Source organism: Paramormyrops kingsleyae, chromosome 13 (assembly GCF_048594095.1).
Source record: "Paramormyrops kingsleyae isolate MSU_618 chromosome 13, PKINGS_0.4, whole genome shotgun sequence".
NCBI lineage: Eukaryota > Metazoa > Chordata > Actinopteri > Osteoglossiformes > Mormyridae > Paramormyrops > Paramormyrops kingsleyae.
Genome location: NC_132809.1, coordinates 1,859,885 through 1,931,973, shown reverse-complemented (window position 1 = coordinate 1,931,973; position 72,089 = coordinate 1,859,885). Strand labels below are relative to the sequence as shown.

Genomic DNA, 72,089 nt, shown 5'->3' with positions numbered 1-72,089 from the left:
GGTTTCATGAAATGAACTCAGAATGTCAAGTTATAATGAAATCTTCATTTTGTGTTAGTTTGTCATGATTTCTTCACGAAAACACGTTTTCCTATAATGTTACGTCGAACTCTTATAGGGGAAGCGCAGGTTTCATGAAATGAACTCAGAATGTCAAGTTATAATGAAATCTTCAATTTGTGTTAGTTTGTCATGATTTCTTCACGAAAACACGTTTTCCTATAATGTTACGTTGAACTCTTATAGGGGAAGCGCAGGTTTCATGAAATGAACTCAGAATGTCAAGTTATAATGAAATCTTCATTTTGTGTTAGTTTGTCATGATTTCTTCACGAAAACACGTTTTCCTATAATGGTAGGTCGAACTCTTATAGGGGAAGCGCAGGTTTCATGAAATGAACTCAGAGTGTCAAGTTATAATGAAATCTTCATTTTGTGTTAGTTTGTCATGATTTCTTCACGAAAACACGTTTTCCTATAATGTTACGTCGAACTCATATAGGGGAAGCGCAGGTTTCATGAAATGAACTCAGAATGTCAAGTTATAATGAAATCATCATTTTGTGTTTGTTTGTCATGATTTCTTCACGAAAACACGTTTTCCTATAATGGTAGGTCGAACTCTTATAGGGGAAGCGCAGGTTTCATGAAATGAACTCAGAATGTCAAGTTATAATGAAATCTTCATTTTGTGTTAGTTTGTCATGATTTCTTCACGAAAACACGTTTTCCTATAATGGTAGGTCGAACTCTTATAGGGGAAGCGCAGGTTTCATGAAATGAACTCAGAATGTCAAGTTATAATGAAATCTTCATTTTGTGTTAGTTTGTCATGATTTCTTCACGAAAACACGTTTTCCTATAATGGTAGGTCGAACTCTTATAGGGGAAGCGCAGGTTTCATGAAATGAACTCAGAATGTCAAGTTATAATGAAATCTGCATTTTGTGTTAGTTTGTCATGATTTCTTCACGAAAACACGTTTTTCTATAATGTTACGTCAAACTCTTATAGGGGAAGCGCAGGTTTCATGAAATGAACTCAGAATGTCAAGTTATAATGAAATCTTCATTTTGTGTTTGTTTGTCATGATTTCTTCACGAAAACACGTTTTCCTATAATGTTACGTCGAACTCTTATAGGGGAAGCGCAGGTTTCATGAAATGAACTCAGAATGTCAAGTTATAATGAAATCTTCATTTTGTGTTAGTTTGTCATGATTTCTTCACGAAAACACGTCTTTCTATAATGTTTCGTCAAACTCTTATAGGGGAAGCGCAGGTTTCATGAAATGAACTCAGAGTGTCAAGTTATAATGAAATCTTCATTTTGTGTTAGTTTGTCATGATTTCTTCACGAAAACACGTTTTCCTATAATGGTAGGTCGAACTCTTATAGGGGAAGCGCAGGTTTCATGAAATGAACTCAGAATGTCAAGTTATAATGAAATCTGCATTTTGTGTTAGTTTGTCATGATTTCTTCACGAAAACACGTTTTTCTATAATGTTACGGCAAACTCTTATAGGGGAAGCGCAGGTTTCATGAAATGAACTCAGAATGTCAAGTTATAATGAAATCTTCATTTTGTGTTAGTTTGTCATGATTTCTTCACGAAAACACGTTTTCCTATAATGGTAGGTCGAACTCTTATAGGGGAAGCGCAGGTTTCATGAAATGAACTCAGAATGTCAAGTTATAATGAAATCTTCATTTTGTGTTAGTTTGTCATGATTTCTTCACGAAAACACGTTTTCCTATAATGTTACGTCGAACTCTTATAGGGGAAGCGCAGGTTTCATGAAATGAACTCAGAATGTCAAGTTATAATGAAATCTGCATTTTGTGTTAGTTTGTCATGATTTCTTCACGAAAACACGTTTTTCTATAATGTTACGTCGAACTCTTATAGGGGAAGCGCAGGTTTCATGAAATGAACTCAGAATGTCAAGTTATAATGAAATCTTCATTTTGTGTTAGTTTGTCATGATTTCTTCACGAAAACACGTTTTCCTATAATGTTACGTCGAACTCTTATAGGGGAAGCGCAGGTTTCATGAAATGAACTCAGAATGTCAAGTTATAATGAAATCTTCAATTTGTGTTAGTTTGTCATGATTTCTTCACGAAAACACGTTTTCCTATAATGTTACGTTGAACTCTTATAGGGGAAGCGCAGGTTTCATGAAATGAACTCAGAATGTCAAGTTATAATGAAATCTTCATTTTGTGTTAGTTTGTCATGATTTCTTCACGAAAACACGTTTTCCTATAATGGTAGGTCGAACTCTTATAGGGGAAGCGCAGGTTTCATGAAATGAACTCAGAGTGTCAAGTTATAATGAAATCTTCATTTTGTGTTAGTTTGTCATGATTTCTTCACGAAAACACGTTTTCCTATAATGTTACGTCGAACTCATATAGGGGAAGCGCAGGTTTCATGAAATGAACTCAGAATGTCAAGTTATAATGAAATCATCATTTTGTGTTTGTTTGTCATGATTTCTTCACGAAAACACGTTTTCCTATAATGGTAGGTCGAACTCTTATAGGGGAAGCGCAGGTTTCATGAAATGAACTCAGAATGTCAAGTTATAATGAAATCTTCATTTTGTGTTAGTTTGTCATGATTTCTTCACGAAAACACGTTTTCCTATAATGGTAGGTCGAACTCTTATAGGGGAAGCGCAGGTTTCATGAAATGAACTCAGAATGTCAAGTTATAATGAAATCTTCATTTTGTGTTAGTTTGTCATGATTTCTTCACGAAAACACGTTTTCCTATAATGGTAGGTCGAACTCTTATAGGGGAAGCGCAGGTTTCATGAAATGAACTCAGAATGTCAAGTTATAATGAAATCTGCATTTTGTGTTAGTTTGTCATGATTTCTTCACGAAAACACGTTTTTCTATAATGTTACGTCAAACTCTTATAGGGGAAGCGCAGGTTTCATGAAATGAACTCAGAATGTCAAGTTATAATGAAATCTTCATTTTGTGTTTGTTTGTCATGATTTCTTCACGAAAACACGTTTTCCTATAATGTTACGTCGAACTCTTATAGGGGAAGCGCAGGTTTCATGAAATGAACTCAGAATGTCAAGTTATAATGAAATCTTCATTTTGTGTTAGTTTGTCATGATTTCTTCACGAAAACACGTCTTTCTATAATGTTTCGTCAAACTCTTATAGGGGAAGCGCAGGTTTCATGAAATGAACTCAGAGTGTCAAGTTATAATGAAATCTTCATTTTGTGTTAGTTTGTCATGATTTCTTCACGAAAACACGTTTTCCTATAATGGTAGGTCGAACTCTTATAGGGGAAGCGCAGGTTTCATGAAATGAACTCAGAATGTCAAGTTATAATGAAATCTGCATTTTGTGTTAGTTTGTCATGATTTCTTCACGAAAACACGTTTTTCTATAATGTTACGGCAAACTCTTATAGGGGAAGCGCAGGTTTCATGAAATGAACTCAGAATGTCAAGTTATAATGAAATCTTCATTTTGTGTTAGTTTGTCATGATTTCTTCACGAAAACACGTTTTCCTATAATGGTAGGTCGAACTCTTATAGGGGAAGCGCAGGTTTCATGAAATGAACTCAGAATGTCAAGTTATAATGAAATCTTCATTTTGTGTTAGTTTGTCATGATTTCTTCACGAAAACACGTTTTCCTATAATGTTACGTCGAACTCTTATAGGGGAAGCGCAGGTTTCATGAAATGAACTCAGAATGTCAAGTTATAATGAAATCTGCATTTTGTGTTAGTTTGTCATGATTTCTTCACGAAAACACGTTTTTCTATAATGTTACGTCAAACTCTTATAGGGGAAGCGCAGGTTTCATGAAATGAACTCAGAGTGTCAAGTTATAATGAAATCTTCATTTTGTGTTTGTTTGTCATGATTTCTTCACGAAAACACGTTTTCCTATAATGGTAGGTCGAACTCTTATAGGGGAAGCGCAGGTTTCATGAAATGAACTCAGAATGTCAAGTTATAATGAAATCTTCATTTTGTGTTAGTTTGTCATGATTTCTTCACGAAAACACGTTTTCCTATAATGTTACGTCGAACTCTTATAGGGGAAGCGCAGGTTTCATGAAATGAACTCAGAATGTCAAGTTATAATGAAATCTTCATTTTGTGTTAGTTTGTCATGATTTCTTCACGAAAACACGTTTTCCTATAATGTTACGTCGAACTCTTATAGGGGAAGCGCAGGTTTCATGAAATGAACTCAGAATGTCAAGTTATAATGAAATCTTCAATTTGTGTTAGTTTGTCATGATTTCTTCACGAAAACACGTTTTCCTATAATGTTACGTTGAACTCTTATAGGGGAAGCGCAGGTTTCATGAAATGAACTCAGAATGTCAAGTTATAATGAAATCTTCATTTTGTGTTAGTTTGTCATGATTTCTTCACGAAAACACGTTTTCCTATAATGGTAGGTCGAACTCTTATAGGGGAAGCGCAGGTTTCATGAAATGAACTCAGAGTGTCAAGTTATAATGAAATCTTCATTTTGTGTTAGTTTGTCATGATTTCTTCACGAAAACACGTTTTCCTATAATGTTACGTCGAACTCATATAGGGGAAGCGCAGGTTTCATGAAATGAACTCAGAATGTCAAGTTATAATGAAATCATCATTTTGTGTTTGTTTGTCATGATTTCTTCACGAAAACACGTTTTCCTATAATGGTAGGTCGAACTCTTATAGGGGAAGCGCAGGTTTCATGAAATGAACTCAGAATGTCAAGTTATAATGAAATCTTCATTTTGTGTTAGTTTGTCATGATTTCTTCACGAAAACACGTTTTCCTATAATGGTAGGTCGAACTCTTATAGGGGAAGCGCAGGTTTCATGAAATGAACTCAGAATGTCAAGTTATAATGAAATCTTCATTTTGTGTTAGTTTGTCATGATTTCTTCACGAAAACACGTTTTCCTATAATGGTAGGTCGAACTCTTATAGGGGAAGCGCAGGTTTCATGAAATGAACTCAGAATGTCAAGTTATAATGAAATCTGCATTTTGTGTTAGTTTGTCATGATTTCTTCACGAAAACACGTTTTTCTATAATGTTACGTCAAACTCTTATAGGGGAAGCGCAGGTTTCATGAAATGAACTCAGAATGTCAAGTTATAATGAAATCTTCATTTTGTGTTTGTTTGTCATGATTTCTTCACGAAAACACGTTTTCCTATAATGTTACGTCGAACTCTTATAGGGGAAGCGCAGGTTTCATGAAATGAACTCAGAATGTCAAGTTATAATGAAATCTTCATTTTGTGTTAGTTTGTCATGATTTCTTCACGAAAACACGTTTTCCTATAATGTTACGTCGAACTCTTATAGGGGAAGCGCAGGTTTCATGAAATGAACTCAGAATGTCAAGTTATAATGAAATCTTCAATTTGTGTTAGTTTGTCATGATTTCTTCACGAAAACACGTTTTCCTATAATGTTACGTTGAACTCTTATAGGGGAAGCGCAGGTTTCATGAAATGAACTCAGAATGTCAAGTTATAATGAAATCTTCATTTTGTGTTAGTTTGTCATGATTTCTTCACGAAAACACGTTTTCCTATAATGGTAGGTCGAACTCTTATAGGGGAAGCGCAGGTTTCATGAAATGAACTCAGAGTGTCAAGTTATAATGAAATCTTCATTTTGTGTTAGTTTGTCATGATTTCTTCACGAAAACACGTTTTCCTATAATGTTACGTCGAACTCATATAGGGGAAGCGCAGGTTTCATGAAATGAACTCAGAATGTCAAGTTATAATGAAATCATCATTTTGTGTTTGTTTGTCATGATTTCTTCACGAAAACACGTTTTCCTATAATGGTAGGTCGAACTCTTATAGGGGAAGCGCAGGTTTCATGAAATGAACTCAGAATGTCAAGTTATAATGAAATCTTCATTTTGTGTTAGTTTGTCATGATTTCTTCACGAAAACACGTTTTCCTATAATGGTAGGTCGAACTCTTATAGGGGAAGCGCAGGTTTCATGAAATGAACTCAGAATGTCAAGTTATAATGAAATCTTCATTTTGTGTTAGTTTGTCATGATTTCTTCACGAAAACACGTCTTTCTATAATGTTACGTCAAACTCTTATAGGGGAAGCGCAGGTTTCATGAAATGAACTCAGAGTGTCAAGTTATAATGAAATCTTCATTTTGTGTTAGTTTGTCATGATTTCTTCACGAAAACACGTTTTCCTATAATGGTAGGTCGAACTCTTATAGGGGAAGCGCAGGTTTCATGAAAACAACTCAGAATGTCAAGTTATAATGAAATCTTCATTTTGTGCTAGTTTGTCATGATTTCTTCACGAAAACACGTTTTCCTATAATGGTAGGTTGAACTCTTATAGGGGAAGCGCAGGTTTCATGAAAACAACTCAGAATGTCAAGTTATAATGAAATCTTCATTTTGTGTTTGTTTGTCATGATTTCTTCACGAAAACACGTTTTCCTATAATGGTAGGTCGAACTCTTATAGGGGAAGCGCAGGTTTCATGAAATGAACTCAGAATGTCAAGTTATAATGAAATCTTCATTTTGTGTTAGTTTGTCATGATTTCTTCACGAAAACACGTTTTCCTATAATGGTAGGTCGAACTCTTATAGGGGAAGCGCAGGTTTCATGAAATGAACTCAGAATGTCAAGTTATAATGAAATCTTCATTTTGTGTTAGTTTGTCATGATTTCTTCACGAAAACACGTTTTCCTATAATGTTACGTTGAACTCTTATAGGGGAAGCGCAGGTTTCATGAAATGAACTCAGAATGTCAAGTTATAATGAAATCTTCATTTTGTGTTAGTTTGTCATGATTTCTTCACGAAAACACGTTTTCCTATAATGTTACGTTGAACTCTTATAGGGGAAGCGCAGGTTTCATGAAATGAACTCAGAATGTCAAGTTATAATGAAATCTTCATTTTGTGTTAGTTTGTCATGATTTCTTCACGAAAACACGTTTTCCTATAATGGTAGGTCGAACTCTTATAGGGGAAGCGCAGGTTTCATGAAATGAACTCAGAATGTCAAGTTATAATGAAATCTTCATTTTGTGTTAGTTTGTCATGATTTCTTCACGAAAACACATTTTCCTATAATGGTAGGTCGAACTCTTATAGGGGAAGCGCAGGTTTCATGAAATGAACTCAGAATGTCAAGTTATAATGAAATCTTCATTTTGTGTTAGTTTGTCATGATTTCTTCACGAAAACACGTTTTCCTATAATGGTAGGTCGAACTCTTATAGGGGAAGCGCAGGTTTCATGAAATGAACTCAGAATGTCAAGTTATAATGAAATCTTCATTTTGTGTTAGTTTGTCATGATTTCTTCACGAAAACACGTCTTTCTATAATGTTACGTCAAACTCTTATAGGGGAAGCGCAGGTTTCATGAAATGAACTCAGAGTGTCAAGTTATAATGAAATCTTCATTTTGTGTTAGTTTGTCATGATTTCTTCACGAAAACACGTTTTCCTATAATGGTAGGTCGAACTCTTATAGGGGAAGCGCAGGTTTCATGAAAACAACTCAGAATGTCAAGTTATAATGAAATCTTCATTTTGTGTTAGTTTGTCATGATTTCTTCACGAAAACACGTTTTCCTATAATGGTAGGTCGAACTCTTATAGGGGAAGCGCAGGTTTCATGAAATGAACTCAGAGTGTCAAGTTATAATGAAATCTTCATTTTGTGTTAGTTTGTCATGATTTCTTCACGAAAACACGTTTTCCTATAATGTTACGTCGAACTCATATAGGGGAAGCGCAGGTTTCATGAAATGAACTCAGAATGTCAAGTTATAATGAAATCATCATTTTGTGTTTGTTTGTCATGATTTCTTCACGAAAACACGTTTTCCTATAATGGTAGGTCGAACTCTTATAGGGGAAGCGCAGGTTTCATGAAATGAACTCAGAATGTCAAGTTATAATGAAATCTTCATTTTGTGTTAGTTTGTCATGATTTCTTCACGAAAACACGTTTTCCTATAATGGTAGGTCGAACTCTTATAGGGGAAGCGCAGGTTTCATGATAACAACTCAGAATGTCAAGTTATAATGAAATCTTCATTTTGTGTTAGTTTGTCATGATTTCTTCACGAAAACACGTTTTCCTATAATGGTAGGTTGAACTCTTATAGGGGAAGCGCAGGTTTCATGAAAACAACTCAGAATGTCAAGTTATAATGAAATCTTCATTTTGTGTTTGTTTGTCATGATTTCTTCACGAAAACACGTTTTCCTATAATGGTAGGTCGAACTCTTATAGGGGAAGCGCAGGTTTCATGAAATGAACTCAGAATGTCAAGTTATAATGAAATCTTCATTTTGTGTTAGTTTGTCATGATTTCTTCACGAAAACACGTTTTCCTATAATGGTAGGTCGAACTCTTATAGGGGAAGCGCAGGTTTCATGAAATGAACTCAGAATGTCAAGTTATAATGAAATCTTCATTTTGTGTTAGTTTGTCATGATTTCTTCACGAAAACACGTTTTCCTATAATGTTACGTCGAACTCTTATAGGGGAAGCGCAGGTTTCATGAAATGAACTCAGAATGTCAAGTTATAATGAAATCTTCATTTTGTGTTAGTTTGTCATGATTTCTTCACGAAAACACGTTTTCCTATAATGGTAGGTCGAACTCTTATAGGGGAAGCGCAGGTTTCATGAAATGAACTCAGAATGTCAAGTTATAATGAAATCTTCATTTTGTGTTAGTTTGTCATGATTTCTTCACGAAAACACGTTTTCCTATAATGGTAGGTCGAACTCTTACAGGGGAAGCGCAGGTTTCATGAAATGAACTCAGAATGTCAAGTTATAATGAAATCTTCATTTTGTGTTAGTTTGTCATGATTTCTTCACGAAAACACGTCTTTCTATAATGTTACGTCAAACTCTTATAGGGGAAGCGCAGGTTTCATGAAATGAACTCAGAGTGTCAAGTTATAATGAAATCTTCATTTTGTGTTAGTTTGTCATGATTTCTTCACGAAAACACGTTTTCCTATAATGGTAGGTCGAACTCTTATAGGGGAAGAGCAGGTTTCATGAAATGAACTCAGAATGTCAAGTTATAATGAAATCATCATTTTGTGTTTGTTTGTCATGATTTCTTCACGAAAACACGTTTTCCTATAATGGTAGGTCGAACTCTTATAGGGGAAGCGCAGGTTTCATGAAATGAACTCAGAATGTCAAGTTATAATGAAATCTTCATTTTGTGTTAGTTTGTCATGATTTCTTCACGAAAACACGTTTTCCTATAATGGTAGGTCGAACTCTTATAGGGGAAGCGCAGGTTTCATGAAATGAACTCAGAATGTCAAGTTATAATGAAATCTTCATTTTGTGTTAGTTTGTCATGATTTCTTCACGAAAACACGTTTTCCTATAATGGTAGGTCGAACTCTTATAGGGGAAGCGCAGGTTTCATGAAATGAACTCAGAATGTCAAGTTATAATGAAATCTGCATTTTGTGTTAGTTTGTCATGATTTCTTCACGAAAACACGTTTTTCTATAATGTTACGTCAAACTCTTATAGGGGAAGCGCAGGTTTCATGAAATGAACTCAGAATGTCAAGTTATAATGAAATCTTCATTTTGTGTTTGTTTGTCATGATTTCTTCACGAAAACACGTTTTCCTATAATGTTACGTCGAACTCTTATAGGGGAAGCGCAGGTTTCATGAAATGAACTCAGAATGTCAAGTTATAATGAAATCTTCATTTTGTGTTAGTTTGTCATGATTTCTTCACGAAAACACGTTTTCCTATAATGTTACGTCGAACTCTTATAGGGGAAGCGCAGGTTTCATGAAATGAACTCAGAATGTCAAGTTATAATGAAATCTTCAATTTGTGTTAGTTTGTCATGATTTCTTCACGAAAACACGTTTTCCTATAATGTTACGTTGAACTCTTATAGGGGAAGCGCAGGTTTCATGAAATGAACTCAGAATGTCAAGTTATAATGAAATCTTCATTTTGTGTTAGTTTGTCATGATTTCTTCACGAAAACACGTTTTCCTATAATGGTAGGTCGAACTCTTATAGGGGAAGCGCAGGTTTCATGAAATGAACTCAGAGTGTCAAGTTATAATGAAATCTTCATTTTGTGTTAGTTTGTCATGATTTCTTCACGAAAACACGTTTTCCTATAATGTTACGTCGAACTCATATAGGGGAAGCGCAGGTTTCATGAAATGAACTCAGAATGTCAAGTTATAATGAAATCATCATTTTGTGTTTGTTTGTCATGATTTCTTCACGAAAACACGTTTTCCTATAATGGTAGGTCGAACTCTTATAGGGGAAGCGCAGGTTTCATGAAATGAACTCAGAATGTCAAGTTATAATGAAATCTTCATTTTGTGTTAGTTTGTCATGATTTCTTCACGAAAACACGTTTTCCTATAATGGTAGGTCGAACTCTTATAGGGGAAGCGCAGGTTTCATGAAATGAACTCAGAATGTCAAGTTATAATGAAATCTTCATTTTGTGTTAGTTTGTCATGATTTCTTCACGAAAACACGTCTTTCTATAATGTTACGTCAAACTCTTATAGGGGAAGCGCAGGTTTCATGAAATGAACTCAGAGTGTCAAGTTATAATGAAATCTTCATTTTGTGTTAGTTTGTCATGATTTCTTCACGAAAACACGTTTTCCTATAATGGTAGGTCGAACTCTTATAGGGGAAGCGCAGGTTTCATGAAAACAACTCAGAATGTCAAGTTATAATGAAATCTTCATTTTGTGCTAGTTTGTCATGATTTCTTCACGAAAACACGTTTTCCTATAATGGTAGGTTGAACTCTTATAGGGGAAGCGCAGGTTTCATGAAAACAACTCAGAATGTCAAGTTATAATGAAATCTTCATTTTGTGTTTGTTTGTCATGATTTCTTCACGAAAACACGTTTTCCTATAATGGTAGGTCGAACTCTTATAGGGGAAGCGCAGGTTTCATGAAATGAACTCAGAATGTCAAGTTATAATGAAATCTTCATTTTGTGTTAGTTTGTCATGATTTCTTCACGAAAACACGTTTTCCTATAATGGTAGGTCGAACTCTTATAGGGGAAGCGCAGGTTTCATGAAATGAACTCAGAATGTCAAGTTATAATGAAATCTTCATTTTGTGTTAGTTTGTCATGATTTCTTCACGAAAACACGTTTTCCTATAATGTTACGTCGAACTCATATAGGGGAAGCGCAGGTTTCATGAAATGAACTCAGAATGTCAAGTTATAATGAAATCATCATTTTGTGTTTGTTTGTCATGATTTCTTCACGAAAACACGTTTTCCTATAATGGTAGGTCGAACTCTTATAGGGGAAGCGCAGGTTTCATGAAATGAACTCAGAATGTCAAGTTATAATGAAATCTTCATTTTGTGTTAGTTTGTCATGATTTCTTCACGAAAACACGTTTTCCTATAATGGTAGGTCGAACTCTTATAGGGGAAGCGCAGGTTTCATGAAATGAACTCAGAATGTCAAGTTATAATGAAATCTTCATTTTGTGTTAGTTTGTCATGATTTCTTCACGAAAACACGTCTTTCTATAATGTTACGTCAAACTCTTATAGGGGAAGCGCAGGTTTCATGAAATGAACTCAGAGTGTCAAGTTATAATGAAATCTTCATTTTGTGTTAGTTTGTCATGATTTCTTCACGAAAACACGTTTTCCTATAATGGTAGGTCGAACTCTTATAGGGGAAGCGCAGGTTTCATGAAAACAACTCAGAATGTCAAGTTATAATGAAATCTTCATTTTGTGCTAGTTTGTCATGATTTCTTCACGAAAACACGTTTTCCTATAATGGTAGGTTGAACTCTTATAGGGGAAGCGCAGGTTTCATGAAAACAACTCAGAATGTCAAGTTATAATGAAATCTTCATTTTGTGTTTGTTTGTCATGATATCTTCACGAAAACACGTTTTCCTATAATGGTAGGTCGAACTCTTATAGGGGAAGCGCAGGTTTCATGAAATGAACTCAGAATGTCAAGTTATAATGAAATCTTCATTTTGTGTTAGTTTGTCATGATTTCTTCACGAAAACACGTTTTCCTATAATGGTAGGTCGAACTCTTATAGGGGAAGCGCAGGTTTCATGAAATGAACTCAGAATGTCAAGTTATAATGAAATCTTCATTTTGTGTTAGTTTGTCATGATTTCTTCACGAAAACACGTTTTCCTATAATGTTACGTTGAACTCTTATAGGGGAAGCGCAGGTTTCATGAAATGAACTCAGAATGTCAAGTTATAATGAAATCTTCATTTTGTGTTAGTTTGTCATGATTTCTTCACGAAAACACGTTTTCCTATAATGGTAGGTCGAACTCTTATAGGGGAAGCGCAGGTTTCATGAAATGAACTCAGAATGTCAAGTTATAATGAAATCTTCATTTTGTGTTAGTTTGTCATGATTTCTTCACGAAAACACATTTTCCTATAATGGTAGGTCGAACTCTTATAGGGGAAGCGCAGGTTTCATGAAATGAACTCAGAATGTCAAGTTATAATGAAATCTTCATTTTGTGTTAGTTTGTCATGATTTCTTCACGAAAACACGTTTTCCTATAATGGTAGGTCGAACTCTTATAGGGGAAGCGCAGGTTTCATGAAATGAACTCAGAATGTCAAGTTATAATGAAATCTTCATTTTGTGTTAGTTTGTCATGATTTCTTCACGAAAACACGTCTTTCTATAATGTTACGTCAAACTCTTATAGGGGAAGCGCAGGTTTCATGAAATGAACTCAGAGTGTCAAGTTATAATGAAATCTTCATTTTGTGTTAGTTTGTCATGATTTCTTCACGAAAACACGTTTTCCTATAATGGTAGGTCGAACTCTTATAGGGGAAGCGCAGGTTTCATGAAAACAACTCAGAATGTCAAGTTATAATGAAATCTTCATTTTGTGTTAGTTTGTCATGATTTCTTCACGAAAACACGTTTTCCTATAATGGTAGGTCGAACTCTTATAGGGGAAGCGCAGGTTTCATGAAATGAACTCAGAGTGTCAAGTTATAATGAAATCTTCATTTTGTGTTAGTTTGTCATGATTTCTTCACGAAAACACGTTTTCCTATAATGTTACGTCGAACTCATATAGGGGAAGCGCAGGTTTCATGAAATGAACTCAGAATGTCAAGTTATAATGAAATCATCATTTTGTGTTTGTTTGTCATGATTTCTTCACGAAAACACGTTTTCCTATAATGGTAGGTCGAACTCTTATAGGGGAAGCGCAGGTTTCATGAAATGAACTCAGAATGTCAAGTTATAATGAAATCTTCATTTTGTGTTAGTTTGTCATGATTTCTTCACGAAAACACGTTTTCCTATAATGGTAGGTCGAACTCTTATAGGGGAAGCGCAGGTTTCATGATAACAACTCAGAATGTCAAGTTATAATGAAATCTTCATTTTGTGTTAGTTTGTCATGATTTCTTCACGAAAACACGTTTTCCTATAATGGTAGGTTGAACTCTTATAGGGGAAGCGCAGGTTTCATGAAAACAACTCAGAATGTCAAGTTATAATGAAATCTTCATTTTGTGTTTGTTTGTCATGATTTCTTCACGAAAACACGTTTTCCTATAATGGTAGGTCGAACTCTTATAGGGGAAGCGCAGGTTTCATGAAATGAACTCAGAATGTCAAGTTATAATGAAATCTTCATTTTGTGTTAGTTTGTCATGATTTCTTCACGAAAACACGTTTTCCTATAATGGTAGGTCGAACTCTTATAGGGGAAGCGCAGGTTTCATGAAATGAACTCAGAATGTCAAGTTATAATGAAATCTTCATTTTGTGTTAGTTTGTCATGATTTCTTCACGAAAACACGTTTTCCTATAATGTTACGTCGAACTCTTATAGGGGAAGCGCAGGTTTCATGAAATGAACTCAGAATGTCAAGTTATAATGAAATCTTCATTTTGTGTTAGTTTGTCATGATTTCTTCACGAAAACACGTTTTCCTATAATGGTAGGTCGAACTCTTATAGGGGAAGCGCAGGTTTCATGAAATGAACTCAGAATGTCAAGTTATAATGAAATCTTCATTTTGTGTTAGTTTGTCATGATTTCTTCACGAAAACACGTTTTCCTATAATGGTAGGTCGAACTCTTACAGGGGAAGCGCAGGTTTCATGAAATGAACTCAGAATGTCAAGTTATAATGAAATCTTCATTTTGTGTTAGTTTGTCATGATTTCTTCACGAAAACACGTCTTTCTATAATGTTACGTCAAACTCTTATAGGGGAAGCGCAGGTTTCATGAAATGAACTCAGAGTGTCAAGTTATAATGAAATCTTCATTTTGTGTTAGTTTGTCATGATTTCTTCACGAAAACACGTTTTCCTATAATGGTAGGTCGAACTCTTATAGGGGAAGCGCAGGTTTCATGAAAACAACTCAGAATGTCAAGTTATAATGAAATCTTCATTTTGTGTTAGTTTGTCATGATTTCTTCACGAAAACACGTTTTCCTATAATGGTAGGTTGAACTCTTATTGGGGAAGCGCAGGTTTCATGAAAACAACTCAGAATGTCAAGTTATAATGAAATCTTCATTTTGTGTTTGTTTGTCATGATTTCTTCACGAAAACACGTTTTCCTATAATGGTAGGTCGAACTCTTATAGGGGAAGCGCAGGTTTCATGAAATGAACTCAGAATGTCAAGTTATAATGAAATCTTCATTTTGTGTTAGTTTGTCATGATTTCTTCACGAAAACACGTTTTCCTATAATGGTAGGTCGAACTCTTATAGGGGAAGCGCAGGTTTCATGAAATGAACTCAGAATGTCAAGTTATAATGAAATCTTCATTTTGTGTTAGTTTGTCATGATTTCTTCACGAAAACACGTTTTCCTATAATGTTACGTTGAACTCTTATAGGGGAAGCGCAGGTTTCATGAAATGAACTCAGAATGTCAAGTTATAATGAAATCTTCATTTTGTGTTAGTTTGTCATGATTTCTTCACGAAAACACGTTTTCCTATAATGGTAGGTCGAACTCTTATAGGGGAAGCGCAGGTTTCATGAAATGAACTCAGAATGTCAAGTTATAATGAAATCTTCATTTGTGTTAGTTTGTCATGATTTCTTCACGAAAACACGTTTTCCTATAATGGTAGGTCGAACTCTTATAGGGGAAGCGGAGGTTTCATGAAATGAACTTAGAATGTCAAGTTATAATGAAATCTTCATTTTGTGTTAGTTTGTCATGATTTCTTCACGAAAACACGTTTTTCTATAATGTTACGTCAAACTCTTATAGGGGAAGCGCAGGTTTCATGAAATGAACTCAGAGTGTCAAGTTATTATGTAATCTTCATTTTGTGTTTGTTTGTCATGATTTCTTCACGAAAACACGTTTTCCTATAATGTTACGTCGAACTCTTGTAGGGGAAGAGCAGGTTTCATGAAATGAACTCAGAATGTCAAGTTATAATGAAATCTTCATTTTGTGTTAGTTTGTCATGATTTCTTCACGAAAACACGTCTTTCTATAATGTTACGTCAAACTCTTATAGGGGAAGCGCAGGTTTCATGAAATGAACTCAGAGTGTCAAGTTATAATGAAATCTTCATTTTGTGTTAGTTTGTCATGATTTCTTCACGAAAACACGTTTTCCTATAATGGTAGGTCGAACTCTTATAGGGGAAGCGCAGGTTTCATGAAATGAACTCAGAATGTCAAGTTATAATGAAATCTGCATTTTGTGTTAGTTTGTCATGATTTCTTCACGAAAACACGTTTTCCTATAATGGTAGGTCGAACTCTTATAGGGGAAGCGCAGGTTTCATGAAATGAACTCAGAGTGTCAAGTTATAATGAAATCTTCATTTTGTGTTAGTTTGTCATGATTTCTTCACGAAAACACGTTTTCCTATAATGTTACGTCGAACTCATATAGGGGAAGCGCAGGTTTCATGAAATGAACTCAGAATGTCAAGTTATAATGAAATCATCATTTTGTGTTTGTTTGTCATGATTTCTTCACGAAAACACGTTTTCCTATAATGGTAGGTCGAACTCTTATAGGGGAAGAGCAGGTTTCATGAAATGAACTCAGAATGTCAAGTTATAATGAAATCTTCATTTTGTGTTAGTTTGTCATGATTTCTTCACGAAAACACGTTTTCCTATAATGGTAGGTCGAACTCTTATAGGGGAAGCGCAGGTTTCATGAAATGAACTCAGAATGTCAAGTTATAATGAAATCTTCATTTTGTGTTAGTTTGTCATGATTTCTTCACGAAAACACGTTTTCCTATAATGGTTGGTCGAACTCTTATAGGGGAAGCGCAGGTTTCATGAAATGAACTCAGAATGTCAAGTTATAATGAAATCTTCATTTTGTGTTAGTTTGTCATGATTTCTTCACGAAAACACGTCTTTCTATAATGTTACGTCAAACTCTTATAGGGGAAGCGCAGGTTTCATGAAATGAACTCAGAGTGTCAAGTTATAATGAAATCTTCATTTTGTGTTAGTTTGTCATGATTTCTTCACGAAAACACGTTTTCCTATAATGGTAGGTCGAACTCTTATAGGGGAAGCGCAGGTTTCATGAAATGAACTCAGAATGTCAAGTTATAATGAAATCTGCATTTTGTGTTAGTTTGTCATGATTTCTTCACGAAAACACGTTTTTCTATAATGTTACGTCGAACTCTTATAGGGGAAGCGCAGGTTTCATGAAATGAACTCAGAGTGTCAAGTTATAATGAAATCTTCATTTTGTGTTAGTTTGTCATGATTTCTTCACGAAAACACGTTTTCCTATAATGTTACGTCGAACTCTTATAGGGGAAGCGCAGGTTTCATGAAATGAACTCAGAATGTCAAGTTATAATGAAATCTTCATTTTGTGTTAGTTTGTCATGATTTCTTCACGAAAACACGTTTTCCTATAATGTTACGTCGAACTCTTATAGGGGAAGCGCAGGTTTCATGAAATGAACTCAGAATGTCAAGTTATAATGAAATCTGCATTTTGTGTTAGTTTGTCATGATTTCTTCACGAAAACACGTTTTTCTATAATGTTACGTCGAACTCTTATAGGGGAAGCGCAGGTTTCATGAAATGAACTCAGAGTGTCAAGTTATAATGAAATCTTCATTTTGTGTTTGTTTGTCATGATTTCTTCACGAAAACACGTTTTCCTATAATGGTAGGTCGAACTCTTATAGGGGAAGCGCAGGTTTCATGAAATGAACTCAGAATGTCAAGTTATAATGAAATCTTCATTTTGTGTTAGTTTGTCATGATTTCTTCACGAAAACACGTTTTCCTATAATGTTACGTCGAACTCTTATAGGGGAAGCGCAGGTTTCATGAAATGAACTCAGAATGTCAAGTTATAATGAAATCTTCATTTTGTGTTAGTTTGTCATGATTTCTTCACGAAAACACGTTTTCCTATAATGTTACGTTGAACTCTTATAGGGGAAGCGCAGGTTTCATGAAATGAACTCAGAATGTCAAGTTATAATGAAATCTTCAATTTGTGTTAGTTTGTCATGATTTCTTCACGAAAACACGTTTTCCTATAATGTTACGTTGAACTTTTATAGGGGAAGCGCAGGTTTCATGAAAACAACTCAGAATGTCAAGTTATAATGAAATCTTCATTTTGTGTTAGTTTGTCATGATTTCTTCACGAAAACACGTTTTCCTATAATGGTAGGTCGAACTCTTATAGGGGAAGCGCAGGTTTCATGAAATGAACTCAGAATGTCAAGTTATAATGAAATCTTCATTTTGTGTTAGTTTGTCATGATTTCTTCACGAAAACACGTTTTCCTATAATGGTAGGTCGAACTCTTATAGGGGAAGCGCAGGTTTCATGAAATGAACTCAGAATGTCAAGTTATAATGAAATCTTCATTTTGTGTTAGTTTGTCATGATTTCTTCACGAAAACACGTCTTTCTATAATGTTACGTCAAACTCTTATAGGGGAAGCGCAGGTTTCATGAAATGAACTCAGAGTGTCAAGTTATAATGAAATCTTCATTTTGTGTTAGTTTGTCATGATTTCTTCACGAAAACACGTTTTCCTATAATGGTAGGTCGAACTCTTATAGGGGAAGCGCAGGTTTCATGAAATGAACTCAGAATGTCAAGTTATAATGAAATCTGCATTTTGTGTTAGTTTGTCATGATTTCTTCACGAAAACACGTTTTTCTATAATGTTACGTCAAACTCTTATAGGGGAAGCGCAGGTTTCATGAAATGAACTCAGAGTGTCAAGTTATAATGAAATCTTCATTTTGTGTTAGTTTGTCATGATTTCTTCACGAAAACACGTTTTCCTATAATGTTACGTCGAACTCTTATAGGGGAAGCGCAGGTTTCATGAAATGAACTCAGAATGTCAAGTTATAATGAAATCTTCATTTTGTGTTAGTTTGTCATGATTTCTTCACGAAAACACGTTTTCCTATAATGTTACGTCGAACTCTTATAGGGGAAGCGCAGGTTTCATGAAATGAACTCAGAATGTCAAGTTATAATGAAATCTGCATTTTGTGTTAGTTTGTCATGATTTCTTCACGAAAACACGTTTTTCTATAATGTTACGTCAAACTCTTATAGGGGAAGCGCAGGTTTCATGAAATGAACTCAGAGTGTCAAGTTATAATGAAATCTTCATTTTGTGTTTGTTTGTCATGATTTCTTCACGAAAACACGTTTTCCTATAATGGTAGGTCGAACTCTTATAGGGGAAGCGCAGGTTTCATGAAAACAACTCAGAATGTCAAGTTATAATGAAATCTTCATTTTGTGTTAGTTTGTCATGATTTCTTCACGAAAACACGTTTTCCTATAATGTTACGTCGAACTCTTATAGGGGAAGCGCAGGTTTCATGAAATGAACTCAGAATGTCAAGTTATAATGAAATCTTCATTTTGTGTTAGTTTGTCATGATTTCTTCACGAAAACACGTTTTCCTATAATGGTAGGTCGAACTCTTATAGGGGAAGCGCAGGTTTCATGAAATGAACTCAGAATGTCAAGTTATAATGAAATCTTCATTTTGTGTTAGTTTGTCATGATTTCTTCACGAAAACACGTCTTTCTATAATGTTACGTCAAACTCTTATAGGGGAAGCGCAGGTTTCATGAAATGAACTCAGAGTGTCAAGTTATAATGAAATCTTCATTTTGTGTTAGTTTGTCATGATTTCTTCACGAAAACACGTTTTCCTATAATGGTAGGTCGAACTCTTATAGGGGAAGCGCAGGTTTCATGAAAACAACTCAGAATGTCAAGTTATAATGAAATCTTCATTTTGTGTTAGTTTGTCATGATTTCTTCACGAAAACACGTTTTCCTATAATGGTAGGTCGAACTCTTATAGGGGAAGCGCAGGTTTCATGAAATGAACTCAGAGTGTCAAGTTATAATGAAATCTTCATTTTGTGTTAGTTTGTCATGATTTCTTCACGAAAACACGTTTTCCTATAATGGTAGGTCGTTTTCCTATAATGGTAGGTCGAACTCTTATAGGGGAAGCGCAGGTTTCATGAAATGAACTCAGAATGTCAAGTTATAATGAAATCTTCATTTTGTGTTAGTTTGTCATGATTTCTTCACGAAAACACGTTTTCCTATAATGGTAGGTCGAACTCTTATAGGGGAAGAGCAGGTTTCATGAAATGAACTCAGAATGTCAAGTTATAATGAAATCTTCATTTTGTGTTAGTTTGTCATGATTTCTTCACGAAAACACGTTTTTCTATAATGTTACGTCAAACTCTTATAGGGGAAGCGCGCAGGTTTCATGAAATGAACTCAGAGTGTCAAGTTATAATGAAATCTTCATTTTGTGTTAGTTTGTCATGATTTCTTCACGAAAACACGTTTTCCTATAATGGTAGGTCGAACTCTTATAGGGGAAGCGCAGGTTTCATGAAATGAACTCAGAATGTCAAGTTATAATGAAATCTTCATTTTGTGTTAGTTTGTCATGATTTCTTCACGAAAACACGTTTTCCTATAATGGTAGGTCGAACTCTTATAGGGGAAGCGCAGGTTTCATGAAATGAACTCAGAATGTCAAGTTATAATGAAATCTTCATTTTGTGTTAGTTTGTCATGATTTCTTCACGAAAACACGTTTTCCTATAATGTTACGTTGAACTTTTATAGGGGAAGCGCAGGTTTCATGAAATGAACTCAGAATGTCAAGTTATAATGAAATCTTCATTTTGTGTTAGTTTGTCATGATTTCTTCACGAAAACACGTTTTCCTATAATGGTAGGTCGAACTCTTATAGGGGAAGCGCAGGTTTCATGAAATGAACTCAGAGTGTCAAGTTATAATGAAATCTTCATTTTGTGTTAGTTTGTCATGATTTCTTCACGAAAACACGTATTCCTATAATGTTACGTCGAACTCATATAGGGGAAGCGCAGGTTTCATGAAATGAACTCAGAGTGTCAAGTTATAATGAAATCATCATTTTGTGTTTGTTTGTCATGATTTCTTCACGAAAACACGTTTTCCTATAATGGTAGGTCGAACTCTTATAGGGGAAGCGCAGGTTTCATGAAATGAACTCAGAATGTCAAGTTATAATGAAATCTTCATTTTGTGTTAGTTTGTCATGATTTCTTCACGAAAACACGTTTTCCTATAATGGTAGGTCGAACTCTTATAGGGGAAGCGCAGGTTTCATGAAATGAACTCAGAATGTCAAGTTATAATGAAATCTTCATTTTGTGTTAGTTTGTCATGATTTCTTCACGAAAACACGTTTTCCTATAATGGTAGGTCGAACTCTTATAGGGGAAGCGCAGGTTTCATGAAATGAACTCAGAATGTCAAGTTATAATGAAATCTTCATTTTGTGTTAGTTTGTCATGATTTCTTCACGAAAACACGTTTTCCTATAATGGTAGGTCGAACTCTTATAGGGGAAGCGCAGGTTTCATGAAAACAACTCAGAATGTCAAGTTATAATGAAATCTTCATTTTGTGTTAGTTTGTCATGATTTCTTCACGAAAACACGTTTTCCTATAATGGTAGGTCGAACTCTTATAGGGGAAGCGCAGGTTTCATGAAATGAACTCAGAGTGTCAAGTTATAATGAAATCTTCATTTTGTGTTAGTTTGTCATGATTTCTTCACGAAAACACGTTTTCCTATAATGGTAGGTCGTTTTCCTATAATGGTAGGTCGAACTCTTATAGGGGAAGCGCAGGTTTCATGAAATGAACTCAGAATGTCAAGTTATAATGAAATCTTCATTTTGTGTTAGTTTGTCATGATTTCTTCACGAAAACACGTTTTCCTATAATGGTAGGTCGAACTCTTATAGGGGAAGCGCAGGTTTCATGAAAACAACTCAGAATGTCAAGTTATAATGAAATCTTCATTTTGTGTTAGTTTGTCATGATTTCTTCACGAAAACACGTTTTCCTATAATGGTAGGTTGAACTCTTATAGGGGAAGCGCAGGTTTCATGAAAACAACTCAGAATGTCAAGTTATAATGAAATCTTCATTTTGTGTTTGTTTGTCATGATTTCTTCACGAAAACACGTTTTCCTATAATGGTAGGTCGAACTCTTATAGGGGAAGCGCAGGTTTCATGAAATGAACTCAGAATGTCAAGTTATAATGAAATCATCATTTTGTGTTAGTTTGTCATGATTTCTTCACGAAAACACGTTTTCCTATAATGGTAGGTCGAACTCTTATAGGGGAAGCGCAGGTTTCATGAAATGAACTCAGAATGTCAAGTTATAATGAAATCTTCATTTTGTGTTAGTTTGTCATGATTTCTTCACGAAAACACGTTTTCCTATAATGGTAGGTCGAACTCATATAGGGGAAGCGCAGGTTTCATGAAATGAACTCAGAATGTCAAGTTATAATGAAATCATCATTTTGTGTTTGTTTGTCATGATTTCTTCACGAAAACACGTTTTCCTATAATGGTAGGTCGAACTCTTATAGGGGAAGCGCAGGTTTCATGAAATGAACTCAGAATGTCAAGTTATAATGAAATCTTCATTTTGTGTTAGTTTGTCATGATTTCTTCACGAAAACACGTTTTTCTATAATGTTACGTCAAACTCTTATAGGGGAAGCGCAGGTTTCATGAAATGAACTCAGAGTGTCAAGTTATAATGAAATCTTCATTTTGTGTTTGTTTGTCATGATTTCTTCACGAAAACACGTTTTCCTATAATGGTAGGTCGAACTCTTATAGGGGAAGCGCAGGTTTCATGAAATGAACTCAGAATGTCAAGTTATAATGAAATCTTCATTTTGTGTTAGTTTGTCATGATTTCTTCACGAAAACACGTTTTCCTATAATGTTACGTCGAACTCTTATAGGGGAAGCGCAGGTTTCATGAAATGAACTCAGAATGTCAAGTTATAATGAAATCTTCATTTTGTGTTAGTTTGTCATGATTTCTTCACGAAAACACGTTTTCCTATAATGTTACGTCGAACTCTTATAGGGGAAGCGCAGGTTTCATGAAATGAACTCAGAATGTCAAGTTATAATGAAATCTTCAATTTGTGTTAGTTTGTCATGATTTCTTCACGAAAACACGTTTTCCTATAATGTTACGTTGAACTCTTATAGGGGAAGCGCAGGTTTCATGAAATGAACTCAGAATGTCAAGTTATAATGAAATCTTCATTTTGTGTTAGTTTGTCATGATTTCTTCACGAAAACACGTTTTCCTATAATGGTAGGTCGAACTCTTATAGGGGAAGCGCAGGTTTCATGAAATGAACTCAGAGTGTCAAGTTATAATGAAATCTTCATTTTGTGTTAGTTTGTCATGATTTCTTCACGAAAACACGTTTTCCTATAATGTTACGTCGAACTCATATAGGGGAAGCGCAGGTTTCATGAAATGAACTCAGAATGTCAAGTTATAATGAAATCATCATTTTGTGTTAGTTTGTCATGATTTCTTCACGAAAACACGTTTTCCTATAATGGTAGGTCGAACTCTTATAGGGGAAGCGCAGGTTTCATGAAATGAACTCAGAATGTCAAGTTATAATGAAATCTTCATTTTGTGTTAGTTTGTCATGATTTCTTCACGAAAACACGTTTTCCTATAATGGTAGGTCGAACTCGTATAGGGGAAGCGCAGGTTTCATGAAATGAACTCAGAATGTCAAGTTATAATGAAATCATCATTTTGTGTTAGTTTGTCATGATTTCTTCACGAAAACACGTTTTCCTATAATGGTAGGTCGAACTCTTATAGGGGAAGCGCAGGTTTCATGAAATGAACTCAGAATGTCAAGTTATAATGAAATCTTCATTTTGTGTTAGTTTGTCATGATTTCTTCACGAAAACACGTTTTTCTATAATGTTACGTCAAACTCTTATAGGGGAAGCGCAGGTTTCATGAAATGAACTCAGTGTCAAGTTATAATGAAATCTTCATTTTGTGTTTGTTTGTCATGATTTCTTCACGAAAACACGTTTTCCTATAATGGTAGGTCGAACTCTTATAGGGGAAGTGCAGGTTTCATGAAATGAACTCAGAATGTCAAGTTATAATGAAATCTTCATTTTGTGTTAGTTTGTCATGATTTCTTCACGAAAACACGTTTTCCTATAATGTTACGTCAAACTCTTATAGGGGAAGCGCAGGTTTCATGAAATGAACTCAGAATGTCAAGTTATAATGAAATCTTCATTTTGTGTTAGTTTGTCATGATTTCTTCACGAAAACACGTTTTCCTATAATGGTAGGTCGAACTCATATAGGGGAAGCGCAGGTTTCATGAAATGAACTCAGAATGTCAAGTTATAATGAAATCATCATTTTGTGTTTGTTTGTCATGATTTCTTCACGAAAACACGTTTTCCTATAATGGTAGGTCGAACTCTTATAGGGGAAGCGCAGGTTTCATGAAATGAACTCAGAATGTCAAGTTATAATGAAATCTTCATTTTGTGTTAGTTTGTCATGATTTCTTCACGAAAACACGTTTTTCTATAATGTTACGTCAAACTCTTATAGGGGAAGCGCAGGTTTCATGAAATGAACTCAGTGTCAAGTTATAATGAAATCTTCATTTTGTGTTTGTTTGTCATGATTTCTTCACGAAAACACGTTTTCCTATAATGGTAGGTCGAACTCTTATAGGGGAAGTGCAGGTTTCATGAAATGAACTCAGAATGTCAAGTTATAATGAAATCTTCATTTTGTGTTAGTTTGTCATGATTTCTTCACGAAAACACGTTTTCCTATAATGTTACGTCAAACTCTTATAGGGGAAGCGCAGGTTTCATGAAATGAACTCAGAATGTCAAGTTATAATGAAATCTTCATTTTGTGTTAGTTTGTCATGATTTCTTCACGAAAACACGTTTTCCTATAATGTTACGTCGAACTCTTATAGGGGAAGCGCAGGTTTCATGAAATGAACTCAGAGTGTCAAGTTATAATGAAATCTTCATTTTGTGTTAGTTTGTCATGATTTCTTCACGAAAACACGTTTTCCTATAATGTTACGTCGAACTCATATAGGGGAAGCGCAGGTTTCATGAAATGAACTCAGAGTGTCAAGTTATAATGAAATCTTCATTTTGTGTTAGTTTGTCATGATTTCTTCACGAAAACACGTTTTCCTATAATGTTACGTCGAACTCATATAGGGGAAGCGCAGGTTTCATGAAATGAACTCAGAATGTCAAGTTATAATGAAATCATCATTTTGTGTTAGTTTGTCATGATTTCTTCACGAAAACACGTTTTCCTATAATGGTAGGTCGAACTCTTATAGGGGAAGCGCAGGTTTCATGAAATGAACTCAGAATGTCAAGTTATAATGAAATCTTCATTTTGTGTTAGTTTGTCATGATTTCTTCACGAAAACACGTTTTCCTATAATGGTAGGTCGAACTCATATAGGGGAAGCGCAGGTTTCATGAAATGAACTCAGAATGTCAAGTTATAATGAAATCTGCATTTTGTGTTAGTTTGTCATGATTTCTTCACGAAAACACGTTTTTCTATAATGTTACGTCAAACTCTTATAGGGGAAGCGCAGGTTTCATGAAATGAACTCAGAGTGTCAAGTTATAATGAAATCTTCATTTTGTGTTTGTTTGTCATGATTTCTTCACGAAAACACGTTTTCCTATAATGGTAGGTCGAACTCTTATAGGGGAAGCGCAGGTTTCATGAAATGAACTCAGAATGTCAAGTTATAATGAAATCTTCATTTTGTGTTAGTTTGTCATGATTTCTTCACGAAAACACGTTTTCCTATAATGTTACGTCGAACTCTTATAGGGGAAGTGCAGGTTTCATGAAATGAACTCAGAATGTCAAGTTATAATGAAATCTTCATTTTGTGTTAGTTTGTCATGATTTCTTCACGAAAACACGTTTTCCTATAATGGTAGGTCGAACTCATATAGGGGAAGCGCAGGTTTCATGAAATGAACTCAGAATGTCAAGTTATAATGAAATCATCATTTTGTGTTTGTTTGTCATGATTTCTTCACGAAAACACGTTTTCCTATAATGGTAGGTCGAACTCTTATAGGGGAAGCGCAGGTTTCATGAAATGAACTCAGAATGTCAAGTTATAATGAAATCTTCATTTTGTGTTAGTTTGTCATGATTTCTTCACGAAAACACGTTTTTCTATAATGTTACGTCAAACTCTTATAGGGGAAGCGCAGGTTTCATGAAATGAACTCAGAGTGTCAAGTTATTATGAAATCTTCATTTTGTGTTTGTTTGTCATGATTTCTTCACGAAAACACGTTTTCCTATAATGGTAGGTCGAACTCTTATAGGGGAAGAGCAGGTTTCATGAAATGAACTCAGAATGTCAAGTTATAATGAAATCTTCATTTTGTGTTAGTTTGTCATGATTTCTTCACGAAAACACGTTTTTCTATAATGTTACGTCAAACTCTTATAGGGGAAGCGCAGGTTTCATGAAATGAACTCAGAGTGTCAAGTTATAATGAAATCTTCATTTTGTGTTAGTTTGTCATGATTTCTTCACGAAAACACGTTTTCCTATAATGTTACGTCGAACTCATATAGGGGAAGCGCAGGTTTCATGAAATGAACTCAGAATGTCAAGTTATAATGAAATCATCATTTTGTGTTTGTTTGTCATGATTTCTTCACGAAAACACGTTTTCCTATAATGGTAGGTCGAACTCTTATAGGGGAAGCGCAGGTTTCATGAAATGAACTCAGAATGTCAAGTTATAATGAAATCTTCATTTTGTGTTAGTTTGTCATGATTTCTTCACGAAAACACGTTTTCCTATAATGTTACGTTGAACTCTTATAGGGGAAGCGCAGGTTTCATGAAATGAACTCAGAATGTCAAGTTATAATGAAATCTTCATTTTGTGTTAGTTTGTCATGATTTCTTCACGAAAACACGTTTTCCTATAATGGTAGGTCGAACTCTTATAGGGGAAGCGCAGGTTTCATGAAATGAACTCAGAGTGTCAAGTTATAATGAAATCTTCATTTTGTGTTAGTTTGTCATGATTTCTTCACGAAAACACGTTTTCCTATAATGTTACGTCGAACTCATATAGGGGAAGCGCAGGTTTCATGAAATGAACTCAGAATGTCAAGTTATAATGAAATCTTCATTTTGTGTTAGTTTGTCATGATTTCTTCACGAAAACACGTTTTCCTATAATGGTAGGTCGAACTCTTATAGGGGAAGCGCAGGTTTCATGAAATGAACTCAGAATGTCAAGTTATAATGAAATCTTCATTTTGTGTTAGTTTGTCATGATTTCTTCACGAAAACACGTTTTCCTATAATGGTAGGTCGAACTCTTATAGGGGAAGCGCAGGTTTCATGAAATGAACTCAGAATGTCAAGTTATAATGAAATCTTCATTTTGTGTTAGTTTGTCATGATTTCTTCACGAAAACACGTTTTTCTATAATGGTAGGTCGAACTCTTATAGGGGAAGAGCAGGTTTCATGAAATGAACTCAGAATGTCAAGTTATAATGAAATCTTCATTTTGTGTTAGTTTGTCATGATTTCTTCACGAAAACACGTTTTCCTATAATGTTACGTCGAACTCTTATAGGGGAAGCGCAGGTTTCATGAAATGAACTCAGAATGTCAAGTTATAATGAAATCTTCAATTTGTGTTAGTTTGTCATGATTTCTTCACGAAAACACGTTTTCCTATAATGGTAGGTCGAACTCTTATAGGGGAAGCGCAGGTTTCATGAAATGAACTCAGAATGTCAAGTTATAATGAAATCTTCATTTTGTGTTTGTTTGTCATGATTTCTTCACGAAAACAAGTTTTCCTATAATGGTAGGTCGAACTCTTCTGGGGAAGCGCAGGTTTCATGAAATGAACTCAGAATGTCAAGTTATAATGAAATCTGCATTTTGTGTTAGTTTGTCATGATTTCCTCACGAAAACACGTTTTTCTATAATGTTACGTCAAACTCTTATAGGGGAAGCGCAGGTTTCATGAAATGAACTCAGAATGTCAAGTTATAATGAAATCTTCATTTTGTGTTAGTTTGTCATGATTTCTTCACGAAAACACGTTTTCCTATAATGTTACGTCGAACTCTTATAGGGGAAGCGCAGGTTTCATGAAATGAACTCAGAATGTCAAGTTATAATGAAATCTTAATTTTGTGTTAGTTTGTCATGATTTCTTCACGAAAACACGTTTTTCTATAATGTTACGTCAAACTCTTATAGGGGAAGCGCGCAGGTTTCATGAAATGAACTCAGAGTGTCAAGTTATAATGAAATCTTCATTTTGTGTTTGTTTGTCATGATTTCATCACGAAAACACGTTTTCCTATAATGGTAGGTCGAACTCTTATAGGGGAAGCGCAGGTTTCATGAAATGAACTCAGAATGTCAAGTTATAATGAAATCTTCACTTTGTGTTAGTTTGTCATGATTTCTTCACGAAAACACGTTTTCCTATAATGTTACGTCGAACTCTTATAGGGGAAGCGCAGGTTTCATGAAATGAACTCAGAATGTCAAGTTATAATGAAATCTTCATTTTGTGTTAGTTTGTCATGATTTCTTCACGAAAACACGTTTTCCTATAATGTTACGTCGAACTCTTATAGGGGAAGCGCAGGTTTCATGAAATGAACTCAGAATGTCAAGTTATAATGAAATCTTCAATTTGTGTTAGTTTGTCATGATTTCTTCACGAAAACACGTTTTCCTATAATGTTACGTTGAACTCTTATAGGGGAAGAGCAGGTTTCATGAAATGAACTCAGAATGTCAAGTTATAATTAAATCTTCATTTTGTGTTAGTTTGTCATGATTTCTTCACGAAAACACGTTTTCCTATAATGGTAGGTCGAACTCTTATAGGGGAAGCGCAGGTTTCATGAAATGAACTCAGAATGTCAAGTTATAATGAAATCTTCATTTTGTGTTAGTTTGTCATGATTTCTTCACGAAAACACGTTTTTCTATAATGTTACGTCAAACTCTTATAGGGGAAGCGCAGGTTTCATGAAATGAACTCAGTGTCAAGTTATAATGAAATCTTCATTTTGTGTTTGTTTGTCATGATTTCTTCACGAAAACACGTTTTCCTATAATGGTAGGTCGAACTCTTATAGGGGAAGTGCAGGTTTCATGAAATGAACTCAGAATGTCAAGTTATAATGAAATCTTCATTTTGTGTTAGTTTGTCATGATTTCTTCACGAAAACACGTTTTCCTATAATGTTACGTCAAACTCTTATAGGGGAAGCGCAGGTTTCATGAAATGAACTCAGAATGTCAAGTTATAATGAAATCTTCATTTTGTGTTAGTTTGTCATGATTTCTTCACGAAAACACGTTTTCCTATAATGTTACGTCGAACTCTTATAGGGGAAGCGCAGGTTTCATGAAATGAACTCAGAGTGTCAAGTTATAATGAAATCTTCATTTTGTGTTAGTTTGTCATGATTTCTTCACGAAAACACGTTTTCCTATAATGTTACGTCGAACTCATATAGGGGAAGCGCAGGTTTCATGAAATGAACTCAGAGTGTCAAGTTATAATGAAATCTTCATTTTGTGTTAGTTTGTCATGATTTCTTCACGAAAACACGTTTTCCTATAATGTTACGTCGAACTCATATAGGGGAAGCGCAGGTTTCATGAAATGAACTCAGAATGTCAAGTTATAATGAAATCATCATTTTGTGTTAGTTTGTCATGATTTCTTCACGAAAACACGTTTTCCTATAATGGTAGGTCGAACTCTTATAGGGGAAGCGCAGGTTTCATGAAATGAACTCAGAATGTCAAGTTATAATGAAATCTTCATTTTGTGTTAGTTTGTCATGATTTCTTCACGAAAACACGTTTTCCTATAATGGTAGGTCGAACTCATATAGGGGAAGCGCAGGTTTCATGAAATGAACTCAGAATGTCAAGTTATAATGAAATCATCATTTTGTGTTTGTTTGTCATGATTTCTTCACGAAAACACGTTTTCCTATAATGGTAGGTCGAACTCTTATAGGGGAAGCGCAGGTTTCATGAAATGAACTCAGAATGTCAAGTTATAATGAAATCTTCATTTTGTGTTAGTTTGTCATGATTTCTTCACGAAAACACGTTTTTCTATAATGTTACGTCAAACTCTTATAGGGGAAGCGCAGGTTTCATGAAATGAACTCAGAGTGTCAAGTTATTATGAAATCTTCATTTTGTGTTTGTTTGTCATGATTTCTTCACGAAAACACGTTTTCCTATAATGGTAGGTCGAACTCTTATAGGGGAAGAGCAGGTTTCATGAAATGAACTCAGAATGTCAAGTTATAATGAAATCTTCATTTTGTGTTAGTTTGTCATGATTTCTTCACGAAAACACGTTTTTCTATAATGTTACGTCAAACTCTTATAGGGGAAGCGCAGGTTTCATGAAATGAACTCAGAGTGTCAAGTTATAATGAAATCTTCATTTTGTGTTAGTTTGTCATGATTTCTTCACGAAAACACGTTTTCCTATAATGTTACGTCGAACTCATATAGGGGAAGCGCAGGTTTCATGAAATGAACTCAGAATGTCAAGTTATAATGAAATCATCATTTTGTGTTTGTTTGTCATGATTTCTTCACGAAAACACGTTTTCCTATAATGGTAGGTCGAACTCTTATAGGGGAAGCGCAGGTTTCATGAAATGAACTCAGAATGTCAAGTTATAATGAAATCTTCATTTTGTGTTAGTTTGTCATGATTTCTTCACGAAAACACGTTTTCCTATAATGTTACGTTGAACTCTTATAGGGGAAGCGCAGGTTTCATGAAATGAACTCAGAATGTCAAGTTATAATGAAATCTTCATTTTGTGTTAGTTTGTCATGATTTCTTCACGAAAACACGTTTTCCTATAATGGTAGGTCGAACTCTTATAGGGGAAGCGCAGGTTTCATGAAATGAACTCAGAGTGTCAAGTTATAATGAAATCTTCATTTTGTGTTAGTTTGTCATGATTTCTTCACGAAAACACGTTTTCCTATAATGTTACGTCGAACTCATATAGGGGAAGCGCAGGTTTCATGAAATGAACTCAGAATGTCAAGTTATAATGAAATCATCATTTTGTGTTTGTTTGTCATGATTTCTTCACGAAAACACGTTTTCCTATAATGGTAGGTCGAACTCTTATAGGGGAAGCGCAGGTTTCATGAAATGAACTCAGAATGTCAAGTTATAATGAAATCTTCATTTTGTGTTAGTTTGTCATGATTTCTTCACGAAAACACGTTTTTCTATAATGTTACGTCAAACTCTTATAGGGGAAGCGCAGGTTTCATGAAATGAACTCAGAGTGTCAAGTTATTATGAAATCTTCATTTTGTGTTTGTTTGTCATGATTTCTTCACGAAAACACGTTTTCCTATAATGGTAGGTCGAACTCTTATAGGGGAAGAGCAGGTTTCATGAAATGAACTCAGAATGTCAAGTTATAATGAAATCTTCATTTTGTGTTAGTTTGTCATGATTTCTTCACGAAAACACGTTTTTCTATAATGTTACGTCAAACTCTTATAGGGGAAGCGCAGGTTTCATGAAATGAACTCAGAGTGTCAAGTTATAATGAAATCTTCATTTTGTGTTAGTTTGTCATGATTTCTTCACGAAAACACGTTTTCCTATAATGTTACGTCGAACTCATATAGGGGAAGCGCAGGTTTCATGAAATGAACTCAGAATGTCAAGTTATAATGAAATCATCATTTTGTGTTTGTTTGTCATGATTTCTTCACGAAAACACGTTTTCCTATAATGGTAGGTCGAACTCTTATAGGGGAAGCGCAGGTTTCATGAAATGAACTCAGAATGTCAAGTTATAATGAAATCTTCATTTTGTGTTAGTTTGTCATGATTTCTTCACGAAAACACGTTTTCCTATAATGTTACGTTGAACTCTTATAGGGGAAGCGCAGGTTTCATGAAATGAACTCAGAATGTCAAGTTATAATGAAATCTTCATTTTGTGTTAGTTTGTCATGATTTCTTCACGAAAACACGTTTTCCTATAATGGTAGGTCGAACTCTTATAGGGGAAGCGCAGGTTTCATGAAATGAACTCAGAGTGTCAAGTTATAATGAAATCTTCATTTTGTGTTAGTTTGTCATGATTTCTTCACGAAAACACGTTTTCCTATAATGTTACGTCGAACTCATATAGGGGAAGCGCAGGTTTCATGAAATGAACTCAGAATGTCAAGTTATAATGAAATCTTCATTTTGTGTTAGTTTGTCATGATTTCTTCACGAAAACACGTTTTCCTATAATGGTAGGTCGAACTCTTATAGGGGAAGCGCAGGTTTCATGAAATGAACTCAGAATGTCAAGTTATAATGAAATCTTCATTTTGTGTTAGTTTGTCATGATTTCTTCACGAAAACACGTTTTCCTATAATGGTAGGTCGAACTCTTATAGGGGAAGCGCAGGTTTCATGAAATGAACTCAGAATGTCAAGTTATAATGAAATCTTCATTTTGTGTTAGTTTGTCATGATTTCTTCACGAAAACACGTTTTTCTATAATGGTAGGTCGAACTCTTATAGGGGAAGAGCAGGTTTCATGAAATGAACTCAGAATGTCAAGTTATAATGAAATCTTCATTTTGTGTTAGTTTGTCATGATTTCTTCACGAAAACACGTTTTCCTATAATGTTACGTCGAACTCTTATAGGGGAAGCGCAGGTTTCATGAAATGAACTCAGAATGTCAAGTTATAATGAAATCTTCAATTTGTGTTAGTTTGTCATGATTTCTTCACGAAAACACGTTTTCCTATAATGGTAGGTCGAACTCTTATAGGGGAAGCGCAGGTTTCATGAAATGAACTCAGAATGTCAAGTTATAATGAAATCTTCATTTTGTGTTTGTTTGTCATGATTTCTTCACGAAAACAAGTTTTCCTATAATGGTAGGTCGAACTCTTCTGGGGAAGCGCAGGTTTCATGAAATGAACTCAGAATGTCAAGTTATAATGAAATCTGCATTTTGTGTTAGTTTGTCATGATTTCCTCACGAAAACACGTTTTTCTATAATGTTACGTCAAACTCTTATAGGGGAAGCGCAGGTTTCATGAAATGAACTCAGAATGTCAAGTTATAATGAAATCTTCATTTTGTGTTAGTTTGTCATGATTTCTTCACGAAAACACGTTTTCCTATAATGTTACGTCGAACTCTTATAGGGGAAGCGCAGGTTTCATGAAATGAACTCAGAATGTCAAGTTATAATGAAATCTTAATTTTGTGTTAGTTTGTCATGATTTCTTCACGAAAACACGTTTTTCTATAATGTTACGTCAAACTCTTATAGGGGAAGCGCGCAGGTTTCATGAAATGAACTCAGAGTGTCAAGTTATAATGAAATCTTCATTTTGTGTTTGTTTGTCATGATTTCATCACGAAAACACGTTTTCCTATAATGGTAGGTCGAACTCTTATAGGGGAAGCGCAGGTTTCATGAAATGAACTCAGAATGTCAAGTTATAATGAAATCTTCACTTTGTGTTAGTTTGTCATGATTTCTTCACGAAAACACGTTTTCCTATAATGTTACGTCGAACTCTTATAGGGGAAGCGCAGGTTTCATGAAATGAACTCAGAATGTCAAGTTATAATGAAATCTTCATTTTGTGTTAGTTTGTCATGATTTCTTCACGAAAACACGTTTTCCTATAATGTTACGTCGAACTCTTATAGGGGAAGCGCAGGTTTCATGAAATGAACTCAGAATGTCAAGTTATAATGAAATCTTCAATTTGTGTTAGTTTGTCATGATTTCTTCACGAAAACACGTTTTCCTATAATGTTACGTTGAACTCTTATAGGGGAAGAGCAGGTTTCATGAAATGAACTCAGAATGTCAAGTTATAATTAAATCTTCATTTTGTGTTAGTTTGTCATGATTTCTTCACGAAAACACGTTTTCCTATAATGGTAGGTCGAACTCTTATAGGGGAAGCGCAGGTTTCATGAAATGAACTCAGAATGTCAAGTTATAATGAAATCTTCATTTTGTGTTTGTTTGTCATGATTTCTTCACGAAAACAAGTTTTCCTATAATGGTAGGTCGAACTCTTATAGGGGAAGCGCAGGTTTCATGAAATGAACTCAGAATGTCAAGTTATAATTAAATCTTCATTTTGTGTTAGTTTGTCATGATTTCTTCACGAAAACACGTTTTCCTATAATGGTAGGTCGAACTCTTATAGGGGAAGCGCAGGTTTCATGAAATGAACTCAGAATGTCAAGTTATAATGAAATCTTCATTTTGTGTTTGTTTGTCATGATTTCTTCACGAAAACAAGTTTTCCTATAATGGTAGGTCGAACTCTTATAGGGGAAGCGCAGGTTTCATGAAATGAACTCAGAATGTCAAGTTATAATGAAATCTGCATTTTGTGTTAGTTTGTCATGATTTCCTCATGTAAACACATTTTCTTATAATGGTAGGTCGAACTCTTATAGAGGAAGCGCAGGTTCCATGAAATGAAGTCAGAATATCAAGTTATAATGAAATCTTCATTTCGTGTTAGTTTGTCATGATTTCTTCATGTAAACACAAATGCACAAATGTCTTGGCATGCTCAGATCTCGATATACACCTTCTGCAGGTGCGCAATACGCCGTCGTCTCGAGAGTTAGCGTGTTATCATGTTAGCATTTAGCATGTCTTAGCATGCCCGGATCGGGCCCGAACTTTCGATCTACACGCTCTGCGCGTCCTAGGCGCGCAATCTGCTCTTATCGCAAAAGTTAGCATGTTAGCATTGTTAACATCCAAACCGGAAGTGGGCGTGTCTCCGCCTGGGAACATCGTAGACATTAGCAACAAAGTTCCTCAGATCCCTCTCCACCAGTAGAGGCCACCTGCACCAACCAAATCAAAGCCCGCCTACATGTAAAAAAAGTTACGTTTTTTCACAATATCTCGCAAACGGAGCGAGATACGGCCTTCCTTCGCACGCATGGCGCCTATGCACCAGGCCACGCCCCCTGCAACGGCCGTGGGGCGGGCCAGGGGGGGTGCAGCCACAACCATTGCACCAGCCTCTCGCGATGCCGTAACCATTAACCTGGAAAATTACACAAAAATAATTTAAATTTAATTAAACAAAGCCACAGTTGTGGATATATGGATGGACTCAGATTGGACAGTGCACTCCTGTGGCCCTGGGACGCTGTGGTCACAGTCTCATATCCCTAACCAGCCCGTACCATTCAGGTCCATTACATCAAGGCCCAGTGGGCCTACAATTTTTTCGCCGGTTCCCTGATGAGGATCTGGCAGTCCGAAACAGCTGTTGGAGCCTGATCTAAAGATCACGGTTACCACTAATACTTTAGTATAGCCTTAACTGACAACCTGGCCCTAACCCTAAAGCCCAGTGAGGCCTAAACCTAAAGCCCAGTGAGGCCCTAATCCTAAGCCCAGTGAGGCCTAAACCTTAACCTTAAGGCCTAGTGAGGCCTGGGCCTGGAGTGTATATCACCCTGACTTTATATTAACCTTAAGGAAGGGAAATCTAACCATAGATGAGATTTAAAATTATGCAGAGTAACATAATTATTATATATATGCATTACCCACTGTGTACCCTCATTTGCCTCAATCCTCAGAGGAGGAAGGTCATGGGACACAGTTGAGGTGTTAAAATAGTTTATTTATTTATATTAGATGAGGATGGCAGTGGATTGACCTTGGGGGGTCACCGGCACTGGGATGTGCCTCCGGGGGACACCGGGAGCTGAGCCGGCACCGTACACAGGGCGGCGCTATAACCATAGTACGGACAACAAGCCTCAGTGAGGCACATGAAACCTTAGTAAGGACATAACCTGAGACAGGGAAAATAGGACAATTACCTCCTGAGCCGGCGTAGGTCTCATAGTCCAAGCTATAGTATAGCAGTTAAATATATAATATTTAGTGTACAAACCTCAGTGAGGACATTTAAAAAGTAGTACTTACCTGTTTGTGCTGTCGCTCCTCCTTCTGCTCCTCCGGATCACTTACCTGGTGTGTTCAGCTCTCCTGGATCCTTCTGCTCCGTCGCCCCTGGAAAATTACACAAAAACGATTTAAATTTAATTAAACAAAGCCCCAGTTGCTGATATATGGATGGACTAGGATTGGACAGTGCACTGCTATGGCCCTGGGACGCTGTGGTCACAATCTCATATCACTAACCCGTAACCGTAACCAGAACCGTGACCATAACCACTAACCTTGACCGTAACCGTAACCCTCACCCATAACCATAACCGTGAAGAGTAGATTTTATAGGTCATCTTTTCTGAACCAATGGCTTTTGATTAAAGGACTAAAATTCACACTTCCTGTTGCTTGTAGGTGTCAAATAACATCTGCCTCAGATTAATTTAGTCTACTGAATGATGAAACAAGGTCAAAGTGGAAGTGGGCGTGCCCACTTGAAAAATGCAGATTATGTTGAATTTCAAGCATTTTCTCCTGAAGAGTAAATTTTATAGGTCATCTTTTCTGAAACAAAGGCTTTTGATTGAAGGACTAAAATTCACACTTCCTGTTGCTTGTAGGTGTCAAATAACAACTGCCTCAGATTATTTTGGTCTACTGAACAATGAAACAAGGTCAAAGTGGAAGTCGGCATGCCCATTCGAAAAATGCAGATTAGATAAAAATTTAAGCATTTTGTCCTAGAAAGTAAATTTTAAAGGTCCGCGGTCATCTTTTCTGAACCAAAGCCTTTTGATTCAAGGACTAAATTTCACACTTCCTGTAGCTTGTAGGTGTCAAAAATCATCTACCTCAGATTATTTTAGTCTACTGAACGATCAAACAAGTTCAAAGTGGAAGTAGGTGTGCCTATTTGAAAAATGCAGATTAGATAAAACTTCAAGCATTTTCTCCTGAAGAGTAAATTTTATAGGTCCGCGGTCATCTTTTCTGAACCAATGGCTTTTGATTTAAGGACTAAATTTCACACTTCCTGTAGCTTGTAGGTGTCAAAAATCATCTGCTTCAGATAATTCTAGTCTACTGAACGATGAAACAAGGTCAAAGTGGAAGTGGGTGTGGCCATTTCAAAATATAGTTTAGATTAAATTTCAAGCACATTCTCTTGGAGACTAAATTCTACATGTCGCACATACTATACTGGTCCAAAGGCATTTGATTAAAGGACTAAATTTCACACTTCCTGTAGCTTTGTAGGTGCCAAAAACCATCCACTTCAGATTATTTTAGTCTACTGAATGATGAAACAAGGTCAAAGTGGAAGTGGGCGTGGCCATTTGAAAAATGCAGATTAGGTTCAATTTCAAGCATTTTTTCCTGAAGAGTAAATTTTATAGGTCATCTTTTCTGAACCAATGGATTTTGATTGAAGGACTAAAATACACACTTCCTGTAGCTTGTAGATGTCAAATAACATCTGCCTCAGATTATTTTAGTCTACTGAACCATGAAACAAGGTCAAAGTGGAAGTGGGGGAAGTGGGCGTGCTCATTTGAAAAATGCAGATTAGGTTAAAATTTAAGCATTCTGTCCTGGAAAGTAAATTTTAAAGGTCCGCGGTCATCTTTTCTGAACCAAAGCCTTTTGATTAAAAGACTAAATTTTACGCTGACCTTAACATGTAGTTCTCAAAAATAATCTGCCTCAAAACGTATTAATCAACTTAATGATCAAACAAGGTCAAAGTGCTATAGTGGGCATGCCTATTTTAAAATGCAGATTAGATTCAATTTTAAGCATATTCTCTTATAGACTAAATTATGTGTTTTAGCATGTTTCAACAATGAATCAAGGTGAAAGTGCAAGTATTTTCATTGCAGTCCGAAATCTACAGGTCCCAGGTCCTCTTTTCTGTATAAGATGCTTTTGATTAAAAGACCAAAATTTAAAAGTGTGGTACAATCTGGCTTCCATCTCTTCCTGAAACCTTCAGTCAATTGGTTTGTATTGCTTTCTGAGACACACTTCAACCAAATCACAATTTTTGTTATTGCACTCATTATTGACATCAAACTTGCTTTTTAATGGCATCAAAAACGTTCCCCAAGAATTCCAGCTGGGTTATTTTCAGACAAAAGTCAATCACATTCCAGTCAGCATAGTCATCTGACACTTCTCTCATTTTCACGCATAAGCATGATATGCTTTGGACTGGGCTAAATCTTTGCCAATGAAAGATTTTCACGCTGGCTTATATTTCTCTGATTATTACAATCATCTATTATGAGCAGGTTTCCTGTTAAGGTCCATTGCAAGAGAAATATTACAATAGTTTCATTTAGGAACATGTCTTTTTCACAGCATGCAGTTTGATTAAGTTGAGGACCAGGAAAGCCAAGCAAAATATGAAACGCTTCACGAATTTGCGTGTCATCCTTGCGCAGGGGCCATGCTAATCTTCTCTGTATCGTTCCAATTTTAGTATATGTGCTGCCATAGCAAGCACATAGTTGGTGCCTGATGAAAGATTATATAGGTGAGGAAGTGGTATGAGCATTCCTCATGTCGGTGGCACAGCAATGGCTATGCCCTGGCCCTATATTTTGCCAGAACATGAGTATAAAGAAGCTAAAGTATTGGGAAATATTTCTTTCACACTTCCCTTTGCATGTAGATGTCAAAAATCTGCCTCATAATATTTTTGTCAACTTAACGATCAAACGAGGTGAAAGTGCAAGTGGGCGTGCCTATTTAAAAATGCAGATTAGATTAAATTTCAAGCATTTTCTTGGAGACTAAGTTATAATTATCGCAGGTACTCTTTTCGAAACTAAAGGCTGTTGATTAAAAGACTAAATTTCACACTTCCTGTAGCTTGTAGGTGTCAAAAATGATCTGCCTCAGATTACTTTAGTCTACTTAATGATAAAATGTCAAAGTGGAAGTGGGCGTAGCCATTTAAAAAAATATTATAGATTAAATTTCAAGCATATTCTCTTGGAGACTGAATTATACGTGTCCCACATACTCTTTACTGAACCAAAGGCTTTTGATTGAAGGACTAAAATACACACTTCCTGTAGCTTTGTAGGTGTCCAAAATCATCTGCCTCAGATTATTTTAGTCTACTGAACGATGAAACAAGGTCAACGTGGAAGTGGGCGTGCCTATTTGGAAAATGCAGAACTGATTAAATTTCAAGCATTTTCTCCCGACGAGTAAATTTTATAGGTCCGCAGTTCTCTTTTCTGAACCAATGGCTTTTCATTCAAGGACTAAATTTCACACTTGCTGTAGCTTGTAGGTGTCAAAAATCATCTGCCTCAGATAATTTTAGTCTACTGAACGATGAAACAAGGTCAAAGTGGAAGTGGGCGTGGCCATTTGAAAAATGCAGATTAGGTTCAATTTCAAGCATTTTTTCCTGAAGAGTAAATTTTATAGGTCATCTTTTCTGAACCAATGGATTTTGATTGAAGGACTAAAATACTTCCTGTAGCTTGTAGATGTCAAATAACATCTGCCTCAGATTATTTTAGTCTACTGAACCATGAAACAAGGTCAAAGTGGAAGTGGGGGAAGTGGGCGTGCTCATTTGAAAAATGCAGATTAGGTTAAAATTTAAGCATTCTGTCCTGGAAAGTAAATTTTAAAGGTCCGCGGTCATCTTTTCTGAACCAAAGCCTTTTGATTAAAAGACTAAATTTTACGCTGACCTTAACATGTAGTTCTCAAAAATAATCTGCCTCAAAACGTATTAATCAACTTAATGATCAAACAAGGTCAAAGTGCTAGTGGGCATGCCTATTTTAAAATGCAGATTAGATTAAATTTTAAGCATATTCTCTTATAGACTAAATTATGTGTTTTAGCATGTTTCAACAATGAATCAAGGTGAAAGTGCAAGTATTTTCATTGCAGTCCGAATTCTACAGGTCCCAGGTCCTCTTTTCTGTATAAGATGCTTTTGATTAAAAGACCAAAATTTAAAAGTGTGGTAAAATCTGGCTTCGATCTCTTCCTGAAACCTTCAGTCAATTGGTTTGTATTGCTTTCTGAGACACACTTCTACCAAATCACAATTTTTGTTATTGCACTCATTATTGACATCAAACTTGCTTTTTAATGGCATCAAAAACGTTCCCCAAGAATTCCAGCTGGGTTATTTTCAGACAAAAGTCAATCACATTCCAGTCAGCATAGTCATCTGACACTTCTCTCATTTTCACGCATAAGCATGATATGCTTTGGACTGGGCTAAATCTTTGCCAATGAAAGATTTTCTCGCTGGTTTATATTTCTCTGATTATTACAATCACCTATTATGAGCAGGTTTCCTGTTAAGGTCCATTGCAAGAGAAATATTACAATAGTTTCATTTAGGAACATGTCTTTTTCACAGCATGCAGTTTGATTAAGTTGAGGACCAGGAAAGCCAAGCAAAATATGGAACGCTTCACGAATTTGCGTGTCATCCTTGCGCTTCACGGCAGACGATCTTCTGCTTTAAGTGAAACAATTGTTCCAGCTTTCATTGGCCGGCGACGCTGAACTGTTTCAAAACGACCCCGCGCGATTGGCCGGCGACGTTGAACTGTTCCAAATCGACCCCGCGCGATTGGCCGGTGCGGCTATATCCCGCCCACCCTGGGAAAGAATTGTTTCAGCCCGCCTCCTCCGCTGAAAGAACTGTTTCGCCGAAATGACCCCGCGCGATTGGCCGAGCCGCGAGCCTTGGTTCCGCCCGCCGGCCGGCGCGCTTATATGAATGAAGACCACGGCTGCGGGGACATTATCGTCGCATCTGTCACTCCTTTTGCTTCGTCTCCGACGTCCTACACAGCTCTAACAGGTAAGCCCGAGAAGCTGCTTATTCTTTTTTTTCGGTCCTTTAACCGATTGATTTCGTGTCTTGCAGATCGTTAGTTTGATGATGTCGATCAGATATGTCATATTGCATACGAATGCCGATGCTCAGAATGTAATTTAAAAAATATTTTGTACAGAAAAGTTATGTAGTCTTTGTCATTAGTAATACTTCTTGCCAGTAATTTAACATAAACATAGCCCTGTTTACTTAAAAAGATGCAAAATTCTCCATGAAACATTATATTAATATATCAATAAATATGACAGCCCTGTTTACTTAAAAAGATGCAAAATTCTCCAGGAAACATTATATTAATATATCAATAAATTTCACAGCCCTGTTTACTTAACAAGATGCAAAATTCTCCAGGAAACATTAAATCAATACATCAATAAATTTCACAGCCCTGTTTACTTAAAAAGATGCAAAATTCTCCAGGAAACATTATATTAATACATCAATAAATTTCACAGCCCTGTTTACTTAAAAATATGCAAAATTCTCCATGAAACATTATATTACAGTTTTTCTCCATTGGTTTGGCTCATTTCTTGAAACCGAGATGACATTCTCAAAATAACATGGACAAATCTCCAAACCACCTTGCAATTGTTCACAACAGAATGTCATTTCTCATTGGTTTTATCAAATTGCAAATGCTTTAGTACATGTCTCAAGTGACTCTGTGCTTTTTTTCAAATGATTATGTACAAGTAGCTACAGTTAGCACAATGAGCCCACATTTAGCACATTTTCCAAATAAATAGATCTTGCTGATCTAAACTGATTAGTTGATTTTTCAGTGAAATGGTTACTCTCTCCAAAACATATCAGCATGGTTTCATTGTGTAAGTCATCATATGCACAATTGTCTGTTCAACTGTCAAGGATATAATACCATGAAAGAATTTCTTGGAACATTTGATAAATTTATGACAGTAATTGACAATCAATCAGGTGAAATTAGAACTAACGAAGGGGATCCACATCACAGGGGATCAATGTAGGGGATGGCTGAGACATTCACGCCGTTTCTTCCCTCGCTGCATCGCAAGAGAAAATATCCGTTGCGATGTGGATGAGAATTTATGGCCTAACAGAGAGCAGCGCGTCGATGGCCAGGAGGATGAGGATGGTGGCCAGGAAAGAGAGGGTGACAATGGCGACCACTGAAAATATTACTGTACTATAGTTCTGAAACTTTATTTAAGTATGGTAGGCTACAGTTTTTTTTGTTTTTTGTTTGTGTTTATAACTGTTCACATTTACAGAATCCTGTATACGTTTTCTTTTCACAGTATGTTCTCTAATGTTAACATTTCTTTGTACGAATAAAAATGTTTACAGTTTCCTTGAGTATGAGTGGTTTATTGGAGGCTGCTTTTACTGTAAAAACTTTTAGTTTTATTCATAGTTGTATTCTGTTGCTAGACCTGTGCCTCAGTGACAAAACGTCTAAGCATTTTGACTTGCAGTGCTTAAACAATGCCAAAGGTATAATGCATTTTGGGGGCATTGACTATTTATATGAGAAGGATATTTAGTTTTGACACATGGATAAACTGTTTTGGGAGAGATATGAGCTTTTGCAGGGGATCCATGGTGTTGTGCTAAACCATCCAGGTTATTTTGACAAAAGCACTAAATGAATGCACATGTGCCAAGGCAATTGAGAAGGATCTGTGCTATTTTGACTGTACTGACCTTTTATATGGGAAAGGAATCTGCTTTTGAAGCATGGATGAAGAGTTTGGGGAAAGATATTTGATTTTGCTAGTGAGCTATAATGTTGAGCAGAACTGTAAGACTGTTTGGCCAAATGACCTTATGGTTTTGAGAATGTCATCTCGGTTTCAAGAAATGAGCCAAACCAATGGAGAAAAACTGTAATATATCAATAAATATCACAGCCCTGTTTACTTAAAAAGATACAAAATTCTCCAGGAAACATTAAATCAATACATCAATAAATTTCACAGCCCTGTTTACTTAAAAAGATGCAAAATTCTCCAGGAAACATTAAATCAATATATATATTTTTATTTCATTATGTCTTGCATTATGTCCAAGAGATGTTTACATTTATTGAGCTGTTCAGTATTTTTTGCTGAGAATGCAAGTATAACATGGACACAGCTCTGTTTACTTAAAGATCAAAAAATTCTCCAGGAAGAGAATATATCAATATATATTTTCATTTCAGTATGTCTTGGTTTATGTTTGCATTTATTGAGCTGTTCAATATTTCTTTCCTATCAGAATGGACAGTTTTCCGCTTTGAGCCCAGTGGGGAGCTCACTCTGCGCCCCTCACCTGAGGCACTGGCCACCCAGAGAGCCCGTGTGGGCAAGCGAGTGTGCTATCCAGTTTGGCCAGTACCGGGGGAAAACCTTCAAGTGGCTTCTGTCCAATGACGTTGGCTATGCTGCCATGGTCCTGGCTGGGCATCAGGCGGAAGGGATATCCTTTGAGGAGTGGAAGGCACAGCACGAGGAGCCGCGTTAAATTATAGTGTTTTGTTGTTATTTGTTGTTATGTGTATTATTTATTTCAATTGCTTTGTGTAATTTTTGTAAATAAATTCTTTTTTTTTTTTCCCCTGAAGTGTGTACGAGACTTTTTCCCCAATATATTAATAAATATTATTATATATTACTATTATAAATTTTATATTTATAATAAAATAATTATATATATTATACTTGTATGTTTTGCTGAAGTAAGGCACATATAAGCCAAGTAGGGGTATTTTCAGACTTATTTCAGAGGTGAGGCGGGCCACTACCCCGTGCTCCGGAGCGCTGTCTCTTAGCCCTAGCCGGGTGTCTTAAAGGGGCAACGGCGCTGAGGTAGGCCGGTGGGGCCCACACCCCCGGGCCCCGACGGGTCGGCTCGGGAGAGCCGTAGGCGAGCCCTCTGTGGTGAATTTCAGGGGCCCCTGAGGTGGGAGGGGTGGGGCCCGTGCCCCTGCCACACTCAGGGGCCCCGGCGGGGCCCACAGAGAAGACCAGGGGCCACCTTTTGCGCAGGGGCCATGCTAATCTTCTCTGTATCGTTCCAATTTTAGTATATGTGCTGCCATAGCAAGCACATAGTTGGTGCCTGATGAAAGATTATATAGGTGAGGAAGTGGTATGAGCATTCCTCATGTCGGTGGCACAGCAATGGCTATGCCCTGGCCCTATATTTTGCCAGAACATGGGTATAAAGAAGCTAAAGTATTGGGAAATGTTTCTTTCACACTTCCCTTTGCATGTAGATGTCAAAAATCTGCCTCATAATATTTTTGTCAACTTAACGATCAAACGAGGTGAAAGTGCAAGTGGGCGTGCCTATTTAAAAATGCAGATTAGATTAAATTTCAAGCATTTTCTTGGAGACTAAGTTATAATTATCGCAGGTACTCTTTTCGAAACTAAAGGCTGTTGATTAAAAGACTAAATTTCACACTTCCTGTAGCTTGTAGGTGTCAAAAATGATCTGCCTCAGATTACTTTAGTCTACTTAACGATAAAATGTCAAAGTGGAAGTGGGCGTAGCCATTTTAAAAAATAGTATAGATTAAATTTCAAGCATATTCTCTTGGAGACTGAATTATACGTGTCCCACATACTCTTTACTGAACCAAAGGCTTTTGATTGAAGGACTAAAATACACACTTCCTGTAGCTTTGTAGGTGTCCAAAATCATCTGCCTCAGATTATTTTAGTCTACTGAACGATGAAACAAGGTCAACGTGGAAGTGGGCGTGCCTATTTGAAAAATGCAGAACTGCCCACCCGGGGAAAGAATTGTTTCAGCCCGCCTCCCCCGCTGAAAGAACTGTTTCGCCGAAATGACCCCGCGCGATTGGCCGAGCCGCAAGACTAGCTCCGCCCGCCCGCGCGCTTATATAAATGAAGACCACGGTTGCGGGGACATTATCGTCGCATCTGTCACTCCTTTTGCTTCGTCTCCGGCGTCCTACACAGCTCTAACAAGTAAGCCTGAGAAGCTGCTTATTCTTTTTTTTCGGTCCTTTAACCGATTGATTTCTTGTTTTGCAGATCGTTAGTTTGATGATGTCGATCCGATATGTCATATTGCATAAGAATGCCGATGCTCACAATGTAATTTTAAAAATATTTTGTATAGAAAAGTTATGTAGTCTTTGTCATTAATAATACTTCTTGCCAGTAATTTAACATAAACATAGCCCTGTTTACTTAACCTTATGCAGTGAACCAGGGGCCCCTTGCATGGGGGGGCATTTCTTCCCTCTTTGCAATAATTACCTTATAACTTCAGATATAAAAGTCACAGACACATGCCTGATACCTAAAAGCAAAGTTGACCACTTTACAATTGATTGTAGGAAGTTCAATAACGAAATGAATAACCTGTGTATAATTTATGGACATGCGAATATAACAAAAACAATATAACGTCTTTGTGTCTTAGATTTTTGTAAATATTTAAAAACTACCTAATGGAATAGGTCCAATTTTAAAAATCTGGTTCCCAAACTTGTTTTCTACATGTGTGCCCAATTTCATATCATTTGATGCAGCCCAACAGGTTTTACGGAGGAAAGAGCAAATGGTGCAACTGGGAGCCTTTCCTATCCAAAACCTAACCTAAACTAATCTGAAACTTATCCAAAATGGCAATAGTGTAACTAGCAGTGTTTTTTGCGGTAGCAACTTTCTTTCTAAATGCATTACCACTTATAGGTCATAAGTAACAATTTGTCACACATCATCACCACACATTTGTAGGAAAATCTATATTTTATTCACATGACTTGTGCCAAACATCCAAAACCTATCCAAACTGGCCACAGTGTAACTAGCAGTGTTTTTTGGGGTAGCAACTTTCTTTCTAAATGCATTACCACTTATGGGTCATAAGTAACATTTTGTCACACAAAATCACCACACATTTGTAGGAAAATCTATATTTTATTCACACGACTTGTGCCAAACCTATCCAAAATGGCCGCAGTGTAACTAGCAGTGTTTTAGGATAGCGTCTTTCTTTCTAAATGCATTACCACTTAAGGGTCATAAGAAACATTTTGTTTCTAACCATAACCCTGCATAACTGTGCCCAAACAAAGCCCGACAAGTGCCCCGCATAACTGTGCCCAAACAAAGCCCGACAAGTGCCCCGCATAATTGTGCCCAAACAAAGCCCGACAAGTGCCCCGCATAACTTTGCCCAAACAAAGCCGACAAGTGCCCTGCATAACTTTTCCCAAACAAAGCCGACAAGTACCGTACATAATGTTGCCCAAACAAAGCCGACAAGTACTGTACATAACTTTGCTCAAACAAGGCCGACAAGTGCCCCGCATAACTTTGCCCAAACAAAGCCCCGCGTAACTTTGCCAAAGTGAAAGCCAAAAGCGCTGCATTACTTTGCACACTTCAAAGCTTGACAAAGGCGATGCGGAACTTTTCCCAATGTACCACAATACAAGTGTTACCAAAGCAAATGTTAATTGTAATTTGCTGAATCACGTAATTATAAAAATCTATAGAATAAAAGAGTAAAATGTAAACTGTAAATAAATGTACTTATGTCGAGCGTTGCACCCTCTCCGCGCAAAAAAGCGTCCTCCATCGAATCAATGGATAAAAGCGACACTTTCTTCCCCCGAACCACTCTTCAAAATCATCTTCTGTGCTTTCTCAACAGTGAAAGTCATCCAAGCCATTTTTCTTCAGTCAAAAAAGTTGTTGTCCGAAAATAACTGGGTAAACTCACGGAGACTACGTGCGCAATGCGTACTCGAGACACTCCCACAAATACTGCACCTGCAGAGAATAATTTGCGCATTCATGTCCCCAGCGCGAAAAACAATGCCCTATCAGCACATCCCATACCATTTTGCAAACCTTAGACACACCTCTATTGGATGAAGCAAATGACAATGTAATTTGATGTTCATGTAAAAAGTTTATTATGGTGAAACATAACCATGGGCAAAGGTTCAGTGCGTAAAAAATAATGTGCTAGCAGGGAAGCAGAGCATATATCTGAAAAAATACTTGACAATGAAGGATTACAGTGATTGATTTATGTACATAAGAGATCAAGCTTTCAAACGAGGGTAACTTTGTCATTTTATTCACTGGTTTTCTTCTAAAACTACGAAGATAAAAAACATTGCACGAATGTACAGAATGCCGACTGACATTTTTCCGCGATGAGTGAGCAAGCTATTTGAGAGCATTACAGTCATATTTATGGAAAAATGCGTGTTTTGTCTTAATACTGTGACGGTTTATGAATTATTGGCCATGAAAGAAATAGTTTGAAGTGCTTAGTTTTCATTTTATTAACACTTATATTTTACTTCCTGACAGTAGACCAGTTAAAAGATGGCTACCATGGTCATTTTATTTTTACTTGTTACAAAAAACCATGGCACAAAAATTGAGCAACTTTCTACAGATATTATCTGAAAGGTTTTTTGTAGTGTAACAAGCCGTTTTTGGTTGATTTGATACATTTGTTTCTTTTATTGAACGTCATTTTTTTCTGTTATTGAAAATTCTGACGTATGCGTCCGAACCACTAGGCGGCGACAATGAAAGAGTTAAAAAGATGCAAAAATTCTCCAGGAAACATTAAATCAATACATCAATAAATTTGCCAAATTCTCCAGGAAACATTATATTAATATATCAATAAATTTCACAGCCCTGTTTACTTCAAAAGATGCAAAATTATCCAGGGAATATTAAATCAATATATCAATAAATTTCACAGCCCTGTTTACTTAAAAAGATGCAAAATTATCCAGGGAACATTAAATCAATACATCAATAAATTTCACAGCCCTGTTTACTTAAAAAGATGCAAAATTATCCAGGGAACATTAAATCAATACATCAATAAATTTGCAAAATTCTTCAGGAAACATTATATTAATATATCAATAAATTTCACAGCCCTGTTTACTTAAAAAGATGAAAAATTCTCCAGGGAACATTAAATCAATATATATATTTTCATTTCATTATGTCTTGCATTATGTCCAAGAGATGTTTACATTTATTGAGCCGTTCAGTATTTTTTGCTGAGAATGCAAGTATAACATGGACACAGCTCTGTTTACTTAAAGATCTAAAAATTCTCCACGGAGATAATATATCAATATATATTTTCATTTCAGTATGTCTTGGTTATGTTTGCATTTATTGAGCTGTTCAATATTTCTTTCCTATCAGAATGGATTCTGCACCAGTTTTCCGCTTTGAGCCCAGTGCGGAGCTCACTCTGTGCCCCTCACCCAAGGCACTGGCCACCCAGAGAGCCCGTGTGGGCCAGACTGGAGACGCCCGGGACCACCGGCTGGTAGCAAGCGAGTGTGCTATCCAGTTTGGCCAGTACCGGGGGAAAACCTTCAAGTGGCTTCTGTCCAATGACGCTGGCTATGCTGCCATGGTCCTGGCTGGGCATCAGGCGGAGAAGGAGTCCGGCAACCTGAGCGACACTACAGCAGCGAGCAGTGTTATGAGAAATAAGGATGTGTTCTTCAGGTAAGCCATTAAACCACAAGGCACAAAATCACTACATCCCAACAACATTGATAGAAAAGTCCAGTGTTAACCAATCCCTCATTCCATTTCTGCACATAGGTATGCCAGCTCCTTCCCCAAGATGAGTGAGGCCATCAGGCAGCGGCGGCGGGTGGAGGCTCCATCACACAAGTCACTTGTGGGATTTGGTGCACACCGGCATTGCACCTACAAGGAGCTGTATGAGTGCAAGGGCAGGGAGAGGAGGAGGTAAAGTCTCTGTTTTTGCTTTACATATTGTAGTTTTTGCAAAGTTATTTAAAGTTCATGCATAGGACGTGAGCACTCACTCTTAGTAGTAGCCTGCTAAATGTGCTTGTAATAGTAATGATTGTAATTTTTGTAATAATGACTGATGATTTATGTCCCCCCCGCCCCCCGGTACCCTGCCCGTCATCCAGCTATGTCCAGTGGGTTAGGGAGCAGCCCAGCAAGCCAGGGACCAAAATGGATGCACTGAAGAAGTACATCCAGATGAGGGATGCACAGCGGGCACCGCCCAGCTCTGTGCCCTTCGAGGTCCCCCTTGCCGTTCCGGGCTCCTCTAAGGCGATGACCAGCACAGCTCCTGGTAAGCTTTAAATACAGTTTATGCAGAACTAACAACTGCAGTGTTCTTTTGTTCAGACTTATATACTAAGATATTTTCCATTCGTGTTTGTCAGAGCCCTCAGATGCAGACCTCCTGGCCTGTGCAGTGGAGCTTGAGACGTCAGGTGAGTCTAAATGTAGCGTCTCCTCCGAAAAATGGTCCAGCCTTAACTGATGGTTTTACCTTTTTATTGCGAACCTTGTGTAACAGAGTTAGAATTGCACTTTGTTAAAATTATAATATTTTCAGATTGTATTGTGATTTTTATTTAAAGGTTTTATTTAATATTTGTGAATTTTATCATTTTGAAAACACATTTTGCAGTCATTTTTATTCATTGTCTGTGGCAATTACAAACCTGCACATCGCCCCTTTTTGTACCTCCTGTGTTTCCGTAGTTCGCCTTTTTCCCCGCTTCCCCTCACAATGCTGCCGGGTATTGATGAGGGTAAGTTGTGCGGAGAGTTGCTCCTGAGAGTATTTAATCGTCTCTTTTTGTACTGAAAATAGTTGTCATTTGTGAAAGCTATATTACTATATTACGGTATTTTTGTCTGGGTTTTATTGCGAAATTAAGTTTGTGACAAATTTTACGGAGTTTAACATAAGTGCTAAATGCACGTGGGCAATCCGCCATTTTGTGTTCGTCATTTTTATTTCGCAGTGAGAATACTGTTATTTTTGTATGTATAGGGGTCAGATGTGCATTGCAGTCCGAAGACAATATATATGTTTAATTGTCTTCTACAGGTACGTTTATTGTCTATCATTCTCTTTACAGTTTAATTACCTAAACATATTTAGCTCTGGTGCATTTCATTCTTTTTTTTTCCACATAAATCTTTGTATGTAGTTTTTTGAATTTGGTTCAAGGTTATAAATCAAAAATGTGTTAATTCTGTTGTAACTGGGAAGAAAAGAAAAACGTTTTCCTGTCGATTTTAATGTATCCTTATGTATGGAAAAGTGGATAAATTGTAAAATTTACGAAATGCTTTGACATACATGTTTGAGAAAATAATTAATCTGACCATACAATGCTGCCGGGTATTGATGAGGGGGTCAGATGTGCATTGCAGTCCGAAGACAATATATATGTTTAATTGTCTTCTACAGGATTCAATAAAATAATGGAAAGCAGCTTTTGGTGTTGTTCTGGTGTCTAAGAGTGAAAAGCAGATCCGTCACACTTGCATTAATTAAACAATACACTAATGTACCAACGTAAGGGCTTGTGCCGCTTCGGAGGGCGCAAATCAGTATGTCCTCCCCCTATTTCCCTTTACGTGAGTGCTTACCAGGGCTAAGCACGTGATTTCAAAATAAAAGTCCCACAAAACAAAGTAAAACCTAGGCAATATAAATTCACAAAATTATATAAAAATAATACCTTAGGCATATTAAATAATACAATATTCCCTTGTCCAACAAAAAATAGAAATTGGGCCATTTACACTAAATATATTTTTGAATAAATAAAATGATGCGTTGTACATACAAAATTTGCTAAATTATACAAACATATGAACTGTATATTTACTGTTGTTGTTGTTGTTATTATTCATCTTTGTTAGCCGTAAATGCTGAAGTGGGATAAGGTAAGCAGCTAAGCTGAATGTTAGCCTCACTGTCCTTGGTGCTGGTGGTCTACGCTGCACTGGCCTGCATGTCCTGTCTGCTTGTCTGCCATAGTAGGATAATTACATAGAGAACTTAATACTTAACCACAACTTTTCTTTACATGCCTATGACTATGTGCTTAAACTTGCCTTTCATTAATTAATTAATTAATTCATTCATTCATTGTCTTGCTCATCCTGTCATTTATTCTCTATTAATTTTTTAATCATTTAGTAGAAATCAAATAACAGTATGGCTTCTGCTAGTTGCTTTGTAACACTGCTCACAGTAAACTAAAAAAAATGCTGTATGTCATGTTTCCAACAACACTGGCCATGTAACTGTCAGTCTGTCTGTGCCCCCGCCCCCCACCCCCAAAGCGGTCGCTTCACGCTCCTCTCCCCGGAAAGCCTCCGCAAAGGCAGACGTCTCTCTTGCTGCTTCTGAGGTGATATGTAGCCAAAACTGCATCCTGCTTCATTTATTTTATACTAAGAGTGAGTAGTAGAACGAGTTCCAAATCAGATATTGACATTATTATTGTTGTTTTTTTTGTAGGACGTCCCTCTTCCAGAAGCCTGGAAGCCCCAGCTGCCAAAGGAGCAGCACAAGTGGATCAGCCGCGCCCTGTTCAGGAGGAATAAGGACGGGAGGCCTGTCCTTATTGACTCCTTGCAGTTGTGGTGGCACCCGCCCGCACCACGCCCCGTCTTCAGTCAGCCGCCAGCTTCACCCGCCCCTTTCTTCACCCGCCCCTTCTTCCTGTGGATGCCCTACCGCATTTGGGCGTTTAAGCTCGTGTGCAGGCAGCCCGACTGCTACCGGGTCGGGCAGCGCCTGACGTCCTGCGGCCTGTACAAGACAAGTTAGGAGGGTGCTGGACATAGACGGCTGGTACTTCATGGCCACTGAGTACCTCGAATGCCGTCTGTGTAAGAAGGTGGCAGGCTGGTCACAGGACATCTTGGGGCAGCTGGACCCTGCGCACCGTGCAGAGTTTCCGGCCGTCCTGACGTACAGGTAAGCATTTCTCTATCTGTTATGCATTGGGATGCGAACATCTCTGAGCCCCGGTGTCTGTTTGATCTGACGTGAGGCTGCTTGGCCACTTTGGCAATCTAGCAAAAGGTCAGAGCAGGTCAATCACTCATGTCGCCTCGGAGCCACAGTGTCTGATAAAGTCCCTTTGATCTGACACCTGGCAGCTTGGCCTCTTTGACCTGCTCTGACCTTTTGCTAGATTGTCAATCACTCATGTCACCTCGGAGCCCCAGTGTCTGATAAAGTCCCTTTGATCTGACACCTGGCAGCTTGGCCTCTTTGACCTGCTCTGACCTTTTGCTAGATTGCCAATCACTCATGTCACCTCGGAGCCACGGTGTCTGAGAATCTCTTTGATCTGGCAGCTTGGCCTCTTTGACCTGCTCTGACATTTTGCTGGATTGCTACATGTGAAGTCGTTAGCACCCATTGTTCTTGCCTGGGCCCCACGCACCTTTGAATCACCCCGTACTGTGCTCTTTTACACCACCACAATTACCCTTCCACCCCCTGACAGAGACACACACACGCCTACCTCTTAGTGTAGTTGAAAGGTTGGTCTTTTTGAATGAAATCCTTTAACTTTGTGTGCATGTGTGTGTTTTTGTGCTTACAGGTTGTCCTATGACCTGAAGGTGGTGAGGCTGATGCGACAGCGTTCGCTCGGCAACAGTGTCTCCATGCTGCACAACAAGCTGAAGGAGCAGCACAGTGAGACCTGGATGGCACGCACACTGCGATATCTGGCAGTGTGCAGGAAGTTTCAGGTCCCTGGTGCTGTTGTGCAGCAGGTGGCACCACCACCACCCATGGCGCCCGTCCCCTCAGCCCAGTGGCTCCTCACAGTCCATGCTGAGGATGTCAGGTCTCCAATTGGGGAGATGAAGGCCAGGATCACCTCAATTTTTTGATTTGTCTTGAAGATGGATTCCACAAAGAAGGTAATTTTCACCACCTCTCTCTCTCTCTCTCTCACACACACACACACACACACAGGCTTTCAACAAAAGTGGATTGATGGTAACCTTTTTCTTTTTAGGTGACCAAGAAGCTGGCAGGTGCAGCGGCTGGAACAATGGCCTGGTCAACCAACGTGGGCAATGAGCACGGGCAAGTCCTCATGTCCGTGCTCACTGCTCATGAGGGTGACGGGCTGTTGCCCATGGCAACGGGGCTGATGCGGCGCTACCGTGAAGCCGGTGTCCCTCCGCCCAAGCTCCTGTACGTGGACAGAGACTGCTGCTCGTCGGTGGGGAAGTCCAGAGCGGCCGCCATGTTCTGCGAATGGGAGGAGCTGGTCGTCAGGCTGGACGTGTGGCACCTGATGCGAAGATTTGCGGTGGGCGTCACCACGGACAGCCACCAGCTCTACGGCCTCTTCATGGCGAAGCTGTCGTCGTGCATTTTTGAGTGGGACAGTGCAGACGTGGCTCGCCTGAGGGAGGCTGTTCGGGCGGAACTGGAGGGGAAGCAGGGCATCGTGGGCCTGACCGAAGACCAGATCACCGGCAGGCTGACTGCGAAGATGCTGGCTCGGCACTGTCGGCGCCGTACGCGCGGAGCCCAGGAGACTGAGCGGCTCATCGCTGAACTGCTAGAGGCCTTCAGGGATGTGAAGGACACGATGGGCATCCCCCTGCTGGACAGCCAGAGGATGGACGTCATATGGGACACCCAGAGGCGCCACCTTGGTTGCATCCAAGACCTTCCTGGATTATGGCTTTACACGGAGACGGGGCAGCTGACCAAGGGAGGGATCGTCCTCCACACCTACCGCTGCGCGCGCGGCTCCACGTCGTTGTAGTCGTTCTACCTCCACCTCAACCGCTTCATCCCTGGTGAGTATGTCCTCCTTACACTTTCTGCATGTGCCTTTGCTACTGAATTAGTACACGTGTGTGCGTACTGAGCGACTTAACATGCGCGTTTCCTTTGTTTTACAGGCACCTCCGCCAACGCTGAAAATTTCCAGGCCTACCTGCTGGAAGGGTTGGTGCAGTGGAACGAGGACAGAGTGGTGGCGGCGGACCAGCCGGAGCAGGTGCTGCGCTGTTACAGTGGGCAGCTGCAGCACAGCCTCAACCACCTCAGCCAGGAGCTCCTGGGCCTCAAGCTGGTTGAGGACTATACAAACCAGGGGGGAGTACACAGGTAGGTGTGGTTATGTGGACCATCACCATGTTCTAACCATGGACCATCTCCCCGGTTATGTAATGGTTACGGCTTTGTATGATCTGCCATAATTCTGTAAGCCGGATTTCGCTGCAGGAGAACTCATCGGGGTGGAGTACCTGTACTCCCAGCAGTGCAGATGGCACCCCCGATGTCCTGGAGAGCTTGGAGGATGAAGGCTTTGAAGAGGCAGACCAGGAAGAGGAACATGACCACACCATTTCCTCTCTGCACTTCCCTGATGGCTCCCTCCCTCTGCACTCCTCACCCGCTGCTGTGGCAGAGGTCCTCTCAGCTCATGCAGAGCTGCCCATGGACCAAGGCCCCAGCACTGTGACTCCTGGCACTGGTGATGATGAGGATGATGATGGCGATCATGTAAGGCCAAAACTGGCGACGCACAATCTACATTCACTGATTTTTTAAATTAATTTAATTTTTTTCAATTCACTTAATGGATATTTGCAGTGCTGTTTCACTCCACTCACACTTTGCTCCCTTTGTCATCCTGTCAGGCTTTCAGAGGCCCCGATGGAGCCCCGGGGTACGACCACGTGGTCAGGCTGGCGGGGTACCTGGTGGGGCTGCGCCACGAGCTCTGTCTCTCGGATCGTCACGTTGCCAGGATCGTCTCTCTCTGGAACAACCTGCCAGAGAGAGACAGGCAGCGTGTCTCGTACCCACCGAGGCACAGGGAGCGGCTCCTTCAGGGCAGGTTCAAGGCTAGCCACTAGAAAATGTCAGTGTGCGCAGGCAAGGAAAGCCTGAAGCGGTGAGTGAATTGTCTGTGATATTACAGATTTCCAGGCATGCACTCCTTTGCTGCTGTGTTACACTTGGCCTAACTTCTAAATTTTTTTTGAGCAGCTGCCTGCTGGGCCAAGGCACCGGGCCTGCACAGTGGCCTCATGCGAGCAGGCTCGTGGAGGCCATCTGCTTGGAGCTCTCACTTCACCCAGCTGGCCAGAAGATCGCTAGGGTGAAGCTGAACCGCTGGGCTGCCATCCTGCAGGACTACGGCAGGATCAGATGGCTGGTCCTGAGCAGCCCGGGGCTCATGCAGGCCACGTCGCTGCAGCTTTTCGAGATAAACCAGCGTACGCTGTCTGTTTAGTAAGTGTGTTCAGCCACCATTTGAGATCATTTTTTTTTTTACAGCTTAATGGTAAATGCTGACTAAAGTTATTTACAATAGTCTTCCTGCAAGTGTAGCGGAAGCTAAAACCATAGGTTCCTTTAAATCAGAGCTAGATAAGATTTTAACAACTCTGAGCTATTAGTTAAGTTCTCCACAAACAAGCTTGATGGGCCGAATGGCCTGATTTAACTCTCGTTTGTAAATTTCTTATGTTCTTATTTAAAAAAATGTCTCGTTTCCCGTAGGCATAACGAGTTAGTCAAGCAGCAAGAATGTGCTGTGCTGTCCATGGACATCCCTCTCCCCACCACCAGCCTGACAACAGCCGCCCCTCTACCTGAGCCCAGGCAAAAGGAGCCAGAGTCTGCTGAACCGCCTTCAGACCTGAGCCAGTTCGGCTTTTCGTCCCCTCCTGACCTGTCCGGGCAGGCTGTGCAGAGACGGCAGCAAGCTCCCCCTACTGCAACTCCGCAACCCCAGCCTGCTCCCCTGCCCCCTGCATCAGTCCCGCCTGTCCCCTTCCCTGCCCCGCCGACACCTGCACCAGCCATAGCTGCCCCGCCGACACCTGCACCAGCCATAGCTGCCCCGCCGACACCTGCACCAGCCATAGCTGCCCCGCCGACACCACCGGCTCCCTCGCAGGCAGACTTCCCCGGCAGCCTGCCCGGGTTAAAGACTTGGAGCCGGACCACCGAGTGGAGGCGGAGGAAGGCAGCTGAAGCTTTGGCCGTTTCCCAGGGTCTCCCCATCACACCACTTGTCAGCCATCCGCACTACACGTGCACACAGTGTGGGCAGCCGCGGAGGCAGCAGTATGGACACAGGAGATTTAAAAATAAATTCTTCTGTGAGAAGGCGGAAGGGATGTCTTTTGAGCAATGGAAGGCACAGCACGAGGAGCCGCGTTAAATTATAATGTTTTGTTGTTATTTGTTGTTATGTGTATTATTTATTTCAATTGCTTTGTGTGATTTTTGTAAATAAATTCTTTTTCTTTTTTTCCCTGACTTTTCACAATATATTAATAAATATATAATTATTATATATTATTATTATAAATTTTATATTTATATTAAAATAATTATATATATTATACGTTTTTGTTTTGCTGAAGTAAGGCACATATAAGCCAAGTAGGGGTATTTTCAGACTTATTTCAGAGGTGAGGCGGAGGCCGGATTCGATCCCACGACCCCGTGCTCCGGAGCGCTGTCTCTTAGCCCTAGGCGGGTGTCTTAAAGGGGCAACAGCGCTGAGGTAGGCGGGTGTTTACATGAAGAAATCATGACAAACTAACACGAAATAAAGATTTCTTTCTGACTTCATTTCATGAAACCAGGGCTTTGCCTATAATAGAACGACCTAACATTATAGAAAAACGTCTTCACATCAAGTAATCATGACAAACTAACACAAAATGAAGATTTCTTTATAACTTGAATTCTGACTTCATTTCATGAAACCAGCACTTCCCATATAATAGAATGACCTACCATTATAGGAAAACTTGTTTACATGAAAAAATCATGACAAACTAACTGAAAATGAAGATTTCTTTATACCTTGAATTCTGACTTTATTTCATGAAACCAGCACGTCCCGTATAATAGAACGATCTACAATTATAAGAAAATGTGTTTACATGAAGAAATCATGACAAACTAACACAAAATGAAGATATAATTAAAACTTGACATTGTGACTTCATTCCATGAAACCTGCGTTTCCCTTATAATAGTTCGACCTACCATTATACGAAAATGTGTTTACATGAAGAAATCATGACAAACTAACAAAAAATGAAGATTTCATTATAACTTGAAATTCTGACTTCATTTCATGAAACCTGCGCTTCCCCTATAATAGTTCGACCTACCATTACAGGGGGTGCAGAATTATTAGGCAAATTAATATTTTGTCCACATCATCCTCTTTATGCATGTTGTCTTACTCCAAGCTGTATAGGCTCGAAAGCCTACTACCAATTAAGCATATTAGGTGATGTGCATTTCTGTAATGAGAAGTGGTGTGGTCTAATGACATCAACACCGTATATCAGGTGTGCATAATTATTAGGCAACTTCCTTTCCTTTGGCAAAATCGGTCAAAAGAAGGACTTAACAGGCTCAGAAAAGTCAAAAATAGTGAGATATCTTGCAGAGGGATGCAGCACTCTTAAAATTGCAAAGCTTCTGAAGCGTGATCATCAAACAATCAAGCGTTTCATTCAAATTAGTCAACAGGGTCGCAAGAAGCGTGTGGAAAAACCAAGGCGCAAAATAACTGCCCATGAACTGAGAAAAGTCAAGCGTGCAGCTGCCAAGATGCCACTTGCCACCAGTTTGGCCATATTTCAGAGCTGCAACATCACTGTAGTGCCCAAAAGCACAAGGTGTGCAATACTCAGAGACATGGCCAAGGTAAGAAAGGCTGAAAGACGACCACCACTGAACAAGACACACAAGCTGAAACGTCAAGACTGGGCCAAGAAATATCTCAAGACTGATTTTTCTAAGGTTTTATGGACTGATGAAATGAGAGTGAGTCTTGATGGGCCAGATGGATGGGCCCATGGCTGGATTGGTAAAGGGCAGAGAGCTCCAGTCCGACTCAGACGCCAGCTAGGTGTAGGTGGAGTACTGGTTTCAGCTGGTATCATCAAAGATGAGCTTGTGAGGCCTTTTCGGGTTGAGGATGCAGTCAAGCTCAACTCCCAGTCCTACTGCCAGTTTCTGGAAGACACCTTCTTCAAGCAGTGGTACAGGAAGAAGTCTGCATCCTTCAAGAAAAACATGATTTTCATGCAGGACAATGCTACATCACACGCGTCCAAGTACTCCACAGCGTGGCTGGCAAGAAACGGTAAAAAAGAAGAAGAACTAATGACATGGCCTCCTTGTTCACCTGATCTGAACCGCATTGAGAACCTGTGGTCCATCATCAAATGTGAGATTTACAAGGAGGGAAAACAGTACACCTCTCTGAACAGTGTCTGGGAGGCTGTGGTTGCTGCTGCACGCAATGTTGATGGTGAACAGATCAAAACACTGACAGAATCTAAGGATGGCAGGCTTTTGAGCGTCCTTGCAAAGAAAGGTGGCTATATTGGTCACTGATTTGTGTTTGTTTTGAAATGTCAGAAATGTATATTTGTGAATGTGGAGATGTTATATTGGTTTCACTGGTAAAAATAAATAATTGAAATGGGTATATATTTGTTTTTTGTTAAGTTGCCTAATAATTATGCACAGTAATAGTCACCTGCACACACAGATATCCCTGTAAAATAGCTAAAACTAAAAACAAACTTAAAAACTACTTCCAAAAATATTCAGCTTTGATATTAATTAGTTTTTTAGGTTCATTGAGAACATGGTTGTTGTTCAATAATAAAATTATTCCTCAAAAATACAACTTGCCTAATAATTCTGCACTACCTGTATAGGAAAATGTGTTTACATGAAGAAATCATGACATATTAACACAAAATGAAGATTTCATTATAACTTGAAATTCTGACTTCATTTCATGAAACCTGCACTTCCCTTTTAATAGTTCAACCTACCATTATAGGAAAATGTGTTTACTTGTAGAAATCATGACATATTAACACGAAATGAAGATTTCATTATAACTTGAAATTCTGACTTCATTTCATGAAACCTGCGCTTCCCCTACAAGAGTTCGACCTACCATTATCGGAAAATGTGTTTACATGAAGAAATCATGACAAACTAACACAAAATGAAGATTTCATTGTAACTTGATATTCTGACTTCATTTCATGAAACCTGCGCTTCCCCTACAAGAGTTCGACCTACCATTATAGGAAAATGTGTTTACATGAAGAAATCATGACAAACTAACACGAAATGAAGATTTCATTATAACTTGATATTCTGACTTCATTTCATGAAACCTGCGCTTCCCCTACAAGAGTTCGACCTACCATTATAGGAAAATGTGTTTACATGAAGAAATCATGACAAACTAACACAAATGCTAACACGCTAACTTGAGAATGCAATGGGGCTAAGTGCGTCCCAGTCCCTTTCCCACACTCCTGCCTAAGCTGTTTGTTGGTTACGCTAAGCCTAGCCAGATTTGCTAGGTCTACTTGATGTATTTGATAGTTATGCAAAGGCTGCCCAGATTTGCTAATGTCAAGTTATGGATTTGATAGTTACGCAAGGCCTAGCCAGATTTGCTAGGTCTAATTGATGTATTTGATATTTATGCAAAGGCTGCCCAGATTTGCTAATGTCAAGTTATTGATTTGATAGTTACGCAAGGCCTAGCCAGATTTGCTAGGTCTAATTGATGTATTTGATAGTTATGCAAAGGCTGCCCAGATTTGCTAATGTCAAGTTATGGATTAGATAGTTACGCAAGGCCTAGCCAGATTTGCTAGGTCTAATTGATGTATTTGATAGTTATGCAAAGGCTGCCCAGATTTGCTAATGTCAAGTTATGTATTTGATAGTTACGCAAGGCCTAGCCAGATTTGCTAGGTCTAATTGATGTATTTGATAGTTATGCAAAGGCTGCCCAGATTTGCTAATGTCAAGTTATTGTAGTAATTATTAGCTGAAATTTTTTTTAATATTCTCCACCAATATGTTTGAATTAATTAAAGTTTAATTAATTATTATTTAATGCTGATTATTAATCAATTGTTATGCCGAATGGTCGGCTCCTCCAAACTCAATTGCGGTATCCCTGTGAGTCTGTTAATGTGAGACTTAAATGTGATTCACTAATTACCAGTATCGCTTAGTAACCTGGGTTAGAAGGCTCGTCCAGCGAGCTGCATCACCAGGTAATGTACACGATTGGTAGCGAAGCTCCCCTCACGGCCAATGAGAGAGAGTCTCGCGATGTTTCAGGCGAGTTTGAGGTTCAGAGCGTGTAGCAAGATCGCACAAAGGCAGGAACTTATTATGAGACACACAATGACGGAGGCTAAAGTTGTGTAAAAGACATGCATTTATAGGAATAAATGCATGTCTTTTACACAACTTTAGCCTCCGTCATTGTGTGTCTCATAATAAGTTCCTGCCTTTGTGCGATCACTACAACTGACATAAGACAGACATTACACCTAACACAAACAACAAACACGAAATAACGGAATAAAACAAACAATGTAATTATGAAAATGCAATGACCGGATTTAAATGAGTAACCTGAAATGGGAAATACTGTTCTGCAAAGCAAGAACAGTTTGTGGAAACATGACCCTAAAGTCTTATAGCAGGTTAACAGAACAGCTTAAGTTGTTAGAATGAAAGGAAGTTGGTTTACTTGGTTGAAGAGTGGGGGGGGGGGGTCTTGGCAGTTGATGGCAGAGCTGCTGAGCTGATGGCACTCAGGAAGGCGCGGCGTTTGGAGCAGTGGAGTGGAGTCCCTTTAGATTCTCTCTCCTGGTGAAGCTTTGTCTTGGGTGCTGTTCTCTGTTCAGCTGGGCCTTCACCGGAGGACTTCTGTGGGCTTCTCTCCTCCCGGGCTGATGTTCTCCTTCGGGCTGGCGGTTATTCTCTGCGCTGCTGCTGGTTGTTTTCTGCTCAGCTTTTGTTCTGAGGTGCTAGATTTTTATGGTCTAAAGTTCATGAATAGGGATGACCAGGAATTCGACTCCTGGCCCAATGGCTGGCCATCCATTTGGCGGGCTTTCGGAAGGGGGTCTGTATCAGTCCTTTTGGGATTTATGGCCCGCCTGATTCTACCTTTACTGATGATTTTCATTAAGCTGTTATCACTTTTGATACATCCACTTTTATCGTAATCACTGACCAGATTCGCAATCAGAGGTGATTAACAATCAGTTTGATACCAAACATGCCATAACAGCTTCACAGGTACATATCTCATACCATCTGCATTAATTGATTAAACAATTAATTATTTTATCCATGTGACTCATTCACATCAGTATGCGATACAGGTGTTTTGGGTTGCACCTCAACAGATGTTACACTTTGTGCAGATATTACATCAAATATTCATATTACAAACAGCACATCTTATCCATAGATAGGCATGGCCGTTAGTTTGTGGTAATAACAATATAAGTTGCACATCTGGAAACAACATATTTTGTTTGGTGTGGCTTATGCCAATTCATCTTCTCCAAAATGGATAAAATACACCTTAATTCAGTTCTTTTAACATAGCATGGTAGAAACAAAGAAACTTGGTGAGGTCCACCAAGATCAGATAAGGACCGCAAAGGAATGTTGGAAGAGAAGGGGGCGGTTTTAACAAAGAAGACTGTAGTTAAGACACATTGGTTACATTCACTTTCCAGATTCTTCTGGTATACCATGAGAACATATATACAATGGTAGCTATTGTGGAAGTAGAATTGGACATTAGTAGGACCGGGAGGGGAGGCATATTCGGTCTGTTATGTCTTAGGCCTTAGGCCAGAAGAGATTGTTTTGAATACTGTGTGACCTCGCTTTGTGATAGCTGCCTGCAGTTGGCTCCGCAGAAGCTCGGACCTTGGAGGGGCAGACAGTGGAGCAAAGGGGGGGAGAAACCACTTGCAGGAAGAGACTCGAAGCCACCCCAACTGGTGCACAAAGAGTTATAGCTTAATAGAATAGTAGTAGTCAATATATAATATGTTATATGCAATTGATCGTATCATGTTAATCATACTTATGTTAATCATACTAATCATATGTTAACCATGTATTTTCAGTGATTCAGAGACAATACGTCAATGTGTTAATCATTAATCAAACATTAACACTGATTCAATGTCATATAATTAATATCTATATACATATCTCATGTACAGTCTAGAAGCCGAGGCTGTCTCCAGTAAGTTGCGTACAATGGGTGGATTTTACCTTGCTACCAAAGTGAACCAATGGAGCGGGATAATTGTGTTTGTTATACGTTTCAGCTTAGTTTGTTGATGTTTCATGACCAATCAGGCCTTAGAAGGCCTGGTAGTTATGTTTTATCTACTGGTTGCTCTGTGTGCCGGGTGTGACTTGGTACCAAGTGCCAGAGTGTGATGGGAGCGCTTTGCTGAACTTGCTGGAATAAAAGAGATTTTCTTTACTCACCAAACTAAGAGGTCCAGACTTTTATTCCAAGTCCTTGATTTATAATTTTTCTACCACACTATACCAATCTATTTATTTAAATTTATATGTGTTCAAGAGCAAAGAGGTGAAATAGGTGATACTCCGTGAACATGGTTATAAGGGTGGCACACAAAACACTAAGATTGTCTAAGGACACATAAAAACATAACGTATTTGTATATTGAGACTAGTAGTCGTGAGTAAATCAATATACAGGGTATACAAAAGCCCAACTTAAATGAAATTTCCTTTAGGGTGTTTGTCTGTTGGGTGAGTGAAATGTAAGGCAGAATGTATGGGGAGGTGGTTGTGTGCCAAGTCGAGGGACCCCTGTCTGTGAAGTCCACTCTGCTTGTCTGTAGGTCCCTAAATCTTTGGGCAATAAAAGTTGGAGTGCTAGCCTCCCTTGATATCTGTGTTTGGTACGAGAGGCACCAAAGGGGGGTTACACACACAGGCTCGGCCTTGTCTCAGGCCACCTGGAATTTAGGCCCTGTGATATGTGCATGTGTGATCCTACATTATGGATTTGATAGTTACGCAAGGCCTAGCCAGATTTGCTAGGTCTAATTGATGTATTTGATAGTTATGCAAAGCTTGCCCAGATTTGCTAATGTCAAGTTATGGATTTGATAGTTACGCAAGGCCTAGCCAGATTTGCTAGGTCAAATTACTGATTTCAGGGTTTAGGTTATAGTATGTGGTCAGGGGAGAGGGTCTAATGGTTAGGGAAGACGGTCTTATGGTTAGGGAAGGGGGTTTCAGCGTTACGTAAGGCGGTTTTAAGGTTATGGAAGGGGGTTTCAGGGTTAGGGAAGGGGGTTTTACGGTTAGGGAAGGGGGTTTCAGCGTTATGGAAGGGGGTTTTAAAGTTAGGGAAGGCGGTTTCAGGGTTAGTGAAGGGGTTTTCAGCGTTATGGAAGGCGGTTTTACGGTTATGGTTAAGGTTACGGTTATGAAAGAGGGGTTAGAAACCCCAGGGCCTGTGACCCCAGCGTCCCAGGGCCACAGAAATGCACTGGCCAATTCGGGTCCATGCATCCACCCGCTTACGCGCACCACATCCAATCCCAAACTGCGGCTTTAATGATGTTTCTTTGCTTTGCAGGGGCGACGAGACGAAGAAGGACGACGAGGAATCCAGGATCCCAGGACAGCCCGGAGGAACAGGTAGGAGGAGCGACAACGCCATCAAGGTAGGTATTGGCCGTGAACTATGACTTATATACGTCTACTAGACTTTAAGGAAATCCATTCACCTCATTTTCAGGTTTACCAGTGCCGGACACCCAACGGCTACTGGCCTGCGAGGGATAAAGGGCACCATACCGTGGCCTCGTATCTCCCCCCGGTGTCCCCCGGGTGGAGTCACATAATGAACCCAGGAACCCCCCAAAGGTCCATCCACTCCCATCGATGTCGAAATGCTAATAAATAAAAGTTATTGCACCACCACTGTGTCCCACATCCTTCCTCCACGGAAGTCAGATGGATATTGAGGGGACACAGTGGGTAATTGCTATAGAAGTAAAGGGGCAAAGGTCAAAGTAAAATATTTTGTTTAAGACCCGGCTAAAGAGCCTTATGGTCAGGGATCTTAGGGTTAGGGATCCGGCATAGTAGCCTTATGGTTATGGTTAGGTTTATGTATAGGGGCCGAGACCCCTGCCTGCACCCTGGCATGCCAGGGACACAGTAAGGCACTGGCCAATCAATCAGGTTCATCGGTGCATCAGCCCGCTTACGCACCAACACATCATCCCTTTAAACAGGGTTTGGACATGCATAATTATCCCCATAGTAAAAAATGTCAATCTTTACCTTGTTTTCTCCAGGGGACGGCGGCGACGACGACATGGAAGGTCCAGGAGAGTCCCAGCAGTAGGAGGCCAATATGGGTTAAAGCCACACAGGGAGTAGTACACGATGCCAACAGGTTTATGCCCTTCCCTGCAGCTAAAGTACCCCGGTCCATCCTTGTTATGGGGTTTCGCCTAAATCGGATGTTGCCCCCTCAGATCTGCATTCCAATGTGGTTCACAGCATGGAGGGCCTTTAACCTCAGCCTACGCCGGACCGCCTTCTCCCAGATCTGGCAAGCCGCCCACTATAGGCTGGCAACCACCTGTGGCACGGACTTTCACCTGAGGGCCCCCCAGAGGCACATCCCAGCATGCGAGTTAGCTCCAGATTCAATCCATTGCCATCCTATGCCAGGCACGATCCCAATAGAGATAATCCATTAGAACTGTGTCCCAACACCCTTCCTCTATGGAGGTTTTAGGGAGATTAGGATAACACAGTATAGAAAAGTTTAGTATATGGCAGTTATTTAAACTCTCCATAAATTTATGTGTGGGAGTTATTTAAACCCTCCACAATCCAATATCTGGGGGGTGAATTAATTCTCCCCAGGTCTGATTTCAGACCATCCAGTGCCAAGCACCTTTCCACTAACATTAGTTAAATAATTTTATTATTTCCACAGCATAAAAAGAGTGAGAAAGCCAATACCTGCAGCCTTGTGTCCCACGTCCTTCCTCAGTAGAGGCTTAAGGAGAATGAAGGTGACACAGAAAGAGAAACAGACATTGCCGCAACAAAATTAATCCATCCAGTGTTGTGTCATGCATCATTCCTCTGTAGAGGCTTAAGGAGAATGAGGGTGACACAGTGAGAGAGTAGAATACAACCACTGTAAAGTTGATCGATCCAATATATATTGTGTCCCACATCCTTCCTCTGCGGAGGCTTAAGGCAAATGAGGGGAGCACAGTGAAAAGTAGTTTTTATATATGGCGGTTATTTAACCCTGCACAACTTTAAAAGTCATTATAGACCTTATTATAATTATGTTTAATGGTTATTTAATCATTAATGATTTTAAAAGTCATTTTAGACTTTATTATATTTATATTTAAAAGTTATTTCAGATAAGTGTTAATACATTTACATGTGGTGGTAATTTGACCCTGCATCATTGTAAAAGTCACTTTATACAGTAAAATCTTTTTATAATGGCGGTTATTTAACCCTCCAACACTTTAAAAGTCCCTTTGGACAGTAATATATTTATAATGGGAGTTATTTAACCCTCCATCATTATCAAACATGTCCAGACTATGAATTATATAAATAATTAATCCCCTCCAAGGGATGTAACCCAGTTGGATTACAATCAGGGGTGTATGGGTTCGAGGCCCCAAGTACAGTTGCCCTTAGGGTCGAGAATAGCTTAGGGTTTGGACCCCAAAGTAAATTATCCTTAGGGTTAGGATCAGAGGTGTAGTTTAGGTTTAGGGCCCTAAGGTAAGTTATCCTTATGGTTAGGGGTTTATTTGGGGTTAAGGCCCTAAGGTCAATTATCCTTAGGGTTGGGGTTGTCTTAGGATTAGGGCCTTAAGGTAAATTATCCTTAGGGTTATGGTTATGGTTACGGTCATGGTCAGGGTTAGGGTTATGGTTAGGGCTAGGGTTAGGGCTATGGTTATGGGTTATGGTTAGCGGTTATGGTTAGGGGTTAGGGTTATGGTTACGCTTAAGGTTATGGTTAAGGTTAGGGTTTGGGGTTAAGGTTAGGGTTACGGTTAGGGTTATGGTTAGGGATATAGATGGGGTTAGAAACCCCGGGGGCCTGTGACCCCAGCATCCCAGGGCCACAGGCAATGCACTGGCCAATCCGGGTCCATCCATGATTCCACCCGCTTACATGCACATCCCCGACTGGGGCTTAAGTTAATTAAATATAACTATTTTTGTTTTACAGGGGCGACGGAGCAGAAGATCCAGGAGAGCTGAAGACACCAGGTAAGTGATCCGGAGGAACAGAAGGAGAAGCGACGACACAGACAGGTAAGTACTATTCTTCTTTAAGTGCCTCACTGAGGCTTACACACTAAATCTTATATTAATCATCTCCTATACTCTAGCTCGGACGTGGCTGACCAAACCTACGCCGGCTCAGGAGGTAAGTACCCTACACTAAACACTATATATTATATCATCTCCTATACTTTAGCTCGGACGTGGCCCACCAAACCTACGCCGGCTCAGGAGGTAAGTATCCTATATTCCCTGTCTCAGGTTATGTCCTAACTAAGGTTTTCATGTGCCTCACTAGGCTTGTCGTCCCCACTAGGGTTATAGCGCCGCCCTGTGTCCGGTGCCGGCGCAGCTCCCGGAGGCACATCCCAGTGCCGGTGACCCCCCAAGGTCAATCCACTGCCATCCTATCCAATTGAGTGACAAATAATAAATATCTCACCAGCACTGTGTCCTATGACCTTCCTCCACGGAAGCCAGATGGATATTAAGGGGGGGGGGGCAAAGTAAAATAATGTTGCAGACCCGGCTAAATAGCCTTATGGTCCGAAGATTAGGGTTAGGGATCCGGCTAAATAGCCTTAGGAAGACGGGATTTAGGGTTAGGGACCCGGCCACTAGCCATAAGGTCCAAGGGTTAAGGGTTAGGGAACAGGCCTACTGGCCGTAAGGTAAGGGAAATAAGGGTTAGGGATCCGGTCTACTGACCTTATGATTAGGGTTAGGGTTACGGTTAGGGGTTATGGTTAGGGGTTACGGTTATGGTTGTTAGGGTTAGGTTATGGTATATATCATCTTAACCCTTAGGAGTCGGCGGACCCGCCGGCGGGGACACTTGCATTTTTTTCTGGTAACCGTGAAAAGAACTTAAAATGCGTCGTCATGTTTGATCATACACGTAAGTGTAGTACATCATTTTAATCTGTAAATGGTCTACTTTTATTCATGTATACTCACAATATCCACGAAACATTGTGCTTTTGTAAAATAAAGAAAATAAACAGGGTGCGCTTTCAGCTGTCTCAGTCTCCGCGAAAATCTTTTTGAAACACGTCACTAAAATGAACTGAAACTCCGCGAATACTGCACAGACAGACATGAGAAATATATCTATAGAAAGCTTAAAGTGTCTACTTTTAAACAAAGCAATTTAAATTAAAAATAAATATTTTCAGTTTATGTAATTCATGTGAAACCAAGGAGAGGCACAGAATTTCTGTCGCACTTCATTATCTGCTAATGACCCGAGGCAGGGCACGCCCACAGCCATTCACACGGAAAACAGTCCGGGCAGCATGCGTATAAGGCCACGCCCCCCGGCTTAAAAACACATACAGTCTAATGGTGCGTTCGTTTTTCTCTCGGATCTCGGAAATTCTGAGTTGAGTGACATTATGGTGCGTTCGACTATTTCTCTCCAAGTCGGAACTCGGATGAAAACGTCACGAAACGTCAAGAAAAACGTCGCTTCCCGTCGGAAACAAGCCTCTTTTATGACGCTGAAGTCGGACAAGATTTGCCCCAAGAGCCTGTCAGCCAGTCAAAAAAAAAAGAAAGGGTGTACACAATAGCCAATCAGAAAATATTACTATTGTATCTGGGTAAATTACAACACAACAACCAATGAAAAGGCATCCTGTGGAATGTCACTCTTGCCTGTCTTCAAAACTTGACAGCCCTGGGGTAAGTTATTAAGTCTTATATAACTCTTATTTTGATAATATTAAACTAATATTAGTAAATATTTTCCACACTTCAGCTAGCTTTTGTCAGCTTATGTGAAACATTGGCTTTCAATGCCATTTAGGTTAGTGTAGCATGTAGATAACTCTGCTAACATGCTGCCTTATGTAGCAAACATGTTGTTTCCTGGTGGCTAAGATAATGCCTTATGGAGTTTACAGATGTTTGTAAATGTTCTAATGTATTTCACCTCGTTTTGGATAGCTTTAGATTATGGTTGCTAATATATATTTGGCTCCGTTTTGATTAGCCTATAATACTGCTATCGGTAATGTTATTTAGCACAAACATTTCGGGTGTAAATGTTTGAGATGCTAACATTTTTTTATTTATTTGTTTTTAGCAATGTGTCTGCATCACCCTTGCCTTCACCAGCACCTCACATCGGGACATGCATGCTAAATAAACCACAAACCAAGAAATATGTTTCTGTCCTCAAATTATTTTCTTGTAGCACTTTCCTCTGTCCCATACCTGACTGAAAGGGGTAATTATACAGCTCATTATGCAGGTCTTTGTCTTCTCTGGTGTGAACTACAGCATTATTCATGAGTATTCCCACCTCCTCGCATATGGCCTTTCTAAACAAAAAGTGTCTTAGAAAATTTAAATTAATGTATTGTTTTCTGTAAATGAGTGAGTGAGATGATTGTCACATCATTTTGAAGTAAAACCTCTACACTACAAGATCCAGGTCACAAAAGTCTTGCACACAAATGTCATGAATGTGTTTTGTGGTCTAATTTCAGTGACTTATTTTTTTGTTGTTTTCAATAATCACGCATAACTGTTTTTTTCTCCAATATAAAGACTTGTACATACATACTGCTCATATATTATTGTAACCCAGTTTCTGCTGAATACAATGTTATCAGACTTTAGACATTTATATGTTTATAAGTAACTGAAAAATGCACAAATGTCAGGACATGTCAGAATCTGTTCAGGGCTCCAAAACACCTTCAGACTCCTAAGGGTTAAAATACCATCATGGATGTTCTGAGTGCACTGGCTACATTCAACCTTTATTAACTTTTTCCCTTTTTCATTTTTACAGGTCCCCCTGGCGGAGATGCCCACACCCCCAGGCGAAGACGGCGAAAAGTCCCCAACGGCGGAAGCGGCGCCCCCTAGTGGTTTGGCCCCCATATTATGTCTTACGGGTGGCTACCTTTAGAAAGATGATATTGTATTTGGGATTTGTAAGCCCAAAAATATTTAATGAAAACTGAGAACTGTGAATAAAAAATAAAAAACCATTTTTGGAAAAAATAAAAAGGAAAATAAAAAAACCAGAAAACAAAAGAAATTAAAAAGGGTAAGTAGTAGGGACAAAGTATCCCAGTGGTGCTGCCCTCCCGTTCCCCTCCCCCCCATAATTCCTCCCTTCCTGGTCTATCTCCTTTGTCCCTCCCCGGAATCCCCGACGGAAACGACAGTAACGGCGGCATCCCGGACGGTGTTGGAGGAGTCCATAAGGGATCTTCTCCTAGGTAAGTATAGTTTTTTATTTTTATATTTTAACAAGAGGCGGTGTTTTTCTTTCCCCAATCCTGATTTGTATCGTATAGTTTACAAGTACACTTAGTAGCAGATGCCATTAGTGGTAAATGGCAGTAACTGTTGCGTGCGGTGAGCGAGCGAGCCGGGAAACAGGCAAGGCAAGCCGAGAATGCAGGCAAACGGGGTTTATTCGGGCAGACAGGAGCAAGACAGCGACAAACATCAATGACAGATCTGGGGAAGACTGACTCAGACACGGACTAAATACTAAAGACAAGCCGAGACAACAAGAAACAGCTGGGCACGATCGGGAAAGCACACGTGGATAATGAGGGGGCGTGGCACACATCAGGAGCGGACGGAGCGGATCATGACAGAACCCCCCCCCAAAGGCGCGCACACCGGGCGCGCCCGGGAGGAGGCGACGGACGAGACCGGGGAACAGGACCTGGAAGACAAAAGCAGAACGTCAACGAGACACTGGAAACAAGACAGAGGTACAGAACAAGAACAGGGACCAGAAAAACGACATGACCCGACACAAGACAGGAAACGCAGACAGGCAGATCAAGAAAGGAGACAGAGAGGGGACAGAAAATGGAGGAACAAAAGGGCCGGGAGTGAACACGGGAGGCACAGAGGGACGAGCAGCAAAGACAGGAGGGACAAAGGGACCAGAAGGGAACGGAGGAGACACAGAAGGACGAGGAGCAGAAACAGACGGGACGGAGGGAAAGGGAGGAGGAGCCAGGGGAGCCCGAAGGAACCCAGGCGGGCGACGGGCAGCGGCCGGAGGGGCCGCAGGCAAGAGGGAGGAGAGAGCAGGAGGGGACCACCCAGGGGCCAAGGGAACGGGACGAGGGAGTGACGGAGGGAACACGGAGGGAGCAGGAGGGAACACCGGTGCAGGCAGGCAGGAGGGGGAAGCCGCGGCAGGCGGAGGCGCAGCCGAAGCCGGGGAAGGCGCCGTCCGACGCCAAGCCGGAGCAGGGGGGCCCGGAGGCGGCCGACACGGAGCCGGAGGCGGGACCGAGGACCGGCACCGAGGAACCAGGGGGGGATCCGGAGGCGACCGCCGACCCCGAGCCGGAGGACCCGCAGGCAGCCACCGAGCCACAGCCAGGGGCCGAACGGGCGAGCCAGGGGGCAGGGCGGGCGGGACCCGGGCCCGACGCCTGTGTCCCCGTCCCTTGCGGGACACCGAAAGGCGGGGTCCAGGGGGCTGTTGACCTCGCCGGGGCAAGGGCGAGGGAGTCATGAGGGAGGTCAGTCCTGGGCAGACAAGAGTCAAGGCCTCCACAGGCGGGGCAGCCAGATCCGCGGGCGAGGCCGCCAGAGCCGCGGGCGTGGCCGCAGGCGGGGCAGCCGGCAGAGCGGCGGCCTCAGGCGGGGCCGCGGGCAGAGCGGCGGCCTCAGGCGGGGCCGCGGGCAGAGCGGCGGCCTCAGGCGGGGCCGCGGGCTGGGCCGGCTGGACAGGCGAGCAGGGCTGGGCCGGCTGGACAGGCGAGCAGGGCTGGGCCGGCTGGACAGGCGAGCAGGGCTGGGCCGGCTGGACAGGCGAGACGGGCAGGACCGGCGAGCAGGGCTGGCCGGACAGGACAGGCGAGACGGGCAGAACCGGCGAGCAGGGCTGGCCGGACAGGACAGGCGAGACGGGCAGGACCGGCGAGCAGGGCTGGCCGGACAGGACAGGCGAGACGGGCTGGCCCGGCGAGCAGGGCTGGCCGGACAGGACAGGCGAGACGGGCAGGACCGGCGAGCAGGGCTGGCCGGACAGGACAGGCGAGACGGGCTGGGGCGTGCGGCCAGCGGGAGGTGCCGCAGGCAGTTCAGGCGCCGGCAGGTCAGAAGCCGGCAGGACAGGCGAGACAGACAGTTCAGCAGGGGGCGCCTCTGCAGGCACCTCGGGCGTGTGGCAAGCAGGGGGCGCCTCCGCGGGCACCTCCATCGTGCGGCCAGCAGGGGGCGCCTCGGCGTGCGCCTCCGTCATGCGGCCAGCAGGGGGTGCCTCGGCGTGCGCCGCCATCACGCGGCCAGCAGGGGGTGCCTCGGCGGGCACCGCAGGCAGTTCAGTCTCTTGGCCAGCAGGGGACGCCTCGGCGGGAGCCTTGGGCGTTCGACCAGCAGGGGGCGCTGCAGGGGTCGCCTCAGCGGGCGCCGTCATCACGCGGCCAGCTGGGGGCGCCACCATCACGCGGCCAGCAGGGGGCACCTCCGTGGGCACCTCGGGCAAGCAACCAGCTGCAGGCGGTGCTGCAGACAGAGCGGCGACGGCAGTTGCAGGCAGAGCGGCGATGGCAGTCGCGGGCTTGGCTGCAGTGCCGACAGGCGTGCCGGGCTGGACCGGTGAGGCGGGCAGGGCCGGCGAGCGGTCCGCAGGGGCCGCCGTAAGCAGCGCGACAGCATCAGCAGGGGGAGCAGCGGGCATGGCTGCTGGTGAGCAGGACAGGACGGGCAGGTCAGGCTGGACCGGCGAGTCGGGCTGGACAGGCGAGTCAAGGGGCGCTGCAGGCAAATCGGCGGCGGCAGCAGGCAGCGCAACCGCGGGCGGATCGGCGGCGGCAGCAGGCAGCGCAGCCGCGGGCGGATCGGCGGCGGCAGCAGGCAGCGCAGCCGCGGGCGGATCGGCGGCGGCAGCAGGCAGCGCAGCCGCGGGCGGATCGGCGGCGGCAGCAGCAGGCGGTGCCGCGGGCAGAGCGGCGGCAGCAGCAGGCGGTGCCGCGGGCAGAGCGGCGGCAGCAGCAGGCGGTGCCGCGGGCAGAGCGGCGGCAGCAGCAGGCGGTGCCGCGGGCAGGTGCGGAGCAGGCAGGTCCGGAATAGGCGCCAGGATTGGCGCTGGGCGTGCAGGCGCTGCCCCTTTAAGGGCCTTGGGGATCCGGGGAATAGAGTCCCTGACGGCCCTGGCCCCTTTAAGGGCTAGCCGTGTGCCCTGGAAGGGGGAAGTCGCCTGCGATGGCCGGATAGCAGCAGCAAGACAGGCATCAAGCTGTTGCGGTGCCGCGGGCAGAGAGGCGGCAGCTGCAGCAGGCAGCGCAGCCGCGGGCAGTGTGGCGTCAGCATCCGTTGTTGCTGCAGGCGGTGCAGCGGCGATGTCATCCCCGGCGGGGAGTAAGGAGCAGGCCCCCAAGAGCAGCGTCGGGGCGGCTGCTTCCCCTTTCCCCTTCCGCTTCTTCTTCTTCTTGCGGCTGGGGCATGACGATTGCGGCGGGGTTGCCTCGGAGAAGGCGAGCGGCTGAAGCCGCCTCTCCGTAACCCTGTCAAAGAGCTGTCGGAGGTTCTCGCGAACCTCCGCCATGACAGGCGCTGCCGTGAACGCGGTTACCTCCTGAAGGAGGGTCCCGCTTTTACTGGCCAAGTCCAACAATCCGG

At 40.0% G+C, this 72,089-nt stretch overlaps 2 protein-coding genes, 1 non-coding gene and 1 pseudogene across 6 annotated transcripts; 2 read left to right on the top strand and 2 right to left on the bottom strand.

Annotated features, from left to right (window-relative positions):
• Positions 1-37,947: 37,947 nt before the first annotated feature.
• LOC140578291 (U6 spliceosomal RNA) lies at positions 37,948-38,054 on the bottom strand. Its single transcript, XR_011982375.1, has one exon. It is a non-coding gene; the product is annotated as a U6 spliceosomal RNA (small nuclear RNA).
• A 5,385-nt stretch (positions 38,055-43,439) lies between these two features.
• On the bottom strand, positions 43,440-43,509 carry LOC140578293 (U6 spliceosomal RNA; annotated as a pseudogene).
• Positions 43,510-44,302: 793 nt separating this feature from the next.
• Positions 44,303-50,366, top strand: LOC140578136 (uncharacterized). Of its 4 annotated transcripts, none has more exons than XM_072698067.1 (6): positions 44,303-44,398; positions 47,636-47,947; positions 48,047-48,196; positions 48,388-48,557; positions 48,652-48,702; positions 50,153-50,366. In XM_072698067.1, the coding sequence occupies exons 2-6, from the start codon at positions 47,637-47,639 to the stop codon at positions 50,173-50,175; spliced, it is 705 nt and encodes a 234-aa protein (XP_072554168.1). In that variant the 5' UTR covers positions 44,303-44,398; position 47,636; the 3' UTR covers positions 50,176-50,366. The 4 variants fall into 4 exon arrangements, with proteins under 4 accessions (XP_072554168.1, XP_072554165.1, XP_072554167.1 ...); XM_072698064.1 differs by having other exon boundaries at positions 48,977-50,366; XM_072698066.1 differs by lacking the exon at positions 50,153-50,366 and having other exon boundaries at positions 48,652-48,800.
• A 383-nt stretch (positions 50,367-50,749) lies between these two features.
• Positions 50,750-55,121, top strand: LOC140578135 (uncharacterized). The gene is made up of 8 exons (XM_072698063.1): positions 50,750-51,218; positions 51,856-52,180; positions 52,279-53,077; positions 53,183-53,390; positions 53,508-53,789; positions 53,927-54,183; positions 54,279-54,524; positions 54,795-55,121. Exons 2-3 carry the CDS (start codon positions 52,163-52,165, stop codon positions 53,041-53,043), a joined length of 783 nt encoding a protein of 260 aa, XP_072554164.1. The 5' UTR covers positions 50,750-51,218; positions 51,856-52,162; the 3' UTR covers positions 53,044-53,077; positions 53,183-53,390; positions 53,508-53,789; positions 53,927-54,183; positions 54,279-54,524; positions 54,795-55,121.
• The last annotated feature ends 16,968 nt before the right edge of the window (positions 55,122-72,089 follow it).

Bases quoted from the DNA above. Each gene is read 5' to 3' on its own strand.
- LOC140578136 (XM_072698064.1), top strand. From the start codon at position 47,637: ATGGATTCTGCACCAGTTTTCCGCTTTGAGCCCAGTGCGGAGCTCACT. The intron at 48,197-48,387 runs GTAAAGTCTCTG...CCCGTCATCCAG, and splicing joins AAGGGCAGGGAGAGGAGGAG to CTATGTCCAGTGGGTTAGGG. The intron at 48,558-48,651 runs GTAAGCTTTAAA...CGTGTTTGTCAG, and splicing joins GATGACCAGCACAGCTCCTG to AGCCCTCAGATGCAGACCTC.